Source organism: Glandiceps talaboti, chromosome 5 (assembly GCF_964340395.1).
Source record: "Glandiceps talaboti chromosome 5, keGlaTala1.1, whole genome shotgun sequence".
In the NCBI taxonomy this organism is placed as follows: Eukaryota; Metazoa; Hemichordata; class Enteropneusta; family Spengelidae; genus Glandiceps; species Glandiceps talaboti.
This window is the reverse complement of record NC_135553.1, coordinates 17,401,806-17,473,894: the sequence shown is the minus strand read 5'-3', so window position 1 is coordinate 17,473,894 and position 72,089 is coordinate 17,401,806. Positions and strand designations below refer to the sequence as shown.

The 72,089-nt window shown below is 35.8% G+C and overlaps 4 protein-coding genes across 5 annotated transcripts in view; 2 read left to right on the top strand and 2 right to left on the bottom strand.

The window, feature by feature from the left end:
- The window catches only part of LOC144435130 (dynein beta chain, ciliary-like), a 41,309-nt gene extending 22,832 nt beyond the window's left edge, over nucleotides 1-18,477 (bottom strand). Inside the window, exons 1-25 of the mRNA XM_078123691.1 lie at nucleotides 17,927-18,477; nucleotides 16,860-17,056; nucleotides 16,329-16,518; nucleotides 15,844-15,943; nucleotides 15,254-15,465; nucleotides 14,643-14,876; nucleotides 14,066-14,233; nucleotides 13,541-13,657; nucleotides 12,191-12,456; nucleotides 10,408-10,476; nucleotides 10,053-10,179; nucleotides 9,345-9,845; nucleotides 8,610-8,942; nucleotides 7,826-8,080; nucleotides 7,467-7,636; nucleotides 7,024-7,246; nucleotides 6,468-6,671; nucleotides 5,768-6,169; nucleotides 4,715-4,960; nucleotides 4,112-4,336; nucleotides 3,647-3,738; nucleotides 2,866-3,385; nucleotides 1,984-2,276; nucleotides 982-1,243; nucleotides 172-468 (exon numbers count right to left, since the gene is read on the bottom strand). Of these exons, the coding sequence (XP_077979817.1) occupies nucleotides 172-468; nucleotides 982-1,243; nucleotides 1,984-2,276; nucleotides 2,866-3,385; nucleotides 3,647-3,738; nucleotides 4,112-4,336; nucleotides 4,715-4,960; nucleotides 5,768-6,169; nucleotides 6,468-6,671; nucleotides 7,024-7,246; nucleotides 7,467-7,636; nucleotides 7,826-8,080; nucleotides 8,610-8,942; nucleotides 9,345-9,845; nucleotides 10,053-10,179; nucleotides 10,408-10,476; nucleotides 12,191-12,456; nucleotides 13,541-13,657; nucleotides 14,066-14,233; nucleotides 14,643-14,876; nucleotides 15,254-15,465; nucleotides 15,844-15,943; nucleotides 16,329-16,518; nucleotides 16,860-17,056; nucleotides 17,927-18,271 (6,048 nt within the window). The 5' untranslated portion in view covers nucleotides 18,272-18,477. The remainder of the gene's footprint in view (nucleotides 1-171; nucleotides 469-981; nucleotides 1,244-1,983; nucleotides 2,277-2,865; nucleotides 3,386-3,646; nucleotides 3,739-4,111; nucleotides 4,337-4,714; nucleotides 4,961-5,767; nucleotides 6,170-6,467; nucleotides 6,672-7,023; nucleotides 7,247-7,466; nucleotides 7,637-7,825; nucleotides 8,081-8,609; nucleotides 8,943-9,344; nucleotides 9,846-10,052; nucleotides 10,180-10,407; nucleotides 10,477-12,190; nucleotides 12,457-13,540; nucleotides 13,658-14,065; nucleotides 14,234-14,642; nucleotides 14,877-15,253; nucleotides 15,466-15,843; nucleotides 15,944-16,328; nucleotides 16,519-16,859; nucleotides 17,057-17,926) is intronic.
- A 6,329-nt stretch (nucleotides 18,478-24,806) lies between these two features.
- On the top strand, nucleotides 24,807-54,172 carry LOC144435267 (phospholipid-transporting ATPase ABCA3-like). Of its 2 annotated transcripts, none has more exons than XM_078123856.1 (20): nucleotides 24,807-24,930; nucleotides 28,169-28,624; nucleotides 28,949-29,245; nucleotides 29,781-30,025; nucleotides 32,007-32,244; nucleotides 33,073-33,246; nucleotides 34,224-34,405; nucleotides 35,328-35,486; nucleotides 36,039-36,314; nucleotides 36,915-37,070; nucleotides 39,249-39,459; nucleotides 41,104-41,353; nucleotides 42,580-42,785; nucleotides 45,081-46,262; nucleotides 46,834-47,033; nucleotides 47,624-47,923; nucleotides 48,483-48,670; nucleotides 49,421-49,594; nucleotides 50,660-50,850; nucleotides 51,176-54,172. In XM_078123856.1, exons 2-20 carry the CDS (start codon nucleotides 28,300-28,302, stop codon nucleotides 51,370-51,372), a joined length of 5,151 nt encoding a protein of 1,716 aa, XP_077979982.1. In that variant the 5' UTR covers nucleotides 24,807-24,930; nucleotides 28,169-28,299; the 3' UTR covers nucleotides 51,373-54,172. The 2 variants fall into 2 exon arrangements, with proteins under 2 accessions (XP_077979982.1, XP_077979980.1); XM_078123854.1 differs by having other exon boundaries at nucleotides 45,039-46,262.
- An 858-nt stretch (nucleotides 54,173-55,030) lies between these two features.
- On the top strand, nucleotides 55,031-61,006 carry LOC144435273 (electron transfer flavoprotein subunit alpha, mitochondrial-like). The gene is made up of 8 exons (XM_078123862.1): nucleotides 55,031-55,147; nucleotides 56,135-56,284; nucleotides 57,367-57,531; nucleotides 57,976-58,186; nucleotides 58,676-58,780; nucleotides 59,217-59,368; nucleotides 59,890-60,036; nucleotides 60,753-61,006. The coding sequence occupies exons 1-8, from the start codon at nucleotides 55,103-55,105 to the stop codon at nucleotides 60,792-60,794; spliced, it is 1,017 nt and encodes a 338-aa protein (XP_077979988.1). The 5' UTR covers nucleotides 55,031-55,102; the 3' UTR covers nucleotides 60,795-61,006.
- A 970-nt stretch (nucleotides 61,007-61,976) lies between these two features.
- Nucleotides 61,977-71,875, bottom strand: LOC144435785 (CDP-diacylglycerol--glycerol-3-phosphate 3-phosphatidyltransferase, mitochondrial-like). The gene is made up of 10 exons (XM_078124405.1): nucleotides 71,817-71,875; nucleotides 71,094-71,280; nucleotides 70,586-70,663; nucleotides 69,771-70,045; nucleotides 67,266-67,447; nucleotides 65,460-65,914; nucleotides 64,790-64,949; nucleotides 63,683-63,748; nucleotides 62,538-62,620; nucleotides 61,977-62,431 (listed from the first exon to the last, which is right to left on the bottom strand). The coding sequence occupies exons 1-10, from the start codon at nucleotides 71,873-71,875 to the stop codon at nucleotides 62,312-62,314; spliced, it is 1,665 nt and encodes a 554-aa protein (XP_077980531.1). The 3' UTR covers nucleotides 61,977-62,311.
- Nucleotides 71,876-72,089: the final 214 nt, after the last annotated feature.

Here is a 72,089-nt window from a genome sequence, read left to right as displayed (position 1 = left end):
CAAATGAAACCCTGATTCAATCACAAGAACTTTCTATAACAAAAATGACCAAAATGTTGGGAGCTCATACCCTATATAAAGATCCATTTGTATATTGTGCATGGCAAAGTACAAAGGTCTCAAGGTAGGTTGCAGTCAAAATGAATCTTGATGGACAGGAAATGCCTTTACCTGTTTGGACAGCAGTTCCTTACACAGAGTGTATAAGGTGATGAATTTACGTGCCAGCAAACGTGCATCGAGGAAACCTTCAGCCACCAACATGATTTCACAAATCAATTCAAAGTCGGGGACAACCATAGCACATGGTCTGAACAGAGCCTTCAGATTTTCAGGTAACTCTGTACGTCCTGCATAGCCAGGGTTCATGGTGATGAAAATACCAACACTTGGTACAAGGGAAATCTCTTCACCTTGGAACATGAACCTTGACTTCTTGTCACGGATGGCATCCTGTACAGATTTCACCTGGAGACAGATACAAGAAAAGAGTATTTGAGATGATCTTTCTGAGCAATTTGATAATTATTGACTACTACAGTCATAATTATATTAATCATACGGCAAAGGATGATCTCCTCTGCAAGGATGAGGTGGGGTTGGGATCATATCAAGTTAAATAGATATCACATTGTGATGACAACAAACAATGTAGGGTTAAGGTTGGTTGGGGAGGGGGGGGGGGTGGGTGGAGTGGAGTGGAGTTTATTTTAATTTATATATTAGCAAAGGGGCTTACAGTTCTACACTAAATTGAATATAAAGCTGTATTCTTTGTCTTGTATGCTAATGTACTGAATGTCCTTAGTGCGTGAACACCTTTTGAACAAAAATTTCAAAAATATTTTTAAAGTAACTATAATCTGGTTACACTTGGACAAAGGTTTAATAATGTTCATGACAATCACATAACATAAAATGACTACATGTATACTACTTAGGGTGAAATTCTTACTTCAGATACTCAAAAGTTGAACTAACCTGCACAGCCACTACAGACAACACTTCAACAGAGATACGGTTGAATTCATCAAAGCATCCCCAGGCACCAGTCTGGGACAATCCTTTGTAGATGTTACCACAGGATTTGTAATCCATCTGTTCAGAGCAGTTGAACACATACACCATAATACCCAGTGCACGGCCCAAATCTTTGGTGGTCTCAGTTTTGCCAGTACCAGCAGGACCAGCGGGTGCTCCTCCCATGATCAAATGGAGAGACTGTGTCAGTGTGATATAGCATCTGAAACGTTTAGAGAGGACAAGTCAAGATGATGAGATTTAATGTATTGGACGTAACAGTTGTTAGAACTGACTTTTGAAGTCACAGTTGAGATTTGATCTTTGAAGTCACAGTTGTGAGATTTCACCTTTGAAGTCACAGTTGTGAGATTTGACCACAGTTGTGAGATTTGACCTTTGAAGTCACAGTTGTGAGATTTGACCTTTGAAGTCACAGCTATGAGATTTGACCTTTGAAGTCACAGTTGTGAGATTTGACCTTTGAAGTCACAGTTGTGAGATTTGACCTTTGAAGTCACAGTTGTGAGATTTGACCTCTGAATTCAGTTAGAGATTTGACCTTTTTGAAGTTGTACAATCTATGAATCAGTGCTTTCCCCACAAAAGTTGTGATAAAAAAGAGTTTTCAACAATTTGCATTAAAAAAGGCATATTAGAATGTTTACTACTTTCAAGAAATCATAGTGCCAAACTCATATCTCTATAAAGACCCTTAGATAACCCTGCAAATGATATCCTATTTCAAAATGAATCTTTAGATTTACTTCAGACACTCCAGACTACAGAATTGAAAAAAAAAGAATAATTGTTCATAGCTTTCTTCCTTTGTAAACACAAATTTAGGGGATGACATGTGTACATGTCCTTGTACGCATGGCCTAGAAATCCACTAGGGTGTAAAGACCAGCTAGATAGAATCGTAAAAACAATACAATGATATTGAATATAAAATTTGTATACCTGTCAGTAAGTGGTGTGATGACCAAACGAGGTGTATTACCCAGGTACTCATAAGAGTACTTGAACTGGGCATCACAGATGTTTGCAAAACAGTCTTTCTTTTCATCATCCCAGCGATGACGTAACTGACTCTGCCACTGGAAGGCCAGTCCACTTTCAACTTTCCTGTTGATCAACATAGTGACAACATCACGGGCATGCACATCAATGGTACAGATGGTCATGATCTTTTGACGGTCACCAGATGTTAGCTTACCAACCAGCATGGTAATCAAGTTGTTCAGTTGCAATACCTACAACAAAATATTTCACAAATGGTTAATATCTTTTCGCCTTGTCTCACAATCTCATATGCTCATATGCATTGCCTTCATTTAGATATCAAATTCTCCATGCAATATAATATCTGTCGACTCTTAAATCAATTCCTTGAATATCATGTTCAGTAATAATTACTATTTTCATCATGTTCGTCAATATGAAAATGGCACTCAGAGAAAATGACAACCAATCATTCAATTGATTGATTGATTGAGAAAATGACAAGAAGATATGAGTGTAAAAATAAGGATTTCATGTTATTATCCACTCTCTACATGTAGGCAGACAGAATCAGAAAGATATCATAGTTAACGTGAAATTCGTCTCAGAAATACTTTTTGTTGTTACATTGTTAAAGAAAACTCCAACCCATTCTCAGTTACAAATAATTACAAAAATCTTGGGTTACTCTACAAATTTCTAAAATAGAACTTCAAGTCAACATAATATAAAAAATTTAGTCATTTTAGAATACTCTGTTTAAAATGACAGCTTGACGATTTCCTTGAAAACATTTGTCTCTGAGGCGCATTCTACCTTCTATAATAAAAAGAAACCCACCTGTTTTTTGAAGTACTCTTTCAATGCGTTTTCATAGCCTTCTTCCAATCTGCCGAATGCAATACCAACCTCTGTGGTCCACCAGATTTGGGTGCAGGCCAGGGCAACCTGTGCTGGGTAGTCAAACAGCCACTGATCACGAGGTTTCTCCTCATAGGATACCACTGCTTCACTAAATTGATACCTGACAGTGGAACGCATAGTGTCTTGTAGTCTGTTGAGCCACACCTCAACTTGACCAGTGCATTCACAGGGTGAATCAAAGTCCACGTATTCACCTTCTTTACTGAACATTCCCAGTGCAACTTTGGTGTCACTTCCACTCTCCTCTTCTTCATCTTCAAACTTCAGTTTTGCCATGTTGTCAAACAGTTTGGACAAGTGGCGCTGTACCAGAGTGGGCTGGTTTCCATTGGACAGGATGTCCAGCAAGTCAGCAGAAGATACAAAGTAGAAACGTGGAAAGGCCAAACGTTTGGTTTCAAGGTATTCAGCCAGGGCTTTCTCACAGAGTGTTAGACTGTAAGTAACAAAATTTGTCAAATTAGTGTCAAATCTTAATTTACAACTGTAAAGTATATATGCAGAAAACACAATCAATCATGAGTTTCATATCAAAAGTATTCATTAAAATAAACAACGCTAGTTTTATTTCTGTTCTACTTTAACAAAATGGTCTACTGGTCAACACTAGGGGTCTACAACCCTGGAGAACCACAATATTGACTTCTTTGATTATCATTATCTATTTTAAGTCATAACAATAGTTAAGAATACATACTCAGACTGCAGGGTTTCTAGCCTGTCATATAATCCTTCTTTGTTGGTAGCTTCAACAACATTGGGTGTCTTAGCAGCATCTGCCATCAGTTCCTAGTGAAAAAATCCAAAATAATGTCAGTGCATTGAGTTATAGAGCAAAGAAGAATCAATTCTGGTTGGTCCTATAAAGTCAAGATCTTTAAATTGGTGTAAAAACATACTTCATTACCTAAATGATATACTTCTGACATGTACTATTTATCAAAAATGGCTGGAGACCACCATAGAGGGCGATATACTACATTCTGAATGTACAATGTATGTTAAATTTGGTTAATACTTTTGAAAATGTTGCAGGTAATTAGATGTTATTCCCCATTACTTTTCTTCATTCAGCCAAGGAAAATACGAGTGACCTTAGGGGGCAGAATTGATTTAACTGATTTTGACATCATACATAAAGTAAAATGTTAGTAAATCTTACCTTGAAGTCTGTGTCAATGCCATCAAATCTCTTGGAATCTTCTGGCAATTGACTACGGATATCTTCTGAACCAATGAAGATACTCTCCAGATGTGACCAGGTACGTTGCACTTCAAACCAAATGCTGATAACTTGATCAGCAATGGATAACTTCTTTTGCCACGTTGACACTTCTTCCAAAAAGTGAGCAATGTATTTGGATGTCATCAAATTCTGCAGTTGTACCTATACATCGCAAAAAAAAAATACAAAAAGTTTATTTTATGATTTTGAAAGAGAAGGTGTGTACAATTCATCATCAAATCATTTTCATCTATTCAATGGATACTAATTGTAATTGTCAACACATATATTAGGTCAAATCTGCTGTTGCATAGAAAGATCCTTTGCAATTTCAGTAAAAAAATCTCCTAAACTGTGAATGGATGCTATGGGAAGAACTGTGCAAGTAATGAGGTAGGTCAGAAATCGGAATGAATAACTCAACCAACCCAAGTATTTATCACATCTCAAAGTAATCCCTTCTGATTGGTTGGTCCTTTACTGGCACACATTTGGTGTGTGCATGCAGAACATTGAAATGTATTATGTAATGACACTGACCTGATTATCTTCAAGAGTTTCAATCAGTTCTTCACTAGACTTCAGATTGGGGGTCTGTGTACGAGTATGTGCCTCATATTCAAACTCCATAGTTGACCAGGTGGCATCCAGTTCTCTCAACACCTTCTCCATACTCATTTCCTTGACTGCTTTGTCCACAATACCACGCACTTCATCTTCAAACTCATGAAGGTTAAGTGCCAGTAGATCAGCCAAGGTAGTCTCATCATCCATCACAAATTTGACCTAAGGAGATAAAACATTTGTTAGTTTTCATTGATTTTCCAAACATCACATCATTGGTAACTGACAATTCAAAACACAATCATGCACATTCAAACAAGTCTCATTGTAATACATTGTTGATCAGTACACCTAAGTGGACTACATACAGATATTCTGGAGGCACTAAAAAAAGTACATGATTCCTCCGACAGAGTTCATCTTATTTTGCTAATTCTAAAATATTGTTCTCACACCTACAATGGCCAAATTCAAACATAATATATAGTTTCATGTTGGTTTCCATGCAACAAATAGAAAGTTACAATAGCAGATGTGTCATACAATCTTGACACTAGTACAAGCTTGGATGATATGGACGGCATTCAGGGGGGAAGGGTGGGATTACACTTGTGAATACTTTGTCTTTACAAACCTTTACTTCATTATTCCGCTGTGATGTGAAAATAACCAGAGCAGACAAATCATATATACATATGCATGGTGACAACAATCACAAAAAAAGAAGACAATTTTGACAATGGACTGACTTTGCTGTGAGACAAATTAGTGACCACAATGATGGCAAAGCAGTGATGACATTACTGTTACAATACAACAAACAAACTCCGTGTGTATGCGTGTGTGTGCGTGTGTGTGTGTGTGTGTGTGTGTGTGTGTGTGTGTGTGTGTGTGTCTGTGTCTGTCTGTGTCTGCATCTGTGTGTGTATGTGTGTATGTGTCTGTGTGTGTGTGTGTGTGTGTGTGTGTGTGTGTGTGTGTGTGTGTGTGTGTGTGTGTGTGTGTGTGTGAACCATTAAGTATACAAACCTGAGTAGCCTGCATAAGTTGTTGCCAATGTCTGTCTCTGATAGCTGGGTTTTGCAATTCACTGACAGCTCTTAGTGAGGTAAGCATGTTCTTTACTGTAGATTCTACACCACCATACGCATCCCACGCCCTCATCTCTTTGTCCAACGTACGGATGTCTTTGGCAAATTTCTTGCAATCCATTTCCATCTGTTCAACGTTGATGTCTTGCCAAAGGGTTGTTTTCCAGTCGTCGATACTGGATCTCACCAGGAAAATCATATCCCAAAGGGACTTGAGCATGCGTACCTCACGTCGGCACTGCTTAAGTTGTTTGTAGTCGGGTATGTTAACTTCAAACAGACCTGCAGATGCTTGCAGAGCCTCCATTTGTTGCTCCATTTCAGAAATCTCCTCATGTGCCTGTAATCAAATAGTACAAAATATAAATATTTTACTAAATTTCAAACCACAAAAGAAAGACATCAATCTAAGGATACCACTTCATTCATGTGCAATGTTTGTTGAATTCACATGTATGATCAACACAAAATAGCAACAGGCACCTTTGGCGAATTTCTTGCGATCTGTTTCCATCTTTCGGTTGCCAACATTGATATCATGTCCAATTACTATCATGTTAAGTTTGATTCACCTAGCCAAATTTAGTTTCATTTGACCCAGTTCATATTATCATTTCTATCTGATAAGAGTCACTTACATGATCAAGGCTGATGTATGGTTCGGTAGAGTCAAAGCGGAACGGTGCAGTCTTGCGGAAGCCTTCTCTAAATTCATGTTGTTTGACATCAAATGTGGTGCACTTCCTCCTAATAATTGCAACCTCATTAGCCTGTAGGGGAGCCACCTGTTGCTTGACTGTAATGGCAATCTTCTTAGTGTTATTCCACTGCTCTGGAAGTTCCTTGAAAAGAAAAGCAAGCACAATTTATCAATACCAAGTACGAGGTATCTTAAGACTGCAAATGACACTTAGGCTGATCTTTACCACAAAAAAACAACAATCATTCACACAAAAGTACCAGTTTGCGATTGAGTCCACACATTCATGTTCAAGTAACTTTTACATGTAAAGAAAAATAAACATGTAACTGTCAAATTAAATTTGTTTAACACTTCAGGTAAAAACTTGAGTTCATGCATCAAGATATGCACACTGACAAAGGAGAACCTAAACCATACCAGTACCGATGTGTAAGTGATATAAAAAGTGACTGATCAGGTTAAAATGTTCGTTAGGAGGTTTTATAACTTACTTGGAGTTGAGTGTGGACTTCATCGGGCATTTCTTGGTCATACGTCTTCAACAACTCTATGGTCTGTTTGAGTGGTTCAAACATCTCATCTGTTGTTGATTGTCTGTCTTTGACAGCCATGAGATGACCCATCACTTCTACTAAGCCATCATAGTCACCCTCCTCTACGGGCTTTGTCAAACCAGTATCTGCCAACTTAATGAACTCCTGCAAGTCTGCCAAACTGTCATCAAATAGAAATAATATAGATACAATGTGTTAATCTTTTGATTGGACTCCATGTCTTGCAATACTTTCATCGGTGTTTGGATATTAACAGTATTTCAAAAAAAGTCTCCTTTGCTGACAAAAACCATACATTAAATATGTTTTTGTTATTGTTTTGTTCTTGTGTTTTTTATAAATTTACTGACACAGGATAAGCACAGAATGAGGATCCTCACCTGTTTGTGACATGATCAATAAGATGCTGCTTGAACATGAAGCTCCATCTCTTCACAATATTGAGTAAGGCTTGCTTGAAGGGTCTGGCATCAACACGGAACCAGGCATCAAAGACTTGAGTGCCTTCTACATCTTCCACTTCAGTGTAAACCTTTTCATAAGTGTCGACCTGCATGAAATGAAACAGCAACAAAGACATTTTAAGGGGTATACTTGCTTAACTTTTTTTTTATATCTAACTTGACTGACCTGACCAAAATCATGAATTCACAAGATGTAACAGTGAATGTGACACTTGCCACTTCCTTGATACTACCATCCAGTACTGTACCTCAATCCGTAACCATATTTATCTCACCTGTTCTTTGAATTGATTAAGCGTTGGTGGAGACTCTGGAACACCATCTTCAGCATGGGCTTCAATTTCTTCTGTGGTAAGTACATGGTTATACAGGAGGAATTGACGCATGAACTCATTACGGTCATCTACCCACAGATAAGCATAGTTGTCAAATGAATTCCTGTACTCTTGTGCTTTGTTCATCACACCTTGGACACGCTCCATCAACTCTTGTCTCATCTCAGATAAGTCCAGCATATCTTCCAAGTCAGACTGGTGAGAAAAAAAACCAGAATACATATCACTCTATAATCAGTATGCACTTTTTTCACTTTCTAAAGCTGTAAGTTCCAATAAATAGTATCGAACATTTTTATCTGCATTGCCCAGCATAATTCTGCCTGCCACAATTTTTTGACACTGTATATAGCTGAAAATTTTGGCCAAGGACAAATATTTGGCTCATTTCACTAAGGAAGAAAAAAATGAAAATATATACTCAGTAATGGTTAACATGTCTTTTTTATCAACACTGCCACATAACATAATGTGCCTGGCTCAATCCTGCACAAAATTTAGTATAATATGTGATCAAGTTGTAGTTAAAATATTTACAATATTTTCAACTTGGTGAAAAAATATACCATGTTTCTAATAATTCCACATTCAACTTTGCATAAAGACTTTTTTTTTTATTTCAATACTTTACTTAAGAAGCAAAAGAATCTTACACTTGTTACTAAGATAAGAAATATAGCTGGAGTTAATCACACACTATGTTACTCAGTAAAATTTCACTGACCTGGTAGTGATCCATACCACTGTGTTCTGCAAGTCTTGGAACAAGTGATGACATTTTGTAAATATCGCTGACAAGCATCTCCACCAGATCGTAGAAACCATCGGATACACCAAAGTCCAATGATGGAACAAATACCATGTCTGGTGCCTGTAGTTCCAACTTGGCTTCAAACAGTGGTAGTGAACACACTTTGGTGTCTGTGTTATCTAGCAGATAGTTCAGACTGCAATGGATGCAGTTAAAGAAACCATCAACAACCATGTCATCAAGGTAATCAACATACGCCTTCCAGATGTCAGAATCAGCATCGCCTTTGAAAAATTCCAAATTTTGCTGGAGATAGAAAGAAAAATACAACATAATTAATGATGAAATATAAGAAAACTCCTGGCCACTCATAAGGTACAATAACAATGAGCAACTTTTTAATATCAGATTCAAGTAAAAGAAATACTGAGAGAGAGAGAGAGAGAGAGAGAGAGAGAGAGAGAGAGAGAGAGAGAGAGAGAGAGAGAGAGAGAGAGAGAGAGAGAGAGAGAGAGAGAGAGAGAGAGAGAGAGAGAGAGAGAGAGAGAGAGAGAGAGAGAGAGAGGGGGGGGGGAGGGAGGGAGGGAGGGGAGGGATGGGGAGGGAGAGAGAGAGAGAGAGAGAGAGAGAGAGAGGGGGGGAGGGAGAGAGAGAGGGGGAGAGAGAGAAGGAGAGTTTTTAAGTAAATGCATAAAGGTTATAACTTACTTTGACCAAATCTCTGATCTTGCCACCATCTGTTTTGATATCTCCATAATATCTATTAATCCTGTCTTTTCTTTCTTCCAAACCAAGCAACGCTGAGTCTTTCAGCTCCTTTCTTTCAAACAAGGGTACTTTACTCCATCCAGCCATAATCTTCTGCATATTTTCCACATTTTGTTTAGCTTTCTGTACTCTTTGTTGTAAATCATGTACTTTGTCCCTAGTTTCTTGAATGTATTCCCAGATGCCGTCCTGGTTCCAGTTCAAACTTTTCTCAGCTTTTTCCAACTGAGAATCAATTTCAGCTACCTGTCCTTCGATAAGAGGATATTCCACTTCTAGAATTGTTTCTCTAACTTCATTATACCAAGCAACAGTCAAATCAAGGTTAGCTCGGTATTGTCGGAATGTCTCATGTTTCTCATAAAGAGTTCTACCCTTCTCTGGAATGTCCTCAGCTTCTCTGATATTTAAGTACTTTACTTCTCTCAGGACAGCAATAAGCTGCAAAAGAAAACAAAACATGCAGACGTTAATTTGGAATAAATGGAACATTAAAATGCAATGACATACAGTGATATTTATCTTGAAAGGTACTAACAACAACACTACACAGACTGTCAACTCATGCATATTTTGAATATGTTTGTTTTGAAGATGCTTAAGCATGTGACTATGTCACTAATCAAAACAAAAACACAAAGATCTTACCTGTGGATCAAAGTTAACATTTATTAATTTGGTCTCCGCATTCCTAGTGACAAGTGGTTGATCAAGATTAAACTGACACTTCTCGTCCACTCCTGCAGTCCAATCTTGGTATACTTTCTCATCAAATCTGAAGAAGACAAAACATAATTACTATATAAATGATAGTACTGATAGAAATCTAACTATAATGACTGAAAAATGATCAGTCTCACATATTAAACATACACAAATTTTGCTCATGATGTTATTTGAAGACAGAAACCCAGTAAACATGATTTGGAAACCTGTAGAGTTTATTTTTGTTGATACCATTATAGTTTTCTTTGTATGTCTACGTGTACAGCATGATACTTACTTGCCAAGGAGTTCCATCATTTCTTCATATTTTGTGAATATGACCTTAGCTTCTTGACTGTCCATTATTCTGCAAATCAAAACATATGACACATCAACAACATGCAATGTCTATTCAAACTCAGCTGGAAATTCTATGGGTTTAGAACGGGATGGCAATCAACAACACACATAAAATTCTAAAACACAAAACATAAATGTTATACACTATGTTAATCAGCATTCGTTTCTTTTTAAATGCTGTGTGCAACCATTTTGTATTTCAAGTTTGACAAGCTTGTTTTGTGTAGGCATACCAACAGTGTTATGAAAAGTTTTGAATTTGTCGCTTCTGATTAACTTACAAAGACTCTTGACCAGATGCTTCCATAATAAATGGTTAGATATCAAAGATTTTCAATTTGTTATACTTGCATTTGCTTTTATAGTAAAAATGTGCATAATTTATAGACACCTTGCCCTAACCCCCGGGGTTTTTTTTGAGTATAAAGAATAACAAGATCTTTATTCCCCAAGTAATTGTGTCAAAAAGTTACTGTTGGGTTCATTTTCCTACTAAAAAACTTTTATATTTCAGTAAGTTTTAGTATCACTAATCTCATCAACATTTGAAAGAAAGCCTGTGTGATCATTCTTATTGGTATCTGGAAAATAAATATTGAGTTTCTTTTTATAGTCTCTTTGTCTTCTTGCCCCAAAATAGATAATTAAGGAATATGAACAGAAACACCAAAACAACACATATGATAAATAAATAAATAAATAAATAAATAAATAAATAAATAAATAAATAAAAAAATAAATAAATAAATAAATAGTAAATATTGTAAATAAATGCCCAGGGTATCTTTTCTTATCAGGTTTTTATACCACAGAGCTTTCATGTCATGGTCGACTAAGCTTATAAACTTTGTTTAGATAGTATTATAAATTTGTATAACCACAAAAAAAATATAGTGAAAAGCAATTGTCAGCTACATGGCTGATAATGCTGCACATTAGGTTAGTCACAACATAACATAACATAACATAACATGCAAGAAGTAAAACTTTCAACTTGTTAGATGAAAAGGCCATTTTATATGAAAAATCCAACACACATCATGCATGTTTCACTCTCCTTAAGAAAGGCAAAACTGGACACAGAATGATACAGAAATATCAATTCATATGACAAATGTAAATAATTTGAGCCATTTTTAACTTAATTAAGGAGAATGGATTATTTAAAGTTAGTCAACTGGGATGCTTGGAACACAACTGTAAAAGGATTTGCACTCTTGTTTAATATGTTACCTCTGGATTCCAGTTCTGTTGTTGTTTTCCATTACATCAGGTGAAATAATGTGAATTGTCAGAAGGGAGAAATAATGATAATAATAAAAAAAAGCATATCCTATAAGAGCAATGAATGCGTGAAGTGATGTAGCAGAAATGCAGTTTGAGTACATTGCAAACAATTTACAGGCCTAAATTTATGTGTAGAATTGCATGAAGACATGAATTTACATTGGATAGTCAGGAAAACGTGCATCAAAAATAGGATTTCTATAATAACTGCTCTCTAACTGAGTGACGTTGTAGGGTTGTATCATGTTGGGTATGACAGGGACGGGTGTAGATTGATGGTGCCGCAGGTGAAATAAAAATTGGCATTACAGAGTCTTCTCATTTTAAGCTCATGCTATCAGAATATACCACACACAGATTTACAAACATGCAATTATATTCATTCATAGGGCTTTCCATTGAAAAGAACTTTGTCTAAAAACGTTTGTACTTACGGGTGTTCAATATGTTTAAAACTGCTCATGGGTATTGTAATACGTTGTCTCAGTTCCTCTGCCCATTTCAAGGCACCAGAAACTTCAGGCATATTCTTATTGACTGGTACAGTTTCATCTTGGTCAGCTAGTCCCATTTGTTTGTCATAGATGACTTTGGCTTCATCTAGGTCATTGCTGTACATTTCTAGTAAACTGGGATACTTGTGTTCAAAATCTTCACGGATTATTGGTCTGTCTAACAGAGTACCATAGCAATCCAACAGCTGTAAAATAAAAGTTATATGGTACTTGCTTAATATATAGTCAGAAAGTAAACTGAATATTTACATTGTGTATACTGCTTGCAACGTAATCACATAGAGGGGACTTTCCATGGAAGAGAGACACTAACTTTTCAACTTCAACCACACAATGTTAGTTTTACAAGTTCCCCATTCCTATACTTCTAACTCTAAGTTAACATACTAAGTATTCACACAGGGATGACACAGGTTTCCTACTAGTAGTACAACTTCAATTCCAATGTTGCTTAGTCATACCAAGAGAGTACAGGTGTGCCAAACTTCATTTGTACAATTGGGAATTTGGGAATGGCTAACAGTGCGGTATTAACCTAAATTATCTGTACACACACTTTCATGGGTCGCTTCGACAATCTTTTTCTAAAAAAAATAACTCACGGACGTTTATTTAAAGAATCTTGATTTTTTTTACACAACAAAGAATTCATACAGTTGTGGGCAATATGAAAGAAAGCTAAAGATGAGTTGACATAATTCAGCCGGGTGGGTTGAAGAGCTGGCATGCATGTCATGAAACAGATACCTGCAATTCACCATCATCACTACATATTCCACAGGACGGCACATTACATTGCTTTGCATGTGTACAGTTTGCATCTTTACTTACAGTTAGACTTTTATTTATGAGATAATTGAAGAGCTGAAAGAACTGCACAGAGGAATGGAGTGAAACATGAAATAAAGAAATATGGAATTTAGAAAAGTGAAGAAGCCCATTAGCATGAAAGTGAATACCATTACCAATTTATCACCATGCCAACAGTGGCCAAGCCATGCATAGATAACAGCAAGTCAAAGCCAACGCTGAAAAGAATCAACAGCTATCTGCTACCATGCCAACAGCAAACTAACACCATGATAAGGGTGGGTACGGTGAGGAGTTGAAACTATATATGAGATAACTAAGAACCAGGGTCAGATTTAAAAGTTTTCAAACACAATGAAATGAACACAAAAAAGGGTGTTTGCTTGAGATAAGAATGATGTCTTAAAGCTATCAAATAAAACATATGTTAGACATGTACATGCATGCACTGCAACATACCTTGAACACTGATTCTACACCAGAACAATCATCAAATCCTTGGCAGAGAATAGCACCAAGCCTTCGATCTAAGTCATAAACTTGCTTCTGGAAAAGTTCATAATCATCCAAGAATTCCTAGAAAAGGAGAAGAAAATAAATATAGTAGTTCAACATGGGCTGGTAATTTTGCAACATTAAAATCGCCTATCCATATAATATGATGTACATGTACATTATACCTCTTCAAGGATATGGGTGCGTACATTTTTTTAGTATTTGTAATAAAATGTAAATTTTCCAAGTTAAAAGGATTCATACGAGCTTAAGTATAGGAATAGTCGTAGTAATCTTATTGTGTTAAAATGACAATTGTAGACTCTGTATAGAGACTGAAATCACAGTTCTATATGCAATACCAGTAATTTGTAGGAATGTTTGGATCCATGGAGGTGTCCCTTGCTAACACAGTCCATTCATAAACAATAATTGTCACAACAACCACAAACACAGAATTCTTCCCTGGACTATCATAATAAGACCTACCTGGGTATTGGGATCCAATGCATCATACGTCTTCTCTGAAAACACCTTCACATATTCTTGAAATTCTTCAAAGATTTGTACAACCTGTGCACTGAGCATTCTTCCCTTCATTCCACCCATTTCTGTCTTTTCCAGCTTCAGAAACTCAATGGTAGTTTCAAACAATTGCTAATGAGAAAAGTCAAATTTGGACTTATTTTCTATAATTGCATTTTGATATGAGAGGTCAACTCAACTTCTATGATTGACTCCGAGTATGGCAATTTTTCATAAATCGATTTTGATGGTCATGATATGCTGAAGTCAGTAATGTTTTGTTTCAATGTCATTAAATTCATTTTTCCTATTTTATTGTCAATTTTATCACTTTCAGAACAATGCACTTGGAATGATGCAAAGCAAATTGACAAGTTTACACTTAAAGAGTAATTCATCGACATGAGTACAAACATATCTGACCTTCCTTTTGCATCAAAGTTCTTGCCTTTGTTAATAATGATGACATATTTCTAACAAAAATACACACTAAAATTAAACAGCAATAATAACCTCAGTCTTAAAAAAAAAGTCACTTTACCTGCAGTATTTCGAGCCTTTCCATGAACTTATCCATCCTTGCAAAAACCATAGGGCTTGCAAATTCCCATTCTCTTGGTTCGTTTCCATTCTTGAAATATGTCTTCAGCTTAGCTCTATGTTCATCATATGTATCACGGAATACTCTCAAGACATTGATAGCTGTACGAGTCTTTTCCAAAGACTCTTCAGCTTCACCTTTGAATATTTCAGCTGGCTCTAGGAAAACTCTTGTCTGAAAAATTCAAGACAAAATGAACGCTTTGTTAGATTATTTTGTGCCATAGTGAAGTGCTGAAAACAAACAAACTTCCTTCATCCATGTGGAAGCATTTACAGACATGGCAAAAGTTTTTGAAAAATGTAATGTCACCAAATATCCCAATTTTTTTTTTTTTTTTGCTATGTTTTTACATCTGATGCTTGCCATTTAAACATTTCTGTGATGCAATGCAATATCAAAAATTTATGAATATTAATATGTCACTATTAACCATTCATTAATAAATTAAAGATTGGCTTCATTTGTTGATTACCATTCTGTTCTTTGTAACAATATTTTCTCAAAGTCCAAATCAATTTGTGTGAAATTATAAGAGTTTGTATTCTTACCAATTCAATGAGTTGATTGCAGATTTCTTGAAGCAGAACTATAATTCTAGCTGGGGTATTGTAATACTGTGAATGTGCCCAGATAAGGCACACTACATGCATCAATGATGGCAAGAGAGGTGCCACTTCAGTCAAATCAACTGCTTCTAAATCTTCAAGGTGACGCTGAAAAGGTTTCAGATGAAGACTGATGTCTTGAGCTTCTGTCAAGGCTGTCCAAAAGATAAGATACATCACAAAATTACTGACAATTGTCATGATGGTCATTCGTATTCAGGGTTAAATAAAGCATTCACGTATTTTGGATATTTTCGTTATAATTCCGACAAAACTCTGATTATTGAAAGTAGCTCACAAATGTAACAATTTGGCACAATGGATGTATACAAGTGTAAACTTCATCTTTCCTTTTAAGACTGCATTGTAATGTATTTGAAAAATCAACAGAAAATGTCAACTTTTTATCGAAAACATGTACCAGCATCCATACTACTAAAAAATATGGGAAATAAGTAATTATACATTAGAAATTATCTATCTCTCTTTACTATGACTCTCCTATTTAAGTCGACTACATCCCATTTACTCACCAGCTACAACATCTCTGAAGATATTCTTAAATGTTGGAAAGTAACTGCTCTGGGTCTTCTCAAGAAGCTCTGCCATCTTACGAACCTTTGGATCACGAAGCTACGAGTAAAATACAAATAAATATACACGTAAAGCTAAAATATGTACAAACAAGAAATACAAAAACACATACATCCATTCAAATGAAACACAGTCCAGAAGAATGACCCAGGTAACTTAAATTTTAGCCTGCAATATTTCTTGACCACAGTGTCTGACCAACCCATACAAAATTCAGTCTCCTCCGAGTATATTGCTAGTAGCAGTACAAAATTTTCTTAATTAATATCATTACATCATGTGGTCATAATTATCTTCATGGTTCAGTTTTATTTTATTGAACCAGCCTTTTTGCATTGTTTACACCTGACAGTACAACTTGACATGAAATGACATGACATGACATGACATGACTTGACAGTTACTACTATGTATCAAAACTAACCTGGTCATAGATACACTCTAGGTTAGCACACTTAGCTTTCCAAAAGTCAATTTCTACAGTTGGTCCGGGATTAAGACCTTCTAGCAAAGGTTGTGCAGAATCTCGTTTCAAGACTTCTCTGATTTGATGAGTCCAATCAATAATGACAGATTCGATAGAATGAACTAGTCCTCTGTCATATCCTTCTCCCCTGTAACATTAATAAAAGGTAAAAATTAGGGAAGAGTGTTAAAATACACTATACTGTATACAGTATGTCTCCCCCTCCCTCCCCCTCCTCCTGAATAAAAGTTGGTAATTTGGCGAGGGAGCATCTTTGCTGTAACAATGTTTATTGGAAAGTCATCAGTTACCCTCAATGACCATTTTTTTCTACTTCTTTTTTTAAGCGTATTTCATCTCAAAACTGTTCACAAAATAAATCATTCCAAAGACACTAGATTAGTTACACTATTCTGTAAAGCTATACAGTGAAGTAGCTGATTCAAAACAACTGCTGAAAATCTAATATCACATCTTATTTCAACTTACTTTTCGTCAGCCTCAGCGGCACTTTCTTCAACTTTTTCTGACCCAACAGGCAATGGCAATAACGTCTTGCCCATGACTTGGCCTGATACAACATACACACTGCTCTTAAGATTGTGTACATGTCTGAGAACGTCCTGTGAGACTACGTTTGGCCACTGTTCATGGTTGCGGGGATTAGACAGTAGGGGAACTAACACCTATAACCCAAGATAAATAGGGAAGAAAAGAAATAAAAGAGTTTTATTGCTTAAACTATTAAAATAAAAACAAGTATTGAAATATTCACTATTAATTTTATACGTAATGGCAAACATTTTGACAATTCAGTTTGGATCTATGCATTGTTCAGGCGTACTGCGTTTGTTTGTCCATAAATCTAATGTCTGGTCACTTGGTTACAGCACAACAGGTTGTGACCTTTTATGACCAAACTACAATAACTGATGAATTGCACAATCTCTTTATTTTCATGTACAAAGCTTACGGACTGCCTGAGATACTGAAATAACATTTCAAGAATGTTCAACATTTCTTGTTAATTTATCTAAGTCTTCCATCACCTGCATTGGTTGCTATGTAGCTTGTGATTTCCTATTTATACTATAATGTACACAAGACAAGAATTGATGCAGGTGTTCAACTTCTTTTATAATATCCCTTACACTTGCAATCGAGTTGTAAGTATTAAATGCTACTTGCAAATGCAATATAATGGTGAAATGGCGAACCTCTTCCTTTTAAATAATTGATGTGAATTCCTATACACTTAAGATGGAGGAAATCAATAGTCCTGTTGTTTTGCATGAATAAAATATAAACATTGCCAAAATCATTTTTCTCTCATTTGATATTTCGTCAAAATGTAACAAATTTAGGCTATATTTTGATAAGCACTTTAGAGCATACAGTAAAAATGTTGTGTTTATATTAATAGTTTGAAAACTATAACGATGCAGTTCTTTGTAAGATGATATGTTGCCGATTCAGCAAGAAAGCACCGTCATCGCATGTTTTTGGCTCAACATTTTCTTGTGTTTCTGTGCATAATTATACGTTTAGACTCTCACCTCATCTACAAGTGCAGATAACTGTTCTAATGGAGAATATGAGAGATCTCCGTAAACCAAGACGGTTCGAATATTGTCCTTCTGTACGGTATCTCTTGCTTTTCGGACGAAGTACACAGCCTTCTGTTTCAAGTTGCTTGGCCATTCCAGCTGAGGTTGTAAAAGTCCAGCCGCATTTGAAATAATTATCAATTGTGTGTTCTCTGGTTTCTCGAAAAAATCTGTCATAAGAAGTCTATTATCGTCAATGTTGACACATTTCGCCCACTTGTCGGGTTTCAATTTCATGCTCTTCAAAACATAGTCCGAAATGATTTCATATCTTGGATCCGCTGGATCTGCCATCTTGATTTGGTTATTATCGGTTCTCCTTGATCGCTAAAAGCTTCAAAATTGAACGTTTCTACCGATAGAATACTCACGACATCTATATTTTCTTGTAAGATACGGAAATGTCCTCGTTTCTAACCCAAGACGAAGCTTCGTTTACCCACTTGGACGTACAGCAGTGGATATTTCGACTTGTCACCTTTGCAGATGAGCTCGCGATGGCAAAGTATTTATCCAATATGGCGACGTGTTGAGTGTCAGCCCAGCCGTCGTCAATGGCAACTTACGTTAAACAAACCAGCCACAGTTATTATTTCTTTTCTCCAATGATTTAAGATATGCATCATGGTTGTTTTCTCCCCCACACAGTGGAATTTTCAATTAAAACAAATTAATGCAAGTAAAACACTTTGTCATTCTGTGTAGTTTAGAATATGATTTGAAATTTTGATCAAGCTGTCGGCTTTGCAGCGCGAAAAAGGTTTGGCAGTATGCCAAAGTGAATGAGTAGGCAACTCTTGAAAAGGCTGTGTTGCACACATGCATTGTGCATATGGTTATATCTTACTTCCAACGAGTTACAAATTTGTATTACTTGAACAGATGGTTTTTATAATTTTTCGGGACTGTATTGTATACAATTACTATTGTATCTTTAGGCAACGAGCAGAATTTAAGCCTATGGGGGGGTTCTGAGGAGAAATTGGGTGGTGGCGAACGAAACGAATGGGGGGGGGGGTTGCTTTAAAATTCTAATGCGCTAGTTTAAGGGGGCATGAATATTTTGCTCTTGGTTTGAACAAAATATTAATCTCAGGAATATATCGTTGACTTTCTTACTTTGTATTTTGGATATGGGTGTCATTGTGTTTGAGATGAAAGAAAAATCCACTCCTACAATGGCATGACCTTGGACTGTGGTATTTGTTGTTGTCCCCATTTCTTACATTCTTTAAAGTAATTACATATATGCGGATGATGATTGGATATTTATTTTGGATATTTATTGTAAAACAATTTTATGGCTTCCTACTTGAAAAGTCAACGTGGAATAACATTGACGAAGTCTGTGTTTGCAACTCAATGCACGGTAATTGCTAAAAAGCTATTTTATTTTGAAAAAATGTGTAAAAAGTGTGTACGTTATTGTACATACAATAACAATGATATATTTAGTAATCTTTTGCAATTTTATTGAATTACAAATAAGGACTTGACGTATGTTGTTTCACATTGTTTTTTCTTCAAGTATACGCCACGGTGAAATTGTTTTGTAAATTAAAAATCCAAAATAAATACCCAATCCTCATCCATATAGCCACTATTTCACCCATAGACCCTCCACCTGGTGTTGGGTCTATGCTTCACCTAACTAATGATCGATAATCATATATGTATTACCTACCTACACCTACCACATTAGTTACTGTGTATATATATATGTCATGCAAATACTCGCCCGTTTCACAATCACTGCTTCACTTATATTGCACTTTGTTCTACTCTTCAGTATGCATTGTATACTTTATATTTCGAACACTACATGTTACCGACACTACAAATCGCCACATCTCATATCAGCTTCCAGTTTGTATTATATATAGTAGGGTAACAGGACCAACGCCCCCCCCCCCCCGGGACAAATGCCCCCGTAGGACAAATACCCCCGAACAAATGCCTACGGTAGGACTATGGCTCACAATTCAACCAAGAAAGGCATGTCTTTTAGGGTTACTTAGCATTTCTAGTATAGTGCAATTGAAAGACGTGATTTCATGCAGTGTACTTAAAATTAAAAAATACGGTTTTATCACTTAGTATTTATGCAATCAGATTCTAGAGTTCTACACAAATTGTTGCCGATTTCGATAATCGTCACGTGCTTGACTTTTTGAGGAGAATAGCCCACAACCTTTTGAATAATATAGTAATATTTAGCATTTATGCAATCAGATTCTGGAGTTAAGCAATTCCTATTAACTGCCTTATTTACGCTCGATCTCATTTACATCTTGTTTTTCCTTATATTAAAACATTTCATACTGATCTCTTGTTGGAATATTTGGTGGCCCTGAAAAACTATTAAACTAGGTACGCAGTTTAAGATCCACTATTTGAAGATATTTCTTTCAATATTTGTGTTCGACGTTGTCTTTTGTTAAAATGTTGTTTGATATAATTATCTCATTGCACACTGACACTAGCGTAATTCCGCAATTCATTTTGAAGCGACAATTTGCTATGGAAAGAATGGCCCTGAATTTGTAAACAGAGCTGTACCTTCGACATCAAAATCCAAACTTCAATTTCCATTATAATGATAATGGTAAGGAGAATTCACTGAGTTCACCTTGGGTTCCGACATAAATGAGGCCATAACAGTTTTGGAAGTTGGGTAAAGAAAATGATTATTTTGTTGTGTTACTTATTTGAGAAAGCACCATCCATTTTTTTACTTTGAATGTGACATCTTTTCGGCAACTACTTTGAAAGATACGACATTAGGCCAGAAAAAATGAAAAAGCTTCAACCTACCCATATATTTTTTTCTGGTGATGGGCAATATATCCTCATGCGGGCTTCGCATTTACATTTCTTTATATTTTCTGAATAGTTCATGTAACAATATACATTTGAGTCTATTCCAAATTATATAATATATTATACAGTGGTTTACTTGGCTCTGATGTTGCATACAGGCATGAATTGAGATTAAAAAGAATTGAACAAAAGTTTACGACCATTGGGCCATCAAAAGTCTGAAAGTCTTGAAATGTTTTACTCTTTATTCGGGATTTTTTGGAACCAAATTAAACTTCAGGAGAAGTCATTTACCATGTGCACATCCGCATAATACTAGTATCTTTCAGCTTTGCCACAACAAAATACACTTCCAGATAATATATAATGCATAGCATAATTGTTTCAATTCTGGTATATTTTATTATGTCTATGGTTTGATATTTTATGCCTCTAAATGGCCTCCTACACTGTCTTATTTTCAAATTTTTTCACCTTTGGAGTTGTCTCCTTCCAATGCATCATTGTACCATATGATTTTATATCTCTACTGTAGTGTAGGTGACAGAAGGGGTGGCTAAAATAATGCCCGAGTTTCAATTGGCGGGGCTTAACATTTTTTGAGAAGAGCTGTAGCTAAGTGTAGCTATGCAGACAAATTGCATGAGATAGTATCAAGATGACTGAATAAGTTCTATCTAAACTCGACTTGAAATATTTTGCTATCATAATATATGGTTGTTTTATCCTTGTCAAGCATTGTGGAAAAATGAAATCGACCTAATTACCCAATGTGATGGGTCACAGGTTACCCGACCAGCATTTTTATTTTTTTCTGACCATACGTATGATATTTAATTGCGCATGCTAAAATATATATTATGTAAATTGCATGCAAAGTTATGTAAATTAGCATTTTTCTAAATTTTATATGCATGATTGCACCAAGTCAAAGTTCTGCCCCCTTGGCAATTTGGTCAGGCTACGGCCCTGAACTGTAACTGCTTGGAGTGAGTATCCGTGAATTTGAATGTACCTAGTATATTGTATATATACATATGCAAGTAACTTGTGAAATTTCTAAAGCGGGAGAATGACCTTACCATATACTAGCCATAGACTAGACGATTGATTTGAAATGTGACCCTTTTTATCTCAATTAATATTCCATACTTCTTTGATTACATCATATTCATCGTCGTCTCAGTCTTTCATCATTTCACTCTAAAGGCCAGGCATATACATATGGAGTATAGTCATGTTTAATCGTGTTTTTTAATTATTATTTAAAACATATATATATTCTTTTCTTTAAACTCTATAATAAAAAAAACACGTAATTGACGGGCGAAACTTCATCATGACGATCAATGTACGAACCCCAACTGTCTCATGAATTACTTGTTGAAAGTTGTTGTCGGCTGCCATTTCGGCTTCTCCACACAATTTTAAAAGTGTGACTCTGAATGAAAGGTTAATTCAAGAACGTCATTTTTATCAACTTTGTTGAACTGAGAGTATGTTGTCATAGGAGTCTTTATCTTTACCAAATGTAATCCAGATCCTGTATAGTACTATAGTAGCAAACGCCGTTTGCCTTGTGTCGATGAGGGCGCTATTTTCCCCAAGGACTACCCTACGTCATCAGAGAGCGCGCTCATTGCTGCAGCCGATATATATCTCAGATATCTGTGCAATGATTTACACACAACTCTCTCTGATTTGTACTCTTGGACATTATCTCCTTGAAGTCAGACAACTCTCACCAGTGTACAGGGTTTTGTTGAACATTTTTGACATTTTCGAAATGCAGAATTACCACTGATAAGTTTCTGAATTCTTATAAAATACCATTTTTATCACTTCAAATATTAATGAATTTTTGAAGGAGTTAAGAATTTCATGCAGACTTTAATTTCTTAAAAGACGTAGAATATTTGCAATGAAACCAAGGAAAATATATTCATATATTATGACTCCACCAAAGAGATAGATTTATTTGAATAATTACAACAAATTAAAAGAAATCTACATAATTATTACAAACATGACTTAATTTCTTCCATGGCAATAACTTCTTCGCCGTGTGGACGGTATCGTAAAAGAGGGTGTGGTTTATGATGGTGTCCGTATCATAATGAAGCCTCACAGAGATAAAAAAAAAATAGCAGAAACGGGCCGGGTGACAGACAACCTAGGTGACGCACGGGGATATGTACTACAAACATATGTCCTACATTTGTCATTCGTCCTACTGGTACAACAATATATATATGAGCTTGAGTCTATATTTGAGAGAATAAAGGTGTCCTTAGCCGTAGTCTCGACTACCCAGACTCTCACCGCCGGTGTGGTCTCCTAGTAAATTCATTAAGATTTAAGATTTAAGATTTAAGATAAAACTTTATTGAGTCCCTTTTAGGGTAATTTGGTTATCTGCTACAAAAGATTATTAAAAACAGTAAAATGTACATACAGTGTTGTTATGAATAACATAATCTAAAACAATATGTGTAGCGATTAAAAGAAATATAAATACATTAACAATACAGACCGATACATTAGTTTCTATTAAAAGTTTTGTTAAGGAGTGTGATGGCTTGAGGTATAAATGAATTATGATAACGGGTAGTACGAGAAGCTAACTGTCTAAATTTACCACTCCTATCAATTCTCCGGACATTGATTTCCTTTCTCAGTGGGTTTGTTTCGTCCCTCATTATGCACAGCACTTTGTCTGCCATTCGCTCGTGTAAGACTTCATCCGTTGTTTCTTTCCAATGACATTTCCTGCTTTACTGATCAATTTATCCAACCTCTTCTTATTTTGTTGTGTAATATTTCCACCCCAGCAAACAATACAGTAACTTATAACACTATGTATGACAGCTCCATAAAACAACGAAAGTATATCCTGATTAACATTAAAAGACCGCAACTTTCTTAAACAGTACAACCTAGCGGTGAGAGTATGGGTAACGGAGGCTAGGGCGTCCCGGAACACGATAGCATACATCGTGGAAAAAGATATGTTATGAAAACAAAACCAGATGTCCGAAACTTCAAAAATTAAGTATATTGCGCGGTCAAAAAATCTCCTCGGAAATTTACATAATTGCACTGGCACTACCCTTGTAGTTGAAGTTGCAGCGTTATTTTTGTTTCTGAGCATTTATCGTTCAAAAATTAAAACTAGACAAGACAGACAGACAGACAGACAGACAGACAGACAGACAGACAGACAGACAAATAAATAAATAAATAAATAAATTAATTAATTAATTAATTAATTAATAAATAAATAAATAAAAAAATAAAAAAATTGCAATACATTGACAGCCCCCCTACCAAAATGATTCGCAACCTCACATGATCTATGACGCCATCTTATCCTTAAGTTATAGGTGAGGTACATTTATGGTTCGCATTTAAATACCAAGGATCACTATGGCGCAAAACCGATAGTAGCGGTACAGTATACGGTAGAAATTAAAATACAGGAATGTATTTGTAAAATGTGTAAAATGTATGAAGCCTTATACTACCCATATTACTATATAATACCGAATAGATAAATTTGTGTGTAAATAGACCAGTAATCAATAATGTAATCGATTGATCGATCGATCGATTTGTTGGTTGGTTGATTGGTTGGTTGACTAATAAATGGATGGAAGGTTATATGCTAATGTCGGCTAGTTATACGTTAAAATACAAATTGACGACTCGAAAAATTATGCATGTAAACAGTACAGAGCGAACTAATCAGCACGACAATACTTTATGATGCGAGGACAGTGAAGATGTTTCCCGTAAAAAAACACACATTGTCATAAAATAACAAGCTACCCTGGATATATATTATGTTAAAATACACCGATTGCGCACATTAATTTTAATACAATAACATAGCGAATCCGGAGGACGTCAACCCTGGCAAAACATCAAAATGACGTGTAGCCATCTCGATTCTAATGGCCTAGGAGATCATGTGATCCGATCATGTGACAATGACATCATTACAAAACACTGCAGCATCAGAGCCGATCGGAGGAAGTACGAAGAGTGTGCCCCCTCTTGGAGATCAAGACCACCGGGAAACAGAGCCTTCCCCTCCACAAACTTCTTTCTTAACCGCTTCGCTTCCTTACTAGGTACGTATTTAAGTCGTTTTAAGGAGTTCAAATTAATGCATATTGGAATCAAGTACTAAAGAAGTTGCGAATTTCGTATTGCGTCACAACGTAGCTGAGAACGTGAGGTGCGATAGTGTGCTGCGTTGTTGTCCCAGAACTGCGACCGATTGAGCGAGTTAATCTGTAAGTATGTATTACGCAATGACTTGTAAATTTACAAATAACGGTTTGTTTAGTGTTAATGTGAAAATGTGAAATTTTGCCGGTTGTTTTAACGGTAAAGGCAGCTGAAAAGTAACTACGTCATAAAGTTAGTCATTTCTTCAATGGGGTTGTTTACGTTACTTCGCTATCCGCAACTCATTGTCATATGGCCATACACACACAATCGTAATCGTTTATATTGTTGCAGAGATAGAACGTCTGCTGTACTGTACACTCACCTCCCTATTCGCGAAAGTTCGTTACCCGGAAAGACCAAAAGGCCGAATGACGCTGTCACCGTTTTTTTGATAGCGATCAAATTTATGCATTCTTCGATCAATTACAGAATTTTACTATGTAAATATGAAGAAAGGGGCGAAAATAAAAGGTTTTGTTTGTGTATTTTCAGACTTCGTATATTTATTTTCATATTTACGGGAGCTTCGAAGTGACCAAACTTATAATGTTTAGTACACCGTTTACTCAATATTCTTGTATGATGTTGTCTTCGATTTGCGATTGATATGAAAGCAAAGGTCGAACTTGTTAGTCGTATGGGTTTGTCATATCATCAAAGCGATAGTCTGTTCCTGATCAGCTGAATGGATTGTGCAATGCACGGTTGAATGTCGTCACGTCATACGCAGTTTCGTTTCTCCACTTGTACCACAGGTCACTTTAATTCAAGTGTAGCTCACTTTGCGGTTCCTGAAATAACACTCGTTTACATTAAAGGGGGAGTAACCATTTTGTAAATTGTACAAATATAAAGGTGTCCAAAAAAAAAAATTTGCGATTAACACCTTCCAACTTCCAAGAAGTGTTTTGACTAATTGTGAATAGAAATTGTCATTTGATAAGAACCCAGCACAGAGTTTATGAACATTCAGTCGATTATAACTAAGGTGTTTGTTGTCGATGAATTGAGTTTAGTGAAGTAATTTTATAGTTTGATGCACTTCATTTTGGGCAAATATATGATGTGATATTTTGGAGTTGTGAATCACAAGGTGTGACTGTATGAGTCAGCGTTTTATTCAAAATATTGTAATTAAAATAAGTAAAATGTCTTTGTTGATCAAGTATTGTGATAAGTCTATAAATAGCACACTGATGGCCCAGGCCATATTTTTGTTTGTTTTGGTGCACTTTAGATGACCTTGGGGTTATGATAGTGTTAAAATAATAATTGCTGTGTGGTAACTGGTACAATGTTTTTTGAAATATTTGTTGTATCGTGTCACATTCCCTTGTGTTGTAACTAGATATGTGACTTCTCGCAAGTTTCTAAAACTATATATTGTCAGTTCTGTTGCATGTTCGTAAATAGATGAAGTGATTAAAATGTAGAATAGTTTAATTAATTTAGGTGGCATGTTGACAACATCAACGAAAAGAAAGAACACTTTGTGATTAATTCCTCCGAATTCCTTGAAAATCAACTACATAGTCAATAGAAATACTTTTGTTGTCAAGGAAATATTGCCTGACCAGCTGGAGGTAATGGTTTGGTCTGACTTGTGAGATGCAGTAAAAGTTTGTCCTCTTGGAGTGGTGATGACCATGTTTTATGGTATGTGTGTGGGTGTGTAGGAGAGGGTGTGGGTGTCTGTTTGTACAAAATTTGCATGTCATTGATTCTGGTATTCTTGAATGAATTAACTAAGACATTTCATATGTATCGGTGACGATGTTTAAATTCCAAAATAAGAATATTTTGAAAAAGACAGTCAGTGCTTTGATATGTTTTAGCAAGGAATTGCATCAAAGATTCTCTCTCTCTCTCAAACATCAACAAAAAAAGGTTTCTCCAGTGTATACATACTGACAGATGTATTAGTGTGATTTTGTGATGTTATTACACCTGTGGTCCTATGCTTGTAAGTACTATATTTAGCCAGCTGAGTGGCCTTTATGAGGTAAAGAACACTGTTTTGAATAGCGTGTTGCTATGGAAACCACTAGAAAAAAAAATTTGCAACATGAATAACTGAGGAAGCATCCAGGATAGGACTTGAAACTGTTGCCATTCAAAACAACAGCATGTTCAGAAAGGATAGATTATAATTACTTCCTTATTAACATGAATAACATTAATTTATAGTAAATTATACTACTGACTTTAACAAAGCGCTAGAATTCATTTCGAGTATAAATGAAGATGCTGTGTAATAGATATGTAATTGTGATCAACCTAGGGAGCTTAGATAATTGTTTTATGAATAGCCTAGGGAAACCACTAACAGAGGTAGACCTAAAGAACCTGTAATAGTTTACATTGTAATACCAACCATTTAGAACATAAATTGTACTTGTAAAGCTAACCATGAGTGGACATTGTTCATTGTTTGCCCAGAAATCAGGACAAGTGCGTGCTTTGCAGTATATTACTATTATAGGTTATGTCTAGTGGTGCTTTTGAAGCTCCTTAGGAATGAAATCCATATTGAAAGGCTAACCTGTGTGTTTAGTATGCATAGGCTGCATTCTAATTAGTAGCAAGTATAAAGTATAGGGTGTGTCAATATTGATTACCTCATGGGGAAGGTTTGAGAGATACTGCTTCTGTGTTAATGAATATTGAATTGAATAAACAGTGACATCATATGCTAATTAAAACTCATTTGCATTATTAATGAGTATCTGTGAGCATCATTATCATCATCATCATCATCGTCATATTTTGGAGTGTTGTGTTGCCATAGAAGTTAAAAAATACCCATGTGACAGTTAATTTACATAAATTGTATGATGTCATAATGTAGATGAACATAGATATTCGTGTTGGTACGTACTGCTTCTCAGGAATGTGTTTGAAGGGTTCTTTTAGTAGAACTGTGGAATGTTCACAGGAAAGCAACAAGTTGTTACTAATACCTTGTTTTGTCATCCAAACCCCCAAACGTCATCCCTCCCAGAATAAAAAAAGCAGAAAGAAACAGATTAGATGCAAAAAGATTTACTGCACTAATGAAATATTAAAGTAACATTGTCCTGCCATATTTTGAAATGTTTATTTAGTCATTATTTGTATCTTTTTTTATTCTTTCAGATAAACAATCAGCAAGAGTTGCCAACTTACAACTGGAATGACCAAATGTCTATGTCGTCCAGGTTGTAAATTCATCATTTAACAAAAGGGAAGTACTTCACCCCCCCCCCCCCCCCAAACATTTGATAAGAATGGCTGGTAGAGGATTGAGACAGTTTGGCTTGTTAATGTGGAAGAATTTCCTACTACAGAGACGGGCACCTTGGGTTACTTTGTTTGAGCTTGTCCTACCAGTTTTATTTGCGTCACTCTTGATAGCTTTCCGCACACTAGTCGACTATAATTTTGTTCATAACAATACAACATACCCATCGTTTGAAGTGAATCAACTGCCCATTCAATTGACACCACCATTTGGCACAGGACATTGGCAGTTTGCTTATGTTCCAAATATTTCTGTTGTGGAAGATCTCCTGGATCAAGTCTCAAGTAATCTGAACAAAAATCTTCAAAGAGGTGAGAATTTAGTGAAATATTGAAACTCCCAATTTAGAAATGTTGTACCAAATGTAAGAAAGTTCAAAATATCAAAAATATGAACCATACACTGTGACTATAGTTATCAGCAGATAAGTAATGCGAGATATAATATGACAAAAGTCATACAAATCTTCTGATATATAATACAGAAAGTGGGTATAAGCACGGAATCAGATTTTCGCATCCATGGCTGTTCCATGAATGACTTGCCAAATAGCATGACCAGCCATTAAAAACCAATATGGCAGAAACAATATAGATGACAGTTTGATGTAAAATTATTTTCAAATATATTTTCAGGTCGTGGCTTTGCAAATGTAGCAGATTTAGAAGAATATACCAGGATACAATCCAGAAGATCATCAGCCGTCCTTGGTGCTGCAGTGTTTAACAATGAATTTCCTGACGACGACACTTTACCATTGACTGTAGATTATTCCATTCGTCTTGCTGCTACACCCCGCAACAAGGCTCACTTTTATGACAGAGACGACAACCCACTTGCTAACACAAGTCAGTGGTTCACTGATTTACTCTTTCCCATCGTAGCCTTTCCCGGACCACGACTTAGAAATGATACAAAAGGCGGAGCGCCAGGTGAGAGTGCCATATAGCCATATATTAATTTCTTCATTGGCTTGCTGTAGCATGTGACATAAATAGTATTCAGTTTGTTAAGATGTGAGGAAAAAACTTGTAACTTAGTAACACAGCGTTTGTTGACCTGTTCACCCTACAAATTACTTGATAGGTAGATTATTGTCTTGTAAATATCAACACCACATGATTGTATATTTCATGTTGTATACTTCACATTTTCTGTATGACGAGAAATTTTGGTTTTAGAATACAGGCACACAGCCACACAAAACCACATACACATGCTCACACACACACACACACACACACACACACACACACATACGGACACATGGACACAAACCCACACAAAACCACATACATACATAGACACATGCACACACACGTACACGTGTACACACATGTACACACACACACACACACACACACACACACACGCACACACACACACACACACATATATATATGAGTATCAGTGTGGAAGTATGATATATTGTATTTATGCTTACATTCCTATATTTTCTAACAACAGGGTACGACAGAGAGGGATTCCTGGCGATACAACAAGCCTTTGATAAAGCAATTATTCAGCATCGAGGCGAAAGTGTTGATGACATGGAATTAGTGATGAATCGTTACCCTTATCCGCCATATGTGGATGATGCTTATGTTATTGTCATTCAGTCCCAGTTACCAGGGTTACTAATGTTGAGCTTAGTCTTCGCAGCTCTGAATATAGTCAAGGATATCGTCTATGAGAAAGAAAAGAAACTAAAGGTGAGTTGAAATATAAATAAAAGGTGGGAAAAGTTCCTGGCATATTGTCATTCATGAATTTGTTGGCACCCCTACATATCTCTGTCATACAATGTTGTAGAAGTTTTTACTGTCAGTATAATGCCAACCATAGAATAATATCGTATGAAATTGACCTTAACGAACAAAACAAGTGATGCAATTCATACATTTTTAGTGAGAAAGATGTCTTTCCATATCATATGTTAGAAACAAGGTCCTGATAAGTCAAATCTACAGGTGAGTTCAGATATTTGAGATGGCATAAAAGTAGATGAGGTGCATAAAATCTGGTAACTTGTGGCTGTAATACTTGGCATATTCTTGTCTTATCCTACTATTAGTAGCCTATACATGAAGGATGGTAGTTTTCCATGTAGACCCTTTGACCATACATGGAAAGCATTTTGTGTTTAAGGGGCGTCATCGAAATCAAAAGCATCGTAATTACGCGTCGCTACGAGTAAAGACTAGTAACTACTAGTAGCTACGATGTACTACGAGAAACGGGAGATAATGAGGTGTGCAGGTTCATGAATAACTGACAATAGATAATAAGTTTACATTTCTTTGTTTCCCTTAACGATGTCGTCTTTACGCGTAGATACACGTAATTTTTTATCGCCAACACACAATAGATAGTGATTCTCACCTTCCATGTTTCCAATGATGACATCGTCTTCTATCGTAGTTGATCGTAGTTTGACATAATTTTCGATCGTCAAAGAAAACCACGTACTCAGCCAGTAATGTGCTGATGAAACTAGTACTGCACATGTTTTTATGAGTGCAAGTTCATGGGCGATATTCATTAAAAAAAAACAATAAGATATGCACGAAATCAAAGTTTCAATATTCAGTACAAACTAACAGTACAACTTACAAGCTCACGCTTGGCGGCCATGGTAGGGCCAAGAAATGCTGTTGAATTTCCGGGTTGCGGAAGTGCAGTTTTGACTTTTATATCATCGAATAACGGGATTTGTTTTATATATTCTAAAACAACAACTAATTTTTTATGTTTCTCAGTACAGTAACATTCCTAAATGATGGGGTTGAGTTGAGAAATCGCAATGTTCGGCAACACGTGGCGTGATGCATGATGTCGGTAGATATATAAACATAGAGACGCAAGTGATGAACGTATTCAGTTATTCGTAGCCCGAAATTTTGTTATATAAATGACGTTTTTCCTCAAAATTTTGAAGAAACAAAACGTTTTTAGGTGACTTCTAAATCAATCAAATCAAACGATATATTAATGCGAGACAAGCTTTAGTTTTTAATTTGTTTTTGTGGACAATGTTCGATTTCGACTGACGAATCCTGCGACTAGAATCTAACACGATCAATGCACCGTTCAGCAGCCAGACGAAAATGGTCGACATGTTTGTTGACCAGCCGAGAAGTGCATATTAAGGAACTTGTGAGGCAGTCCGAATAAATAGATGTAAAATCCGACGTTTCGAATAAAAATTCTTCTTCAAGGTATTTTTAGGCAAGACATATTAGGTAAACATCTAAATATATCTGAAACACTTAGTTGACTTACTAGCCGACTGTACGAATGCCATAGAACTTAGAAGGCATCGAATGAATAACATTGAAAAAAGTAAGCGTGAAACTGATTTGCGCACAGGTAAGAAAATCTTTTTGTTTCGTTATTTTTTTCACGATGAAGACTACGCGTAAATGGTCGTAGTTTGGGCTCATGAATAACGGACAATAGGTGTTTACTTTTTATTGTCTACAACCTAAAGTACATGAATATGCGTTGAGACTTATGAATATTCACCGTAGTACATCGTAACTACTAGTAGTTACTAGTAGTAGCGACGCGTAATTACGATGCTTTTGATTTCGATGTCGTCCCTAATACACTTCACTTCCATATTATAAGATAGTTGTATTCTAGTGTAGTGTAGTGTATAAACCATGTACTTGCATGTCTTCTATGTTGCAGGAGTCCATGAAGATGATGGGACTTGCCAACTGGTTGCATTGGTTAGCATGGTTCATTAGGTACTTCATACTACTGGTGATTTCACTGACTGTCTGCACTATACTGTTCACAGTAGATGTTGGCAGTCATGGAGCTGTCATTAATAACACTGATCCGTCCGTTCTCTTCGTATTTCTATTGATTTATGCTATAGCCACTGTAACCTTCTGCTTTGCCGTCAGCGTGTTTTTCTCAATCGGTAGGTACATTTAGAAATGAAAGCTTACAAAATAATTCCGTATTTACACAGGTGTAATGTTTTCTGACATCAGTTTTGATATTTCAGTAGCTGGCCAGGTGATATATATATATATTTATACATGATGAAGTTTTCATTCACCTTTGACCTCTGTGCTCATTTACCTATGACTCATAGATGCCTCACCCTTGCAATATTTCATCAGTATTTGTTTTATGTGTTTTCATTACAGACATCAAAACAGCAACAAAAATTGTCTATATTACATGTGTATTGAAGGAGTTGTTCCGTTATGAAATATAATTCACAATGCAAAATAGTTTGATAAGCTAGTCTCGATATCAAAATTTGTGCTCTACCAATGCAAATGACAAAATGTAAAATAAAAAGTTGTGTAAAAATTATATATATATGGGATGTATCACTGAAGGGAATAAGCACTCAGGAGTCATGAATATTCATTGTGCAACCATAGCTATATTAGTTCTGCTGACTCCATTGGCCCACAGCAAAAGATACCAAGTAAAGGCACAAGATCAACTTGATGTTTTCTCTGAAATTGCAAGTAATTGTAGGTGATGTAAAATTATGAAATGACTCTCCAGAACCCATAGTTTATGAAAATGTCAGGTCTGTTTCCTGGGTTTGGTGAAAACCCTTTGACAAATTTTCATTTGAAACAATGGTGATTTTACTAGATTTTAGAGAATGTTTTATCTGACAGGTTTTCACCCTTTGGAGATACAATGCAATACAATACAATTCTACACAATATGGTGAAGATGATTTATGACCTAACATGATTTAATATCTCTGGTCTTTTGACAGCAAACACAGCTGCCGTTGCTGGTGGAGTCCTGTTTTTCCTGACCTATGTACCATACTTATTTATCCAACCACGGTACCAGGATATGTCGCTTGGTGAAAAACTGGGTGCATGCTTACTGTCCAACACTGGTATGTGTATGGGGGCTCAGCTGATTGGCATGTTTGAAGGCACTGGTATGTATTATAATATAGTAGTATGGTGTTAGTGGTGTTGAGGGAATGTGTAGTATCCTAGAACTTTGGCAAAGTCTTAGAAAATTAAGAATGAATATATTGATATAAAATTACGCCAGAAAATGGTCTGATGATAAATAAATGTAAAGAGACATAATTTAATATTTTACATGATGGACCTATCTTGTTCACCATTCTCTGTCAATAAAAATTTGTTAACCTGTAAGCTTCCTAAAGAGATGAGAAAAGTTCCAATAACTTTGAAATAGGTACCCATTTGCTAAGGTTTCAGAAACCAGGAAACACAGAGAAGGTTCTCATAGTATATTGTAAAACTCTGTGAATTTTTCCCATACACTAGTATTAGACCATAATATTGGTGAGCAACCCTGATAAAAATGATGGAAGATACTGTGGTAGATTAACTTTACCTTAAAGCTCAATGTTTGAATCCCATGCTCTCGCATCATTAGTTAATACAACTGCCAATATCAGACCATAAATGAATGGAACGTGTCTCAAACAGGGAAAGTAAACAACTGAATTGGATTAATAACACTCGGCACAGTGTGTTGGAAGCACAGAGACTTGTATTACACACTACGGTTTGATAAGAACAGTTTCATGGCCTCTATGTAAAGTGGTTATAAAACTGTCCTTATCAAACCATGGTGTGTAATACAAGTCTCTGTACTTCCAACATGCTGTGCCAATTGTTATTAATCCAATTCAGATGTTTACTTTCCCTGTTTGTAACAGATTCCATTCATCCACAGTCTGATGTCAGCAGTTGTATGTAACCTTATCAGTTGGGGGGACATAAGGGATTTGATAGGACCATTTTTGTGCTCTAAAGCTGTGTCAGGCAAGTGTTTTTTCACACGTAAGTGATCCTAATCTGACCTGGGTCTCTAGCAAAAACTTGGCGAACAGTCTGGACACTAAGCAATGAATGTCTATGTTTGGTTTTCTAACAGGTGAAGGCGTTCAGTGGAGTAACATACACCGTGGTGTGTCTGTGGACGATGATTTTACATTCCTACATGTCTTAGCTATGCTATTGTTTGACACTTTGCTGTATTCAATCATTGCATGGTATATGGAAGCTGTATTTCCTGGTGAATATGGAGTACCACAACCATGGTATTTCCCTGTCACTGTAAGTAGAAGTTGTAACTCACAGATATGTGACAACATATTATTAATCAAAGGTGGTGGCACTACAGCATAGGTCTATGTATTTGAGAACCATAGTATGTCAGCTGAGATGGAAAATTGTGATAAAATATATATTGTAACATCCTCATACAGTGGGTTTTCCTTAAGATGATTTAGGGTGAGAGTGTGCTGTGGGTAAACCACAATGATTCAAGGGATGCCTTTTGAAGAAAAAATATATATATACGTGTCAAGGTAGTGACTAGTCAAGATACTTAAAAGTTATTGATGGGTGTAAAAAAAACACATTTACATTTATATTTGTTTGGTTTGCATGAGTAATGTTTCCAAGTTGAAACCTATGTTAAACTGTCAAAGCCTTCAAAATGAACATATGGAATTGAGAGTATGGGTGTGTATAACTATGTAAATACATATTGCATACTTGACAACAGTGTATGCATACATGACAAGTTTTGTATATAAGTTGTTCTATTGAGAAATTCATTTACACAATCAAATTATATTTTGATAGCATATGGGTGTGGTCATATTTATGATAGTTTAGTTATACATACATACATACATACATACATACATACATACATACATACATACATACATACACACACATACACACATACATACATACATATACATACATACATACATACATACATGCATGCATGCATGCATGCATGCACGCACGCACGCACGCACGCACACACACGCACGCACACACACACACACATACATACATACATACATACATACATACATACATACATACATACATACATACATACACACATATACACACATACATACAGTACATACAACTACACACACACACACAAGTTTTTGTACACTTTGTTCTATTGATAAATTGACTTTGAGTGCTTCATCAACTAATATTCTAACAGCGCACTTACTGGTGTGGTCCAAAGCCATGTTTGTTGGTGGAAGAAGATGAAGAACAAATACCACTGGTACAAGACAGGAGAGAAAGTGATGTTTCTGACTTCCTTGAGCCTGATCCTACAAGTATTCCCGCTGGCATCAGAATAAAGAAACTTAAGAAGGTATTGTGTTGTATGGCATCTTAAATTTTCCAAATAATTTTGAGGAAATGTTAGACCAGGAATTTGATGTACTGAAATTCGTAAAGTTTGTGTATATTCACCGAGATGTCTTTCTTTGCAGAGTTGATTTATACGATGTACTACTTACCTTGGTTCTAAAGTCCAACAATTACTTGATATATTGGTTATTTTTGTAGGTCTAGCAGACTTGTCACTGGAAATGATAACATTTGCTATAATGAGGCAATTGGAGTATAGCTCGCTGATTGCAAAACACTACTTCACTTCAAGGACAGAACTGATATCACGATAAGAATATCAAAATCCAAATGATTCTCCATTCCTCCTGTGTTTAGATTGTTTCTCCAAGCATTAAAACAATGTTTGGACTCCAAAATTTTTGCTATCCTCAAAAAAATTCAACATGTTCAAGCTCATGAAAGGAAAGATTTTTTTTACATAAGTTCATATATACTTATTATTTTGCTTTGTTAATTCTTACTTTTTGTTGACGTTTTTCTTATCTTTTTTTCTGCATCATTTCATATACAGGTGTTTGATAAAAACAAAGCAGCAGTTGATGGAATAGATCTGAGTATGTATGAGGGTCAAATTACTGCTTTGCTGGGTCATAACGGCGCTGGTAAAACGACAACTCTGTCCATGCTAACTGGTCTGTTTCCAGCCACTGGTGGTACTGCCTATGTAAATGGCTATAATATTGCTACAGAAATGTCTGCTGTTAGGTCGAGTCTTGGTCTGTGTCCTCAACATGATATTCTCTTTGACAGACTCACTGTAGAAGAGCATTTGTATTTCTTTGCTAAGGTATGGTCAACAAGAATTTTGTCAAAATTTGCACTTGAAAATGAGAAAAAAATATCAGGATGGTGCTGAGCTGGAAGATAAGATGTAATATAGATGAAAGTTAAAAATTTATTACTTGCATTCCTTCAGTGTTACAAGAGTGACTCAGTGGTAACCATGATACTTCATCTGAATGATGTAAATGCAGGTACATACACAGACTATAGTGCAGACTACCAGTTTGAAAGCAATTATTGTTGTTTGCAAGAAGTTAACTGATCATGAATGCATGTGAAACATTATTGATCATTGTGATAAGCCCAGTGAAATTATTACACACACACACACACACGCACACACACACACACACACACACACACACAGAGACACACACACAGAGACACACATACATACATACATACATACATACATACATACATACATACATACATACATACATACAGACACAGACACAGACACATGCATACACACGTACGTACGTATGTACATACATACATACACACACACACACACACACACACACACACACACACACACACACACACACACACACAAGTACTTATTATGCTTACAAATCATAAAATACTTTGTGTTTTCCAGCTGAAAGGTCTTCAGTCAAATAAAGTTCAAGATGAAATTGATAAATACATCACAGCGCTGGGACTAGAAGATAAACGAGATGTACAATCTAGAGCATTATCTGGTGGGATGAAGAGAAAGTTATCTGTTTGTATTGCACTCATAGCTGATTCTAAGGTATGTAATTATGGCACTTCAAAAACTCTGGCTTGTTATTTCAGATCGATGGGTTTTCACATCATGGAAATGGTAAACGTTTTCAAGAATAAAATAGTCCAATATGTTGTGCTCAAATATTATGTATGACTTGTATGTTTTAATGTTAGATTTTCATTAGTGTTTTACTGTAAAACCTCAAAATTGTTTGTTTTGTTTTGGTTGCAACAGTGACTTTACCTCACTATATTGTATGCCACAAGTTGTTCATTTGTTTTTACAAACATCTTTAGGAGTATGAACGTTCTTGGCATGTGTGATAATATAATCTTGACAAGCTGGTAAATGTTGGCAGTACTGTGTCGTGTAATCATCGGTATTGAGCAGGTCTCCTGACACCATGATGGCATTGCTGAGTTTGCATTGCATTGATGTATTTCAGGCGTTATACTGGTGATGTGGTTATTTTAAACTATCACCAGTGTTCGGCTGAAATATACCAATGAATGCCTTACACCGTTGGATGAGCAGAAGAAGTGAACAGTAATCACAACTGAAGTCTTGTAAATTAATTAATGTTGAATATTGTAAGATATAAAATTATGTGTGCATAATTCATGGAGTCAGCAGAAATAATATATCTATGGTTGCATAATGAATATTCATGACTCCTTAGTGCTTATTCTCTTCATGAATGCTTTTAAAAACAATAATAATTGAGATTGCAGTAATTGGTTTGTCTGATATGTGTTGTAATTTACTTTCATGGTTGTATCAAAAAAGTTTATCTTTGCAGATTTTAGTAGTGCAGCACTACAGTGATGCAGAATTAAGTGATGCAGTATGGATGCAGTAGGCACGATTGATAAGTGTCGTAGTTCTACTATCCCAAGTTTTATCTCTCAAACTGCAGAGATTTAAACATTGCAGCACTTAGCAGACAAGCACAATTAAGTGATGCAGTATGGATGCAGTAGGCACGACTGATAAGTGTCGTAGTTCTACCATCCCATGTTTATCTCACAGACTGCAGTTATTTAGCCTTGCAGGGCCACATGCCCACTACATTGCTGTGGAAAAAAGTGTTTGTTTTGTTCCGGGTTTTCACCACCTTAATGTGAAGATGAGACCAGATTTAGGTTTTAATTAGCATATCTCCCAGAGAATGGCGTCGTCTCATATTTTGCTTAGGAAATTGTAAAATGAAATGTCAGAAAAAGTCAGAAGTAATAGAAACTGAAATAGCAGATAAAAATAGTGTCCCTGCTGATTTTCGCAAGAATTTTGTAAATCTTGGTACAGGGAATTACATAATGACATTAGAAGAAATAGTACTAATAAAAACAAAATGAGAACATATAGATTGTTCAAAACTGTTTTTGGTTTTGAGAAATATCTTCTGCAAATTTAAAATCCTGCTTGTAGAAAAGTAGTGACTAAATTTAGAATTTCTCAGATTAAAATATTCAAATTGAGTTGGGTAGACTGTCTTGAAAGATTCTGTAAATTTTGTCAAAAAATGGTAGAAGATGAATTTCATCATTTAAGTCTTATTATACAAATGAAACTTTTTTATCTTTGTCATTAGATAATTCAAATTTTCATTCCTTAAATGACAAAAGTAAATTTGTGCACATTTTGACATCAGAAGATAAACTTCCTCTTGGAAAATTTCTTGTTGATGTAAACAGTCATCGAGCCGTTGGTGAAAGGATTGTTACAGTATTGTATTCACTTTATTTCTGTATGTTATTTTTGTATGCTTCACCATGCTTGCTATGGCATGTTGTTATGCAATAAATAAAGAATTGATTGATTGATTGATTGGTTGATTGATTGATTGATTGATTGATTGATTGTTAAACATTGTATAGAAATGACTTATCATCATCATCATCATGTCAAGCTACCTTGGGCACTTTTGACCATTTTTCTCCATTTATCATGTGCAATAGTTGAATGCTGAATTACAATGTTCATTTAGGTCTTACAACAAAGTTGTTATTCAATGTGTTTGGAACATGGCAATCTGAATCTGAAGCTGAGTTTGCACCCTTCTTTTGCTCCATCATTGCAACAGTTATTGTCATTTAATATGTAGATTTAATAAAGAACAGTTGATTCCATTTCCATGGTGTTTGGTCTCGTGGTGTGTGATGCCGGTAAGACTATAAATAGACAAATCATTTCTTTACCCAGGTGGTAATGTTAGATGAACCAACTTCAGGGATGGATCCATCAGCCAGACGATTTACTTGGGATTTGCTTCAGCAGCACAGAGAAGGCAGGACCATCTTACTGACAACACATTTTATGGATGAAGCTGACTTACTGGGTGATCGTATCGCCATCATGAGTCATGGACAAATCAGATGCTGTGGAAGTTCTTTGTTCCTGAAAAAGAAATATGGTGAGAATTTCTTTAGGACTCCTTCCATTCAGTAGAAATTATAGCAGGCTTAATAATAATACCACAAATTTATAATGTGCCTTTCCCCCTGAAAGCTCAAGGTGCTCTCAATTATTACCCCTGACATGGATCAATGGCAGCACAATGACACCTTATCTCACTTGAGAGCATACAATCCAATGCAGCCTCTAAAAGCACATAGGATTAAAGCATTCACACTGCAACCTCTATCCTACCTGGTCCCCAATTACACAGCTGGGTTGACTAGGGTACACATACGATTAAAGCATTCACACTGCAACCTCTCTCCTTCCGGGTCCCCCAATTATACAGCTGGGTTGACTAGGGTACACATAGGATTAAAGCATTCACACTGCAACCTCTATCCTACCTGGTCCCCAATTATACAGCTGGGTTGACTAGGGTACACATACGATTAAAGCATTCACACTGCAACCTCTCTCCTTCCGGGTCCCCCAATTATACAGCTGGGTTGACTAGGGTACACATAGGATTAAAGCATTCACACTGCAACCTCTATCCTACCAGGTCCCCAAATTATACAGCTCGGTTGACTGAGGCACAAGCATGGTTCAAATCTCAACCAAGGACTTAAATCAGTTTGTTTCTCGACAAGAAGTATGATGTGTGTCTTTCTAATGCTTCCCTTCAATATAGATGTGTCTGGCTGGCTGACTGTCGCTATAATATCAGTTTGTGTTTATAGTTGTCCCATTCTCTGAAATCAGGTACATGAACAGATGAATTAAAACCCAACTCCAAGTTATAAGAATATTCAGTAAATTCATAACTCTTATAGGTAGAGAGGTAAATGATTGCAATGATAGTACACTCTCTAGAGAAATAGATGTCGACAGTTGTGACCAAAGGAGAACATAATGAGGCAAAATGAAAAAAAAAATTGTGTGTTTCCAATAACCCGACCGACCCTAGTTTGAACTGAGGACCCTAAACATGGTAAAAAAAAAAAATTTAAACAAAAAGAGTAGAAATTCTTTGTCTTCTTGACCTTCTTGCACATCTGTCTTCTTTCCCCAGTGATGTATGTACATTTTTCATCAAACTATCACAGAAGGGTTATTCTGACTGACATTTTGTGGGTCAAAGCAATATTTTTCAAAAATAAAGACAGTTAAATAAATAAAATAAATAAAATAAAATGAAATCCACTTGCCTTCCTACCCTATTTTCTGAGGCCATGTTATCAGAAACACATGTTACAATTATTATTTTTTTTCCACCTGAATGAACTGTACATCCATGAATCAGCAGGTAAATGTTGTACATCAAGTACACCATTCAGGTCTCTGTGTTGTCTTGGAAGTTTGAAAAACTCCTGACAATAGACATCATCTTAGCTAATCCTTGAATATACAGTTAAATATCTTGCATTTAAAAGACTGGAATGGGATAAAATGTTAAATGCTATTATATAAAGCTTGGTGCTAAGAGTTTGTTGGGTCAATACACACTTCTCTAAGACTACATGTAGTTTTAAAAGTTCAACATTTAGTTCAGGATGTATGAGTCCTGTAGACAGCAGTCAGTAGAACCGAGAAAAAAAAATTAAAAACAAGTTTGAATGTATTAGCTATAGCTGATGTAAAGTATTTGTCACTTTAGGTGTTGGGTATCACATGACGATAGTAAAACACCCGCTATGTGATGTCGGTAGGATTACTTACATAGTACATCACCATGTACCGGATGCACAGATGGAAAGCAATATTGGAGCTGAGCTTGCTTATATTCTACCACATGAATCATCAGCCAACTTTGAAGCACTCTTCACTGAACTGGAATCACAGAAGGAAGACTTAGGAATTGCTAGCTATGGAGCTTCTGTAACTACCATGGAGGAAGTCTTCCTAAGGTAAGTCAAATTGCTAGCTATGGTGCTTCTGTAACTACCATGGAGGAAGTCTTCCTAAGGTAAGTCAAATTGCTAGCTATGGTGCTTCTGTCACTATCATGGAGGAATATAGTGTTCCTAAAGTAAGTCAAATTGCTAGCTATGGCGTTTCAGTCACTACGAATTGGAAGAGGCCTTCCTAAAGTAAGTCATGTGCTATTTAAGTTATGGTGCTTGTCACTAGGGAGGAAGTCTTCCTAAAGTAATTTGTTCAAGATTCTTGGGTAATTCTGCTATCTCTAAAAGTGATCACAGATTGCATAACACCAAAGATGGTGTTGAGGGCAGTGCACCAGAGGTAACTTTCATCTTCATATTTTGCACAGCAACCTTCCTAGCATAGATCCAGGTAATACTACAAGAAGACTCACTATACAAACATATAGTCATAATATGTATAACATTGATATTCATAACCAGGCATTCATAGGGTTAAAATATATGTAGTGATTTCTCCAAATGCGTAAAACTTAATGTTTTAGTTTTAGACAACAACAAAAATGAGCTTCATATAAATGCTCATCATGATAGATAATGTAATTTAGAGACGTGGAAAAAAAATGAAATATTATTAACACAGATTGTGTTGTAGTCCTGATAAAATACTAATAATGAAAGAGGTGTGTGTTGAAAACTTGAAACAAATACCAAATCCCTGCCAATGTCTGTAGACAGGCTATTGTCCTTATGGAGATTAAATTTCTGTAGAATGTGTCTGAAAATAGCATTGCAAGGTTAGATAGTGACATGAAAGTACTTGTTGATCAAATAAGGTTTAATTTGGGAGTCGTTGTCAACTACTGCAGTTAAAGGGGTATGCTAGTTTTATGTCACACCATTCACGGTGATTAAACGGTCCTAGTCCTTCAATATTTAGGCAATTTGCCAGTGCTGTTGTCATAGCAACTATTCTCTCCATTCTGTGAGATAATAACGCAATTTTTGTACGGATTATCACAACCTTGAAAAATATGTATTATAGGCAAATTGACATGTATGTTATTATGATGTCACACATGCCCTGTCATTCAAGGAAACTGATAAATATAGACTAAAGTGTCCTTGCTGTGATGAAAACATCTCGCTGACACAATGACCGATCTGTGTCTATACCCTTACTATAGTAAACAGAGTACTGGAAATTTGATTTGTATAAAGTCAAGACATATTTGTCAAATTTCTTACAGAGTTGGAGAGGAGTCTGATGCCTCGTTGAAAGGCATACTTCAACCCAATGGACCAAATCACAAAGGGTACCGGAGTATGTCAAAAAGTGATCTATCAGATTCTAACAGTGCTAATAGTACAGCCAAAGCAGGTGTAGCTAACTCTGATGGATATGTACCCATGGAGGATGGCGCTAGCGGTAGTTTATACTTCCATCATTCTACAGGTAGGTTTATAGTTCCAGGTGTGATCACAATAGGGTCAATAACCTGATAGTGGGTGACCCTGATAATTAGGTCATGCCACTGCAGGGTCAAAAGATCAATGACCTGGTATGCTATGGTGACCTCAATACCAAGGTCATGTCCCTGCAGGGTCTAGATTTCAACAACCTTCAAAATATATGCAGTACGTACAAATGTGCAAATCTACTGACATTCAATTTCCTGGTTTGCAGTCGTGTGGAAAAAAAACTTTGTAAAATCACAATTTGAGATTTTGAGAGACTTTGTTCTGTATATTTTATCCACACAATTTTCCAAAGCTAAGATATCATCCAATTTGACAAGTATACTATGACGGTCACGCATGAAATGCAATCCCATAAACTGTTATTATGAGTTGATCATAAAATGTTTAAATTATTGTAAAACGTGTTTTTACTGAGTAGCTGTTCGTGTTTGGTGTGACCTGTAAACCATATATGTATTGTGCTGTAGTAGTTTGTCTGTGATTTTAATTTGCAAACCATAAGTGCTTGTAGCGTTATTTATTTTTTTTCAATTTTGGTGTGTTCATTTATCATATACTAGCCTGTTTATGGCACTGTCAAGATACATCGCTAACCCTCGTAATCTCAGCTTGTCTTGACCACGTTTTCAAACGATTAATGTAGCCACACCCCCAAAAGTCGTTCTCAAGTATGTTAATTTTACATGATCATATGTAAATAACATGCAAATTATCACATGTCCACTACATGTGCATGATGATGCTTTGCCTATGCTTAGCAATGCATCAACATTTGCATAATTTGCACATGAATAATAAATAATGGTCTGAGGAGTTGTCATGGTTGCAGGGACTGTACACTGTCATGGAAAGTTTATTAGGCAAAAATGTTCAAATTGTTACCATCAGTTTTGACACTGTAATCAAGACAAGCGGAGAATACGAGGGCTAGGAGTATAACCAGCTAATGATGTATCTCGACAGTGCCATAAACAGGCTAATCGTATGGTGATGCACTTACTAGTAGTATATGGTAAAATACAGTATCTTCCAAAAGACTATATGTGTTACATATTGACAAGAAGAGAATGTTGTGACGTTTGCATATTTAATGTTGAACGATACACATTGGAAAAGTCGTAAAAAAATTTGCACAGGAAATGACATGTCTCCACTTTATGAGATCATTAAATAGAAGGCTTTGTACTCTTGGCAGAATGTAGAAATTTAGAGACAATACCAAGTCCTATCAAACTATATTGATGTGATGGATTTTAAACAAAAAGAAGGAAAAAATACCAGCACAAATATGATAAAAGTCTTTTACAATGTGTAACAGTTTGCTGGACCAAATGTATGAAGAGACAATACTGCTAATCAAATCAAACAACAAAAAACAAGAAAAAAAATACCAGCAAAAATATGGATATTGATTCAGAGTGAATTTTGTGCAATGAATAACATAATTCATTGGTAAAAATAGTAACTATGGACCCCAGAATATCTATTACATTTCAAAAGTAGGATACAACCAGAAATATGGAAAAATTTGAAAATTGCTTGAAACAATATCATTCTTACCATAACTTTTTAATATACCTGAAATAACTAAAGGGATGATCACATAATGTTGCACAAGCTTAATCAGCAAACTTCATTCATTTAGGACAAAGCCCAACCCCTGACCCCCTAAATGAATGTTCACAAGTGCGACCGACATGTTTATATATGATGTAAAGCATAATAAAAATTGTAGTGGTCACACCACCACTTCGATCAATGCAATGAAAAAACATTATGGTAAAGACATTAAGATACTAACCAGAAACCCTGCACTGTATCTCACATTAGAAGTAAATTTTAATCAACTTATCAACATCTTTATAGTAAATGTAGAATTTGTTGTCATTGAAGGCATGAAAGTTTTCAAAATTTGGTTAGAATTGCGATAATAAAGTTCAGCACTCACATTGATGCCAGACTCCCTCCCCCCTAAGCGAACGCACTCTTGTGACATTCTGTGATCATCCCTAATTGTGGCTATATATCAAAGTACATAGGTTTCTTACTAACATAAAGTTGTAACTATCTAACAACGGTGGTAGTCTTCTAATATCGATAGTTGTTGTAATCCTTTCTATCTTGATGTAGTCCTGTATAGGTGCATGACCTCCCCCGCCCCCTCCTCTGCATGCCTTTGTCATAATCTTGCACATTTTTTCTTGCACTCTTTGTTGACTGACCACAGAAAGGCAAGCCTTACCAACCAGCATCTGTATTTACAATGCAGGCGTAATACTCTACATACAGCAGTTCTATGCTATGTTCATCAAGAGGGTTCTACATACCAGACGGAACTTCCTTATCATGATTGCCCAGTTGCTGATTCCTCTACTGTTCACTGTCATTGCTGTCATCGTGGCCAAGACGTACCCAGGACCTCAAACTGAACCAAAACTGGACCTCTCTCTCCAGCCATATGGAAAATCGATTGCCCAATACTCTTCTGGTAAAAATCCGACCAATCTCACCAAGCTACTGGCCAAGAACTTTGATTATCAGTTCACTGGGACAAGTACAGCTACCACCAATCTCTCTGGACATGATTACCAAAATATAACTAATTACTTACTCAAAGAGGCCACCTATAATCTTGTTGGGTTCAACCAGAAAAACATGGTATCAGCACTCTTTGAACTCAAAGACTTAAAAACACGAGCAACTTCATTCTTCAACAACCAACCATTTCATGCCATTGCATCCTCTGTGAACGCTATTGATAATGCAATACTGAAAACTAAACTGAATCACTCGTACAGCATCCAGACATCCAACTACCCGTTACCACTTACAATCGAAGAAGAAACCAATGACCATATATCTTCCACCACGACTGGTTTCTCAATTGCATTCTGTCTTGTCTTTGGTATGTCTTTCCTGGCTAGCAGCTTTGTTGTGTTCCTCATCAAAGAAAGCAGTAATAAAGCCAAACACATACAATTTGTCAGCGGTGTAGATCTCGTTAATTTCTGGCTATCGACACTAGGGTGGGATCTTCTCAACTATCTTCTACCAGTCCTGGTCATCTGTATTCTATTTGCTGCAGCTGACATCACAGCATACGCTGAAGATGGCCGACTCGGCTATATCCTCCTGCTTCTATTCCTGTATGGATGGGCTGTAATTCCCCTCATGTACCTATTTTCGTTCCTCTTCACTGTCCCTTCCACTGGTTTTGTTCGGATGACTATTTTCAACATCGTATCTGGTTTAGTATTCTTCATGGCTGTACAGATTTTGTTATTTCCAACACTAAAACTGGAGTACGTCGCCCATGGTCTGACATGGCCCTTTCTACTATCACCAAGTTTTTGTCTGGGTCAAGCACTGGCAGATTTCTACACCAACTATGAAATTATTACCCTGTGTAAATCGTTTACACCTTTCAGTGAGGCGATATGTGCACAAGAAAGTAAGTACTCCTTGTAAAAGTTGAGAATCTGGTATAACATATACATATTAAAGTTGCCTGCATATAGATATACTGTAGATAAATGTGGTATGCACAAAAACAGTTCCATTCATTTGATGAATATGAAAATGATCAAAAAGAAATATTCATGAATTTTAAAAAAAATTCGACCTTTACATGTAAAGTAGTGGGTGAAACCCAGCAAAGAAAACAGAAAAATTAGATAATGCAAGTAACAATCGATTTAATGCTTTTTAGCACAACTGAACTTCTATTGTATGTAGAACAAACTTTTTACAGATTTTTTGAGTTACAAACAGAGACTTAGTCATTATTGTTTCACAGTGATTGTTCAAGTAGGAAGCCATGATAAAATTGTTTTTATAAATTAAAATTCCAAAATAAATATCATATGTTCGTCCGTATGGCCACTTATTGTGTTGGTACCAATTCACTTTTCAAAACATTTATAAAAAAAGATGAAAAAATGTTCACAATAGATTCAAATGTAGTGTTTTTTTCTACCTAGCTTATCGTGAACAATTTGTCAAAATTTTTTTTTGTGTGACAGATATAACTTATGATGAGTCATACATTGGATGGAACCAAGATGGCGGCATTGGTCGATATCTAACTTTCCTCTTTTGGGGAGGTGTGATATACATGGCTCTGGTTTTAATTGTCGAATCCAAAATATTCAGAAAACTATGGTATGCAATCAAACCTAAAAGACCACCAAGAGAGTTGATACAATTTGGTGTTGGAGTTGAGGTAAGAATTATTTTTACAGCAAAATTAAGGGGATAGGCTAATTTTTTTTTTCACCACCAACCATAACAAAAAAAATAAAATTGTGAAGTCTTGCGAGAAATAGTGGATGTGGAAACTGACATCAATTTTAAAAGACAATATAAAACTGTTCTTCCATTCTGTAATGGCTGTACATCTAATGAGAAGAAACCAATAACACAGAGACCATATGGAAGCAATGGAAAACATAACTACCTGAACTAGACACTCACACATGAAAAAAGAATAAAAATAAAAAAAATTAAAAATCTACCTACCCCACCCATTCTAAAATTGAGCATAATCAGAACCACACAATTTATTTTTATTTTAGGCCTAATGGCTATACTATCCATCAGATTATATAATGATGTTACCATGCATACCACACTCTTCATACACACTCAGGTGGTATATGTTTCTGCTTGTGCCCATGGCGATCAGTTGTTATTGGCTTTTCAGTCAGAGATTCTTCTATGAACAGAACTTTAACTAAAGCATAAAAAATGCGTTGTCTTTTTATTTAAAATATAGCATTCCCCCCTCCATGCAATTCTTTTTTTTGATTTCAGGAAGATGAAGATGTTGCTGCAGAAAGAGAACGAATAGAAGGCACTATGATTGGTGACTTAATGGCTACTGATACACTGATTATAAAGAATCTCAACAAAGTCTACTCAACCAGTGGGTCACGGGGACTTGTTGCTGTTGATGATATGAGTTTTGGTGTGGCTCTTGGAGAATGTTTTGGGTTGCTAGGCAACAACGGAGCGGGCAAGACATCCACTTTCCAGATGCTTACTGGCGATGCTGCAATCACATCTGGTACAGCCTATGTGGATGGCTATGATATCAAACAGAATTTAAAAATTGTAAGTGTTTCAATCATTGACATGGAGTGTAAACAACACAACACAGTACAACACAACACAACACAACACAACACAACACAACACAACACAACACAACACAACACAACAAAACACAGCACAACACAACACAATACAACACAGCACAACACAACAAAACAAAACAACACAACACAACACAACACAGTACAACACAGCACAGCACAACAAAACACAGTACAACACAGCACAGCACAACACAACACAACACAACACAGTACAACACAGCACAGCACAACAAAACACAGCACAGACAACACAACACAATACAACACAGCACAACACAACACAACACAACACAACACAGCACAACAAAACAACACAACACAACAAAACAACACAACACAACACAACACAACACAATACAACGCAATGAGTATATGTAGCAGAAATTACATTGCAAAAAAAAGTAAAATATTCTTCCCAAACACAAAAATGATAAACGTGGTTATTGTCTACAGTTTGATACCATGATAGACCAGTAACAATAATATAATAATTTTTTCTGTGACTGTGCCTGTAGGTACAACAGAAACTTGGATATTGTCCACAGTTTGATGCCTTGATAGATCAGATGACGGGTAGAGAGACATTATGGATGTATGCCAGACTACGTGGTGTCCCCGAATCATACATCGGTGAATCAGTTAATAATCTCATCAGTTTAGTTTTACTGGATGAACATGCTGATAAATTAGTCAAAACATTTAGGTAAGTCACTATAAATCTCATGAAGCTGTAACTTTACTACAGTGATGATAGTCAGAATGTAGTGTCTGCACTGTAGATTTACAGCCAGGGAGTTCTGTTTAGTAGAATGTAGTGTTTGCACTGTAGATTTACAGCCAGGGAGTTCTGTTTAGTAGAATGTAGTGTTTGCACTGTAGATTTACAGCCAGGGAGTTCTGTTTAGTAGAATGTAGTGTTTGCACTGTAGATTTACAGCCAAGGAGTTCTGTTTAGTAGAATGTAGTGTTTGCACTGTAGATTTACAGCCGGGGAGTTCTGTTTAGTAGAATGTAGTGTTTGCACTGTAGATTTACAGTCGGGGAGTTCTGTTTAGTAGAATGTAGTGTTTGCACTGTAGATTTACAGCCAGGGAGTTCTGTTTAGTTTTACTAGGGGAATGTTGTTGATAGAGTCATCAACTGGTAAGGTGTTTCATGATAATGATATGGAAACTAACCGTAATCAATCAATCATTAACAACACAATGACAATACAAATAAAAAAAAAACTAAAATGAAATGTTTGGTAGCAAAAGTGAGTAAAATTTGACTGCCATAAGCAGAACCAGTGGTATATTATAAAGGCATGTGTTGTCGTGACATAGACGCACGTTGTCATAACATAGAACGACCTTAGTATATATTCCATATTTTTTTTGTTCAACTTGGCTCATGCATGGTATAAGATGTCCATTTTTCAAACTGTTGTCTTTGTGTTTACAATACATTACAGTGGTGGTAATAAACGGAAACTAAGTACAGCCATTGCATTGGTTGGAGACCCACCTATAGTTTTACTAGATGAACCCACCACTGGTATGGATCCTGTAGCCAGGAGACTATTATGGGATGCCATATCACAGGTTGTAGCTGATGGTAGTCGATGTGTCATACTCACATCACATAGGTGGGTATTCAACCCGTCAATTTACTTTTGTTGTTATAGTATTGTTATTGGATGACGGTGTCTTTGTTAGTTCACAAGTGAAATCTGGACAAAAATCTTTTGTGAAAATCAGTGTTCATTGAAAGAATTAATGAATCGGTGTAATATATGTCTGTGCACTATCAGAGAGTGGTATGAAATGATGTAACAGAACAAGTATGTATTTAAAAAAATACGTAGCAAAAATATCGCCATAAAATAAACAACAAACAGTTGATACAGAATAGTTTTTTTGTAATTTAAATAAAGCTACTTGTGGTTGGTAGTTATCTCAGGTTTACTGAACTCAGATCTTTGTCAATTACCTTATTAAATTTACATCTTGAAATGTTCAATGTTTTTACAAAAATTCAATAATCTAGTTTTGGTAACAACCAACAGAAGTTTAGGATCATATATGTTCACAATATAAATTTTCAAGACAAAATTTAAGTGAGTGCAAATTTCAGTGTAGAACATAATGAATGAAAGTGAACAGTAATCATAGATCGAATGGTTTGAAAATTGTGGAAATCATTTATGACGGCCATATTGGATTCTGTACTTCCTTTAATTGTTCTGGCGACAGTTACCAGAACTGTTTTTATAATAGTATTATGTATTCATATTTCAAACACAGCTGAACCAGTGACATAGATATGTGTTGTCGTGACATAGAACGGCTACAGTATATATCACATATTTTTTGTTGTGCATGGTATAATCATAGACCCTCCACCCACACTCTTCATACACACTCAGGTGGTATATGTTTCTGCTTGTGCCCATGGCGATCAGTTGTTATTGGCTTTTCATGGAGGGTGGAGGGTCTATGGTATAATGGACTTTATTCAGATGTCTCCCACTAGACAATAATAAACAAATAGACTAAACACATGATAGTCAATTATTGTACATGTACTCTACCTGAAATGTTTACCCAATCTGTGACACCTGATGTCTGATTACTGGACTGCCAGCTGTGAAAATAATATGTTGAAAGTTACAATTATGGCTAAATATTTTGAATTGTTTTCTCCTTGTCAGCATGGAGGAATGTGAAGCGCTGTGTACCCGTCTAGCTATTATGGTGAATGGACGGTTCAAATGTACAGGAAGTACACAGCATCTGAAGACTAGATTTGGTCAAGGCTACACGTTACTAGCCAGGGTGTCGTACACCATTGTTGATCCGGATCTAAGACCACTCAAACACTTCATTGAAGAAACTTTCCCAGGTATGATGCTAAAAATTATTTGATAAAACAGGCTGTAAAGAGTATAGTCATATTACTGATGTTCCAAGTTATTGGGTCAAAATACACGACATTGTATTAAAGATGACTGCGTATACATCAAGAGAATTAAAGGAATACCTGAGGTATATTGTCAAACAAAACTACCGACTCTCTCTTGTCTGATGTCTTTCATTCCAAATCAGAAGTCGAGATAGACCATTAAACCTTATTGCTAAGAATTATTTTTGACACACAACTTTCAACTTTTTGAAAGATTTATAAATCGTGCTCCGAAATCATCCCCTCTGTTTCTTTCCACCATCAGGGAGTAAGTTAAAAGATGAACACCAAGGAATGGTACATTACCACATCACAGATACATCACTTACTTGGGCACGTATATTTGGAACCATGGAGCAAGCCAAAAACCAATTCCACATCGAAGACTACTCCGTCAGTCAAACCACGCTAGAACAGGTCTTTATAAATTTTGCAAGAGCTCAACGGGACACAGGGGAATAATTTACAGCACAAACAATGCAACTGATATTTTTGTAGACAACAGTACTGTCAAATTTTTATAGGCAAGGATTTTAGGACTTTTGCAGTGTATGATTTTGTAGTCAATATTTGAGATTTACGACTCTTCGGAAAATGTTGCTTGATGTTTCTAGTACAGCTAGGAAGATTTCAGTCTGCTTTGGGCAAATAGTATGAATTTTTTTACATGACATGGTAACAATTTTAAGAGAGAAAATATAGAATATTTTGTATTAGTTGTTTTTGTTATTGCTTGGATAGTTGCATAGGGCTAAAACTCTTTTTATGATGGCAATTTTTACCAAAATTATTCAGAAATGTTATCATTGTAAAATGTGTCATACAGTACTGTGTTTTCAATTGGAATTTGTTTTGTTGCCATTCCCAATGGTTTTCCCTTTCTCTTATTCGAACAGATTGTAACAAATTTTTCTAAAAAAGTCATTATCGTATCCCAAATTGGTGAAGACAACTCCAAACAAGATCTATGTAAAATGATTGAAAATTTTTGTAATGTTTTTACAACTGCCAACATTGAAGCTTTTGACAAACGGAACCTGTTACAAACAGGGAAAGTTAAAACAACTGAATTGGATTAATAACACTTGGCACAGCATGTCCCAACATGCTGTGCCAAGTGTTATTAATCCAATTCAGTTGTTTAATTTCCATGTTTGTAACAGGTTTCGTTTGTCAGTTCTTCAATTTTTCAGTGGTATTTTGAGAAAATCAAACATTTGAAAAATAAAATATCCTGCACTGTATTTTTTTTTTTAAATGTTTATCCGACAATCTGTATGCCAAGACTTTTACCAGAGGCTTTGATTCCCTTGATAACAATTTGTTTGACTTTTTGCATAACATATTATATCACAGTAAAGATTCAAGTTGTCTCTACGATAGTTATCCATTTTATTTTTTTTACAAATGTGGACTATGTAGGGAAAGAGTGCAATGAAATGATAATACTGAAATATGATGTTTTTTTTAAAGCTTTTTATATCAAAGAGTACTGCAAATATTAAAATGGAAAATTTACTTAAAGTGTGTTTGATTGATTTGTGTGTTATTTTTTATCACTTTGAATTGTATGAATTGAAGAGTATGGTAATTTCAAGCAAATTTATGAAAAAGAATTATCAAAAAGCATTGTTTCTGTGATACGGAATGTATTACTGATGTATCATGCATCCAAACTATTGCTGAGAAATGGAAGTTTTCATTTTTTAGAAAAATGCTAATATTTGATATTTGCAGCACAATAATGTTTGTATTTTTATAGTAACAGGAAACGTACAACATTTTGTCGTAGTAGTATCTATAGATGTATCATTGTAGTAATACATATACAGGTTTGTACTTGTTTGAAACGTCCCTATATACTCAGAAAATTAGTCGCATTTATTGTAAATGCCGAGTTCATATTATCATTACTTGATGCTATTTACAATTGTCATGAAATTGACAATAGAGGGTGAATGGTTGATTATTACAAACAATGCAAATGTTCATTTGAGTTTATTATTCATTTGATTTCAGAGAGCATTTGAAATGTTCTCAGGAACAAAGGTCATTCAAAAGTGGGGTAAGCCTGTAAATAGAACACTTTGTTTCTTTCACTGTTTTGCTTGGTTTGTTAGCCATGTTTAGTGTTGGAGCAATACTCTTCACATATGTTGAAGCTTTAGTCTCAGAAAGTCATGTTTTGAATCCAGTCAGAGCACTTACATAGACTCATGTACATACATATATGTGACACATACTCAGACAGCTACATGTACGTGACACACACAGAACTGAAACACATACAGTTGACACACATGACATACACATGACAGAACTCAAACACACGTACATGACACACAGAACAGAAAAAGCATGTTACACACACAGAAAACAAACACATGTACATATGACACACGTCCAGATCTGTTTGTTTGATGTAATAAATTAGGTATTTGTATATTTAGCTCTCCACTTGTGTACAACTGTGTTTTAACATAGACGGTTAGACACAGTCTTTGATGACACTAAAGTCAATGGTTATTTGACAAGTGCAACCTGAAAATTAAATGTTATTTTACACACAGTATTCGTACTATCATTTGGCCTGTATTCCAATTGTCTGGTAGAGATTTACCAATACTAATGTTTTGTACATGAATGATGGAAAAACTTTTTTTTTAATAGTCTGGCGCAATTAAATGCAGCTGTCAGTATTTAGAGTCACAATTTGGGAAGTCATCTAGCTTAATTAACTGATCGTGACTACTAGTACTGTTGTATTAAATCCAGGGTGGCTATAGTTAACACTAACCGCCTTGTTATGATTGTGCATTATAGTGCTCCATGTGCATGTAGTGCTGTGTGTACATGTCTGTGCATGTTGTATTTATAATACTGTGTGTAACATGCAATTGTGTGCTGTGTGTGCTTGCATTGTATATTTATAGTGCTGTGTATGTGTATTTTGAATATAGTACTGTATGATAATGTTATGTGCATTGCATATTTAGTGCTGTATGTACATGTGCATGTCTGTGAGTACCGATTTGTTTCTATATGTGCATTTTGATAATCTGTAAAGTACTATTAAAAAGATATTTTTTATGATAGTCTAACTTCTGCATGGTCATCACCGACCAGTTACAGAAAGACAAATTGAGCTCCATTCTTAATTAAGCCATATAATCTATCTTCTCATACATATCATTATACATAACATAACATTGGGTGTACAATTTCAAATCTACTAAATTTATGCAGTTATCAATCTGAATAAATTAACCATTTTCAGAATGGCAGATTTTGCATTCATATTTCGTACTTATGATTATTATATGTGTGCGTGGGCAAGGAGAAAATGAGTGATGTAAATATTTCTGTCTCCTATATACATGACTGTATGAAATGTATTCATAATTTTTAACACATTTAAAGAAAAATATTAAAAAATATAGACAATCACACTGTTATTGACAGACAAGCTGCATTAGAAATGTTTTTGCAAAGGTCATCTTGTATGACATGTACTATATACACCAATGAACCAAGGTATCAAGAAATGACGTACAAGTGAAAAATAGTCATTACATTGGAATCAGAGTGTGTGTAAATAGAAAACACATCACACAACAATTTTTTCAGCTACTCCCATGATGCAGTATGGTGATAATCCAACTATATGATTAATTCATTGCGAGGCCATTTGTTTTAACATACACAAATAAAATATGCATTAGTAAATAAAACATTTTCAAAACATGAATAACTAATCTCAATACATATAGGCCTATATACTATTAAAATAATGTGTTACTTTTCTATATACACTCGTTCATACAAAAACCACATTTTGTTTACCATTGTTTGTGTATGTTTATTTTATATCTGTGTGTATGTTTGTAACACCGTTCATGGTCTCCCTGTGGTTTTAGAGAAAGGAAATATTTGGGTGAGTCATATTAGTAAACGGAAACGGAGGAGGGTCACTTTTGACGCAATACAATGAATAGCCCAGGCTTGAAACCCCCCCCCCCCATGTAAATATTGAATGCTCCCTTCCTACCATATTGGCAAACGTATGTGTAGCGCCCTCAACATTCAGTACGCGTGCATTGTGTAACCCGTACCCGTGACCTCGACCAAACGATATCTCATCTCACGACGGTCGTAGTATGATTTCGGCGTGAAGTAACATTTAATAGTGAAGATGTTTGGAATCGTAGCACGCCCGACAAGAAGGATAGCTCAAGCTGTGAGTATAATATTCAATTTAATCACTGTAACGACATCCCAGAGTGACTGCAATGTGGAATAAATCAGGTGAAGTTGAGCGAGTTCAGAACGTAATGGACGATGCGACGTTGACGATTACATGTACTCCACGTCCACCGCACCGGTTAATAAAAGTTTAGTCTGGTCTGAGAGTGCATCCTTTTCTCTGTTGAGACTGTCCAAATGCTCTTGTCCAGAGGATATTTGAAATCCCACACAATGTGTTAATTTCCATAGTTTCTCAAGTATCATATTTGTAACAGGGTTTCATTATATCGGAATTTAATCAGTAACTGTAATATTTGATGAAATGTTTGACCCACAGGTACTCGAATCAATGTGTAGAAAAAAATGTATTGTATATAAATAAGTCTTATTTACATACATATTTTTTTTTTTAAATCATACACATTGATTCGAGTACCTGTGGTTTGACCCACTGTGTCATGCATTGCTGTCCCTCATACATAAACGTGTGACTGTGTACCTTACCATTTAGTCAAATTAGTGTGTCTGACGTAACATCTTACTGATACGAAAGAATATTTATCAGTTTTCGCCAAAATCATTCAAATATAAAGATATTGACAAAAAATACTGCCGACTTAATTTGCTTCATTTGCATTCACAAAAATTTAATGGAGTAGCGAGTTACTTACTTTATAAAAAATAAAAGGTTACGTATCTATGTAAATTGTAAGCCAAAATATTTGCATATTGATCTGTGTTTTGTAAGCGATACGTATGTCACATAATTTTTGAAAGACAGACACAATAGCCTATGCAAATGAACTATGTAAGTATCATCATTTTTGTAAGTCACTTTTTTTTCTGCTCTGTTGGCAATTGAATTTGTTTTATTCGGTTGGTTGGTGATAAACAATTTAAGACCAGTGATAAAATATTTCATCAGAATTGAAAAGATGTCATCCAAAAATAATCATTTTATTTTATCCTTTATTTTCAGACTGCCTCAATTTACAGAAATGGAAGTACACTGGTGATAGCAGAACACACAAATGAAGCCTTAACACCGATAACACTCAATGCAATTTCTGCAGCTAAGAGAATAGGTGGTGATATTGCCTGCCTCGTAGCTGGTACCAACTGCAGCAAGGTAAGGTTGAGATGAATGAAATTATGAAAATATAATGTCATCTTCCACTCAGAAGAAGATTTTTAAACCAAAGAAAATCTACTACCAAAAGGATAGTAAAGTAGTGAGCCATCGATGAAATGAAATTGAAAGTCAACAGTCTTACTATGTCAAATCCACTAACTGACTGTAGAGGGCATGCTTTAGTTAAGTCAAAGTGTCAATCATATTTTGAATCACTAGTCAAGGACACTATTGTTTAACTCACTAGTATCATAATGATTGATGTAACAACTACTGAATTGGACTTTAATACTTCAAAACTGTGTCACCAATCAAACGTTGAACATTGCAAATACTAACTGGTTATGAACATTTTGAAACTGTGTGACTGTCACTGTAGGAGATTAGAAGGTGCCAGGGTGATATTAGAATTGCAATGCAAATGACAGGTGTCTGTAAAGTTGTACTGTTGTGCTTATTTCATGACCTATCACCCATGGAGCTGAGGTCACTCATTCTCATCTGTCGCCCCCAGACTTTGGAACTTTTTGCCTCTTCACTTGACATTCGCCTAGCCTCCAGCCTGGATTGTTTCAAAACAAAACTGAAGACTTATTTGTTCACCAAAGCCTATGCTGTGCTTTAGCTATTCAGCGCTACTGAACAGAACATTGCTCTGGAAATAAGCTCTATAGAAATTTTGATTGATTGATTGATTGATTGGTAGGCTTGGAGATGATATATTCAGTGACACGCTGTAGAAATTTGATTGATTGATTTATGACAAAAAGCTGCCAAATCTGTGGACAATAACATTTATGCCAGTGGCACTAGCTGTCATTATTTTGATGACAATCAGTTAAAAAAATTCACTTTGCCTCGTAGAACTCAGATTTTGGAATTTTTTCATGATTGTATAGATTTTGAAAGAACAATTTTCCACAAAGAAAAATTTGCCAAAATAAATAACTTTAACAGGAATTTATAACAATGTGCAGTAATGAGTTAAGCCATTGTTTTCAGTTCAGTGGAACATTGTCACTGTTTGAAAAACTTTGTCATGTTGAAAGGCCTTACGTTTACTTGTTTATTTTTTACAGGTAGTTGAGCAGTTAACACAGGTCCAGGGTGTCAGTAAAATCCTTGTCGCTGACAACGAATCATTTAAAGGTTTCCTTCCAGAAGCTATTACACCATTAGTTGTTGGTACACAAAATCAGTTCAATTTTACACATATTACAGCAGGTGCCACAGCATTCGGCAAGGTAAGAGAAAAACACAAGGAAGTCAGTTCATTTTACACATATTATAACTGATTCAATAGTATTGACAAGGTAAATAAAGAGAAATGAATTTGGTGAAATTCGTATATTTGAATTGATAATGTATATATGTATATCTCCTTGGTGGGATGAAAGTATGAAAAACACCACTTTCTGAATCTAGCTGAGAATGTTCTTCCTAGACTATGTTTACAAGTTGGCTCAGAGACCAGTAAGACTTTCTCTTGTTGAAAAAAACTTAATGGTCTCTGTGGAAGGCATAATACTATTTTGCATTAAAATTTAAATTGTTGTGTTCAGAGTCTGATTTTCAATTAATGAGCATTTGGTGCCCATTACCTTGTTCATGGAGATCACTATATGTAGACTAGTGCAAGTACCTGTGAAAAACTAAATTAATAATACTATGACTTATTTTATTTTCAGAGCCTCCTTCCTAGGGTTGCTGCTAAACTTGATGTTGCTCCAATCTCTGATATCATTGGAATAGAGTCAGAAGATACCTTTGTGAGGACCATATATGCTGGCAATGCAATCTCAACAATTAGATCTAAAGATCCAATCAAAATCTTTAGTGTCCGTGGTACTGCCTTTGAAGCATGTGAAGCCAGTGGAGGTTCTGCAGGGCAAGAAGCTGGTAAGTATTACCTAGTTTATAGTGTTGTCAATGTTAAAGATAAAATAAGTTATTTTATAATGCTTTCTGTTTCCATGTGAGAATTCTTGTTGAAAATACTGATAAGGCACATCGTCATTCTGTACTGCTACTAGCAACATGGAAGTAAGTATGTACTATTGTAGCATTCTATGTGTCCCAGAAGTAGACTGTGTCTTTGTAAGATTGCACTCTATTGGATCAATTCTCAGTACCTGCAATAGCATTTTACTCCATGCTAGAGCCTAGAGGGTCAAAATAGAACAAGACGGTCAACTTATTCTCACACGCACCTATAGTAATGCACGTGTAGCAAGTGGAGTGGAAGTTATCGCGTCGACCAAGAAATCAAATAGTCATTATTTTATGATGACTGTAGGTGGTAGAATTCTATTGCAGGTACTGAGAATTGATTGCTGGATTTTCATTCCCATGAAATTAACACTGACAGTGTTGTCTATTGCATTATAGCTCCAGCTGTAGACATACCAACAGACATGTCTGAATGGCTGGGCCAGGCTTTGAGTAAAAGTGACCGTCCAGAGCTGACCAGTGCCAAGAGTGTTGTTTCTGGAGGTAAATTGAACTCTTAGTTGATACATGTTTGACAGCATAAGAGTTAGTCTTGCTGCTAGACCCCCACAGACTATTCTGCTCACTGTAAAGACGACCGAAGGTTGCTAGTGAGGGCGATAGCCTGCAATCTCGATTGCACCTTTCGGCAGAAAGTCTGAGGTCTAGCAGCTAGACTACATAACAGTATGCCAAGTTTCAATATGGTACAGAACTGTACAGGATTAGCAGGTGTATGTAACTTAGTGTTCAAGTACATTGTGCAATGCTTACATTGTGTGTAGTCTGGTTATAATACAGTTAAAAGCAATAAGAACTAAGCACAGGTTATTGTGAGCATATTGTCATTTCAAATATTTTATCCACAAAAGATGACCTCCTTGTTTTCAGACATCTTGATTACTTTATGTGACATGATTGACTTGACTGTTTTGTACAGGTCGTGGAATGAAGAACGGAGAAAACTTCAGTTTGTTGTATGATCTTGCTGATAGATTGAATGCTGCTGTTGGTGCATCACGTGCAGCTGTAGATGCTGGCTATGTACCTAATGACATGCAGGTTGGACAGACAGGCAAGATTGTTGCACCAGTAAGTTACTATGTCCACTGTTTATTAACATACCAATTTAATGTGGTTCAGTGGTAGGGATTTTAGAAGCACGTCTTCAGTTTACTAAGATAGACACAGACTAAATCTATTGTTCTTCAATATGCTTGATGACACAAGTGGTTGATAACGGTTCCTCTGTTGTACAATTCTAATCACCCTATGATCAACATAGTGTAAACATTGGAAGCCCCAAAATGGTACACTGTAAGTTCATGAACTGTCAATAACACTCTGCTACACCTCCCGACTGAGACTATAATTGAATTAACGTCCATTCAATAGCTTATCAGTGTTGTATCATGTTGCGACAATAGTTTTAGTTTGTGTCTATCTTAGAATACTGAAGGTTCACTATTTTAATTGCTAGTCATTTATGTAGAACATATTCCACATGATTGTTTGCTGACCTCTTGTGCATTCGTTCCACAAATTCCCCCTTTTTCTTTAACGTCAGTTTATGAGATGTAAGAAAAGTAAGTATTATTCATGTTGTTCAACAGGAATTGTACATAGCTGTTGGTATATCAGGAGCTATCCAACATTTGGCTGGTATGAAAGACAGCAAGACAATAGTTGCTATCAACAAAGATCCTGAAGCACCTATATTTCAAGTAGCTGACTTTGGTCTTGTGGCTGATCTTTTCAAGGTAGGAAAATATGGATTTAAAGAAATGGGTCAAATCTCATTGAACTATGTAATGCTGTTAAGCTGTACAAAGTATGCATAAATTGTAGCACTGTGATTGCAGGTATTCAGTGTCTTTGTGTGAAATGTTCAACATGGAAATATATCATTGTATTGCCAGAAAAAAGTATACAGCAAAACAGTGTGTCCGCTAAGCCAATTTGACACACCACTGACATACACAATTTTTATTGATGCATCAAAATTTGGTGTTGCCTCTCTTACTGTGTGGTGACCAGTGTGCCCTCTAAGCCAATTTGACGCACCACTGATGCACACAATTTCTAGTGATACACCAAATTTTGATGTTCCCCTATCTCGTACTGTGTGCGAGTCTGGGGAATAATTTGATTTTCACATACATATATTTATCCTTTTGGCCAATTCTAATCATAGCACATTTGCAGAAAAAACAACCAAAAATATCACATGTATTTTATAAGTTTTGAACATTTTCATGGGGTATTGGAGAAATACAATGTAATCCACAAGTAACCACACTCCCCCCTACTCCAACCAAATAATTTTATAACTATGCTATGTTGAACTTTAATTTATGTTTTTCCCTTGTCTCTCAATTTCAAAATATCTTCCATAACGGTTGTATTTGCGTAACAGACTCAGGTTTGAGAGATGAAATCCAGTTTGATAACCGTTATTTCAATTGTCACATTTCAGGCCGTACCAGAGATGACAGAGACTCTGGATAAGATGAAGTAAGAAGCACTACTACGTAAAAATACCAGACCAACAAATTAACCCATCTAAATACTAGTTTGTGCAGGTGTGAATAGTATTACTGGCACTTTTACCAAATGAATCCCCAAATGATAGACTTATTAGATCAACTTTGAGGGTCTTTCGTGAATATTTTGTATTTGACAACATTTGAACGTAATAACTGTGTTTTGGTTTCAAAGTAAGTTGTTACCCTGTGGTGTTATGAAATAAAGACATTACTATGGGAAGTTGTGATATCTGCCTATTTTTTTTTATTTAAAAATTAAAAACTGACTGACATAAATTAAAATACTGAGTAAGCTAAAGTGGCCATATGGATGAGGATTGTGTATCTATTTTGGATTTTTAATTCATAAAACAATTTTATCGTGGCTTCCTACTTGAAAAATCAATGTGAAACAACATATGACAAGTCCTTCTTTGTAACTCAATACACTGCAAAATGCTAAAATATCTGTAAAAAGTTTGTTATTTTACATATACCCCCGGTAATAACAAACATTTTACACATTTATTATGGTTTTGCAATTTTATTTATTTACATTCATTGTGCATTAGTCTGATAGGTCCAGCCATTGAAACCACTCACTACCCCACATTAGAGAGAGCACATTCTATAAGAGGAAGGAACACCTTGATCTTTCAGGCAAATTGTTCATAAAATCACTCAAATTTACAAATTACACACCAAATTCCATCTACATTGTAGTGTACTGCACAAATTTAAAAAAAAAATCTTTCTGTATCAAAAATATCCCTATGTAAATGTCCTCATGGTAAGGGGTTATACCATTCCAAGTGCTTTGACCCTTGACCTTTCTATTAATAGTCCTTCCTTGCATAGGCTCTGAAAAAAAAAACATGAACAGCTGCCATTGTGTCTACGTGTGGTAACTACAGATCTACTTCAGTCCACTCCACTACTTACTCTTTCCACCATTTAGTTTAGTTAGGTGAGTTGTAAACTCAGTACATGGTGACGTTAGATTAACAATAAATATTAAATTACCAGAGGGTTACAACTTCAAACTTGTACTAAACATCAGTATCAAAGATACAAATAGTCTATTTTGTTAGACCACAGACAAGTAAGAACTTGTCTGTGGTTAGACCTACAGTCCACTTTTACAGTCCACTGTCAAATGCCAGTAATGGTGATTTGAGATGGTATACCATCAGTGTCACTAGCCTAGCACACTGTATGGTGCATGGTGTCTCCTTCAATGATGTAATAATCTTGGCACCAAAACACAGCATGAATACTGGGCTAAGGTTTGCAATACAGTTGGACTTAGTTCTTTGGCTAGAATTCAAATGTTTGTCCAGTTGGATATTGTGGTCCTGGATGAAGTCCACCGAGGTGTGAAGTTGGGAAAGAACGGTGGTAGATGAAGTCCATTCCAGTGTGCAGTTTTACTGTTCTAATACAAACACAGACACAGGAATGGCGTTTCAACATTTCACACGTGTTGCAACTTTTTGTTGTATCGGTTTTATTAAAGATGTTTCCATATAAACCTGGTGACAATTCTCACCCAATATGGCACAAATCTTTCAGCTTGTTCAAATGTTGCCTCAGAAACTTGTGTACTTCTTTCATACAAACTTTTTTGCTCCTGAAGAAATAGAGAAAGGCAATGAATTAGCACTGTAAATATTTGCATGACTCAGAAGGCATGATATGTGATGTGAACCAATGAATGGAGAGAGAACTAGACTCACCTCGTGCAGTTGTTTCCTTAGTTCTTCATTTACTGTGACAATTGCAAGTTGGACCTCCAAATCACGTTTGACTGAACGATACCCTGGAATTGAGAAAGGAAACCAAAATCTAATATTTAAATCCCCCACTCTCAAAAATGACTACTCCTACTACTAGTATCTTATCAATGGATTAGATATATTATATCATGCACAAGCCAAGTTGAACAAAAAATATGGAATATATATTCTGGTCGTTGTACGTCACAACAACGCATGTCTATGTCATGACAACGCGTGTCTACGTAACTGGTTCTGCTGTGTTCAAAATATGAGTCAGTCAAAATGTTCAAAATTGGCCTTACTTTCCCCAATTTTTTCTTTGATACTACTGGCATCGGTATAATTATGTTACTCTCCAATATTTTTCTTCATTCAACCAGGGAAAATACTCATGACCTAAGGGTTGTCACTACTTGTCTATCGACCCATAGTGACAACCCTTAGGTCACTTGCATTTCTCTTGGCTGAATGAAGGAAAAAATACTGGGGAATAATGTGTAAATAAACAATATTAAAATTAGGTGCTGGTCCAGAGTTTTTCAGCAAAAACTGTGCATCATAATCAAGTAAGATTTTGTGGTTTTGCCTCTAGTCCAAAAGAATCAGTGAAATACTTTAATTATTGACAACCAATATTCAAACACTGCCTTCAACCCATCTCCAAACTCCAAACTTTAACTGTTGACAACCAATATTCAAACACTGCCTTCAACCCATCTCCAAACTCCAAACTTTAACTGTTGACAACCAATATTCAAACACTGCCTTCAACCCATCTCCAAACTCCAAACTTTAAATGTTGACAATCAATATTCAAACACTGCCTTCAACCCATCCCCAAACCACAAACTTTAACTGTTGACAATCAATATTCAAACACTGCCCTCAACCTATCTCCAAACTCCAAACCACTAACTTTGCCAATTCGCACTTTTGCAAATATACCAGAAATGACATGATGAGTGTCTAACGAATGTGTTAGCAGTCTACCAGGGTTTACTTTCTGATCAGATAACCTGTATGTAAGTTGTTCATAGGCATCAACTACTGGCCCTGACCTCTGATTATTGATCATATATTTACAATTTTTGAAGTATACTCACCAAAATTAGTTGAACCAAGGAGAGAAAGAGATGGCAATACTTGGTGTGGAAAGTAGTACCAAAGACCTGTATGGGTGACATAATTAGAAGCATTCATTTTCAAATGTTTTATGGTTCAAAAACGTTCAGAACCATAGGATTATTTGTTTCAAAATAAGGCAATGTTTGACAAACTTTTAAGATATGGCACTGGATAAGATTTGGTAGTATACTGATAGGTAGAAGACAGACAACACAAAACTTTGACAAAGAACAACAATTTATTCTTTAAAAGTATATTGTGAGAAACAAGACTACCTTAACATAGACCTGAGGGCCATGGATAATTTATTTACAGGTCATCTAAAATTTTGTTCAGCCAAAATCAAATCCTGCGCTCTCACACACACACACACACACACACACACACACACACACACACACACACACACACACACACACACACACACACACATACATTATATTATACGCACATACATACATACATACATTTTTATGCATACATACATATTATATACATACACACACACACATACATACACACATTTTTATGCATACATACATTATATTATATACATACACACATACATACATACACACACATACATACATACATACATACATACATACATACATACATACATATTTTTATGCATACATACATTATATTATACACATACATACATACATACATACATATGTACATACGTACGTACGTACGTACGTACGTACGTACATACGTACGTACATACATACATATATTATATATTTAGATGTACATACATACATACATACATACATACATACATACATACATACATACATACATACAATGTACATACATAATACACACACACACACACACAAACACATACATACATATATTATATATATATATATATACATGTACAGACACACATACATACACAGTGACAGCAGAATTTTGAGATATATATTCATCAAGAAATTAACATCAATTTTACAGTCAAAAATGAATCTACTACTTCAAAATCAAGTTCTTCAAAATTTTCAACAGTAATTTATTTGAATCACTCTATTATTATAAGCCATAGATCTTACTTCAAGACACTGGCTATATATTCTTACCTTTAGCATGGAAAGTCCATTTATCCCTATAATACTCATACAGTCGTATCCGGTGTAGTTGGTTATGTTTACATAGTCTAGCATAAAAGTGTTTAGCAATGTATGTGTATGCATCCGGTATACCTCCTGCTACTCCTTTAGCTCCATAGAATCCATTCGTCTGGAAGAAAGGATCCGCACATGACAAGATAAGGGTGACCCTAGTTTTTTATTTGTTTCTCATTACTTTTTCATAATAAATTTGGGTTGGTCAGTCGGAAAAAAAAAATAATCATCTTCTTTGTTTCTCTGCTTCTCCCAATCTGATTAAAATCTAATGTTGCGAAAGCAGCTAAATTTCTTTATTTACCTCTATATCCATCATGTATAGGCGTAGTTATGGAAGTAGGTAAACATTAAAAAAAATGACATATAGTTATCCAGCAACTGAGATACCAGTATGTGGATAAACATTTTAACATTTTACAAAAAACGTTTATCAAATAAATTGTACTGTTGTGCTACAATGCCATTGGAGCTAATTTGGTGTGTTTTAAATAAGGGGTTGTTTTGCTGGTATGAAAATATAAGGACAAAGGCTAAGACAAAGAAATGTTTCTAAGTAAGAGTTACAAATATAACAATCATTGCTATACAGAATTGTATTCTAGTAAGATAGATGTCTCCTTACCTTGGGATCTGCAGTCAACATGTTATACTCGGCCTTGGATCGATTTAGAATAATATCTAAGTAACTCTCAGTCAAATTAAAGTAGCCTGAAGTCAACTGTATGTGAGTGCCATTTTCTGCATTTTCTAATAACGTCCTTGTTGCCTGTGCATCATTTGTAATACCTAAGGGTCCCATTTGAATTAATGGGAATATCAAAGTGTCTTCCTTTTCAATGTTTTGTAAATCCGAATTATCACTGTGTTGTTTCATAGTCCTTTCATTGTCTTTAGGAGACACTTGTGTCATATTTATGGGTACTCCAGTATGCTTATAAAGTTGCTCAAAATTGTGTTCCTCTACCGATGAATGGTCTGTCGTACTACATTTTGACATATCTTTGCTTGGTGTTATGTAGTTCTCTAAGAATGTCCGCACTCTCCGACCGGCTTCCTCTTTGAATTTTTTTATGTCACCTGTAAGAAAATATAATCAATAAAATACCTTTATTTTTCATAATTTTCCCAACTATATAGTGATGCTGTTTTATCTTCTCTCTAAAAAGTAAATATCAATCTCTCTCATTTCATCTACCCCTCTACATATCAATCTCTCATTTCATCTACCCCTCTCCATATCAATCTCTCATTTCATCTACCCCTCTCCATATCAATATCTCATTGCATCTACCCCTCTCCATATCAATCTCTCATTTCATCTACCCCTCTACATATCAATCTCTCATTTCATCTACCCCTCTCCATATCAATATCTCATTGCATCTACCCCTCTCCATATCAATCTCTCATTTCATCTACCCCTCTACATATCAATCTCTCATTTCATCTACCCCTCTCCATATCAATTTCTCATTTCAACTACCCCTCTACACATCAATCTCTCATTTCATCTATCCCTCTACACATCAATCTCTCATTGCATCTACCCCTCTACATATCAATCTCATTTCATCTATCCCTCTACATATCAATCTCTCATTTCATCTACCCCTCTACACATTAATCTCTCATTTCATCTACCCCTCTCCATATCAATTTCTCATTTCAACTACCCCTCTACACATCAATCTCTCATTTCATCTACCCCTCTACACATCAATCTCTCATTTCATCTACCCCGCTACATATCAATCTCTCATTTCATCTATCCCTCTACCCCTCTAAATATCAATCTCTCATTTCATCTACCCCTCTACACATCAATCTCTCACTTCATCTACTCCTCTAAATATCAATCTCTCATTTCATCTACCCCTCTACATATCAATCTCTCATTTCATCTACCCCGCTACACATCAATCTCTCATTTCATCTATCCCTCTACACATCAATCTCTCATTTCATCTACCCCTCTACATATCAATCTCTCATTTCATCTACCCCGTTACACATCAATCTCTCATTTCATCTATCCCTCTACATGTCAATCTCTCATTGCATCTACCCCTCTACATATCAATTTCTCATTTCAACTACCCCTCTACATATCAATCTCTCATTTCAACTACCCCTCTACATATCAATCTCTCATTTCAACTACCCCTCTACACATCAATCTCTCATTTCATCTACCCCTCTACACATCAATCTCTCATTTCATCTACCCCTCTATCATTTCATCTACCCTCTACACATCAATCTCATTTCATATATCCCTCTACATATAAACCTCATTTTATCTACCCTCTACATAACAATTTCAAACTTAATTTGCCTATGTTACAATGTATTCCAACTCTAAAGTTAGGAAAGTATACCAATATCCTGACTAGTGTGCCCTTTTAAAAGATACCACGAACAGAATTACCTTTAAAGGGGTGAATACCAAAGTCCTTGTCCATCCTCACTGTGTCATCTTTTTGAAGTTGAAATGAAAATCCACTCACAGTTGACACCAGTTCAGTGAAGAAATTGGCCAAATGAGGGCAGTCTTCAAGTAAGATGTAGCGATCTTGTCGATTTGTGAAGTAGGTTTCATTAAGATTAGCACTGGGTGAAAATGGAATAAAAGTAACTTGTGAGTCGATCTAAAACTTCAGATAAAGTATGATCTTATATTAATGATTATTATTTGCATTAGAAAATGCTCTTATAATATTATCAAATAGTTTCACGATCTGTCAAGAGATGGCAGTGTTTACACTCCTTCATGCTTCAATGTCCAGCATACTGGCAATGCATGTAGACAGACACAATGAACACAAGACTTTCTTTACATGCCTCTATTCGAGGAATTCAATTTACATTACAGTAAAACTCCAATTATCCAAACTCAAGGGGGGACATCGATTTTGTTCGGATATGCGGACAGTTCGGATATTCGGATATGGGGCGTGACGTTTTGAAACCATACAATGTACATCCATGTCTACACCAAAACCCACATGCACACAACATACACACCTCACACGATCAATAAAATTAGAAATAGCCACAAAGTTTTAAAATGAAATAAAGTTTATTACTGTACATGTACATGTATTTCAAAATCGACGAAGAAAATAAAGCAAAAATATTGGAAATGTGACATAAAGGGTTCGCATATCGTCGTTACAGCACACAAATGTTCGTAGCAGAGTTCAATGAGGTCAGCTGCGTATCAAAATGTAAACAAAGTCTGTTCGATTTAACTTGTTGAAATGTTCACACACAGATTACAGTACACTCACCATTTCCCCGTAGACGTAGACTTATGGGATATAGTGTTGTAGAATCGATGAGAAGGGCAGTTTCGTAGAGTTGTGTTCAATCAGTGTTTGGTTTTCGAGTGAGCATTTTTCGCAAAATCGTCTGAATTTATAGTGTGTGTTGAAAAGAAATTTCACAGCTTGGGTTCGTAACTGGTGGCCATCGAGAGAGTATTTGTCGTTCCGACATGAAAGGACACCTACATTTTATGTTGTGATGACTTTGCCGCCGATCAGCGGCTTTCTGACAAAGATATGGTTTGTGTGATCTTCCCGGTTTTTTTTGCTTTTCTGCGGAACGTTTCATTTTTATCATTTTCCTTGCAATCAATTGTTCTAACTTACATGAAAAAGATCTTTCAGATCAAGTTGTTATTCACACTTTAATTCACACTTCGGCCCACACGTCGATCTGACCATTCATTAGTCACTTCACACTCTGTATTGTTTTGAAGTAAATTAGACACTGGAATTGAATTGTAACAATTGTATGTATGTTAACTCATGTATAAAGGAAACACAGAAGATAAGCCGACGAAAGACAAAAGACAGCAGGCAATGCGTTGTTACAGTGATCACAGAATCACCCGTGTTTGCGTGGTGATGAAAACAATGGGTCGAAGAAACAATAGAAAATTTTGGGAGACATGACAGCGGTTCGGATGACCGAACAATTCGGATAATCGGAGTTCGGATAATTGGAGTTTTACTGTACTATTATTTTGTGGGTATCAGCTGAGTAGCAATTCAAGGGTAATATCTGAGCCCCAACCAACCAGTGTGTCCTCTAATGATAGCCAAGTTTTGTTGATGAGAGTCAAAATGAGCAAAACTGGCATTTCTTGTGAGTCACCAAATAGTAAGAGATAGGGGAATACCAAATTTTGGTGAGTCACTAGAAATTATGTGCGTCAATGGCACATCACACTGCCTCCAACCCCATTCAGTTCTAAACCTTGACCAAAATTGAGGGAAAGAAGACTACAATGTATAGTTTATACAATCATGTTTAACTGAAAGTTTTGTTGTTGTATACACTCATGCAATCACCATGGTTACCCATGGCTTACTTTATCCAAGACATACTTGCTTGCCACATGTGTGGTTCATCAACTGAATCTTAAAAATTCTTTGTTGAGGGCAAATTTTTCTCTTTTGTTATACACATAGCAATTGAGCGTTAGAGGGCATGCTAAATCTTTCACTCTAAAATGATAATAACCTGCTACACAAACTTTAATATTAGCTTCGGTAGAGGACTGCTAATCCTGTACATGTCAAACACCGAGTCAACATTTTGAAAGCTAAAGGGTATAAGGTGCATTGCAGAGTTGTGATGCAATGTGACAAGTTAAGGTAAGACTACTATAAGTAATTTGAACTGAATTGAAATTTATTCCATGGACCAGACATTATACATACATGAAAATTAAGACAAATTTAGGAGGCATGAGTTACATAATAACAACAAAATATACATGCTTTTTAATGAGATAAAGATGTGTTGGTGGCAAAATTATATACATGGAAGCTCTCTGGATCTAGCAACAACAAAAAATAGTGATTTGTGAAGATCAACATATATTAGTGCAGAACACAAGAAGCAAGTCAGTATTTTATCTTACCCACTGATGACAAATGAATCGTCAAACAAGTAAACCTTCATATGATGCAATCCGATGGTTTCATTGAATCGGGCAGGAACCAGACACTTGAGAAGTCCTCTCAGATCAGGTGTGTGATACAAAGACACTTGAACTTGAGAACCAAATTCTTCTAGTAGTGGTACCAACATTGTGCGTGAGTTTTCCTTTCCTCTCGATCCTCTGGTGTATTCTAGGAGGATTTTGACTTGAAGTGGATGATTGGATTTCAGGGCTGCTTCACGAATGCTGTCAACCTGGAATATATAATACATACATCTTTCTGTATGAGCTACAGAAAAATTATTACAAGTGTTAATCACTAACTTGGTGACTAAGGGATACAAGCTTTTTCTATTTCTTGATCCCTTTTGCCATGTATTCTGTATATGTATCTATTTTAAGCCTTAAAGGTTACTTTTATTATATTGGTGAATAAACATTATTATTACAAGCCTAAAGGGTATGCTCAAGCTGGTGGAAAGGTACCCCTAGCTTCTTGGGAAAGGTACCCCTAGCTTTTTTATCACCCTACAAAACCATGAGAATATCTGTATATACTGTTAGAGTGATTTAGGATTTCATCTAATTCAGCATCTTTCTTTATGCACAATCAAACAAAAAACTAAATAAAAATGAAAGTAGACATGTTAAACAGACATTTTCTATATCTAGAATGAAAGATTGGCTGCTCAAAGTGTATTACAGTGGCCACTTTAGATGAATGGTACGAAAAGTGAGTATGAGAAATGGTATGATCTAAGATGATATTGGCTAACAGTGTTTTGATGACTTACCAGACCTTGTTCATGGTCACCTGTACCAAGATATAATGATGCAAGTACAATTCTTTTACTGGCATTTCTTGCTCTTGTCTGTGTGTGAAAAGAAATATAACAATATTTTCTTTTGATTATCATCTTAGACAATGTTTTGTTATCGTCTTCATCATCACAACAATCATGATTATCATTGTTATTGTTGTAATCATCACCAGCATCATCACCACCACCATCCTCATGACCACCACCACCCTCATGAGACCACCATCCTCATGACCACCACCACCACCATCCTCATAACCATCATCACCCTCATGAGACCACCATCATCACGACCACCACCACCATCACAATATCATCGTCGTCATCATCATCATCATCATCATATTTTCAAGATAAACAACATCATTATCAAGTTTCAAGACTATCATAATAATAACCACATTTCATTTACATACAAAAAATAATTTGATTACATTCTGTCATTAACACTTGTACTGTTCTATATTCCTAACAAACTTACCCGTAAAGTTTCATAGAATTTTGAAGGTTCTTTAATAATTGTAACCTTTCTTCCACTGACAGCAAACACTGGTGCTAACTGTGTCATCCATTCAAATTTCTGAAATACATTATTAACATTACCACCATTCATTTCACTTGGCTGTGGCTTGATTTGATGACAACATCGACTTATTATCAGACTGGACCTGAAAAACAAATTAATATACATTATTCAATTATTGTTATATATTATTATATACATTTCCATGATCAATTCAATAATTTTGTAAATAACAATCAATTGATGTGTACACTGTAATCAATGCATGTGCACCTTGTAATCAATTCATGTGTACCCTAGCTGTAATCAATTCATGTCAAGTATAAATCTTACTTCAAAGTTACAGATACAGATATTCAAACAGATACAGATACGCGATGGCCACTAACTTAGCTACTACTAGTACTACAGGTCCCTCTATGATAGAGGTACTGCAATGCACTGTAACGTTAAATGTCGGTCACTGTCCCTGTGTCACGACTGTGTGTCACGTCGGTGTTCTAACACTAACACAGTCTCACCATGTGTGTAGTACGTATAAATCGACCACAGGTATCTTACACGATCACCACACAATTAAATCACACAAATATGTCGAGTGACTTAATGTCAGTTGCTGAAATTATGCATAACTGCACAAACACTCGTGTCAACTGACAGAGTATAGACTAACATATTTACCTGTGAACAGCTTCTTTTTGACGAACACCTTGAAGCAGACGAAGACAGGAGGCGGCCATTACACAAGTTACGAAAACGAGGTTGAAGGACTCCCTCCTCGCATGTGACATGTGACGTGGTCTGTGATTGGCCAGCTAGCTGCCCACTATACTATGCTAAATGGGTTGTTCGATAGGGACCGGTCATTTTTAATTAGAGTGGGGTGTCGGTATTTAGAAGCTGAGCTTTCTTATTTTTGAGATGACACCATCTCCATACAATTTGATGATCTCC

Coding starts and splice junctions, on each gene's coding strand:
- LOC144435267 (XM_078123854.1), top strand. CDS start 28,300: ATGGCTGGTAGAGGATTGAGACAGTTTGGCTTGTTAATGTGGAAGAAT. Junction 30,026..32,006: donor AGAAAGAAAAGAAACTAAAG/GTGAGTTGAAAT, acceptor TCTATGTTGCAG/GAGTCCATGAAGATGATGGG. Junction 47,034..47,623: donor AATTTGGTGTTGGAGTTGAG/GTAAGAATTATT, acceptor TTTTGATTTCAG/GAAGATGAAGATGTTGCTGC.
- LOC144435273 (XM_078123862.1), top strand. CDS start 55,103: ATGTTTGGAATCGTAGCACGCCCGACAAGAAGGATAGCTCAAGCT. Junction 58,187..58,675: donor TTCTGCAGGGCAAGAAGCTG/GTAAGTATTACC, acceptor ATTGCATTATAG/CTCCAGCTGTAGACATACCA. Junction 60,037..60,752: donor TTGTGGCTGATCTTTTCAAG/GTAGGAAAATAT, acceptor GTCACATTTCAG/GCCGTACCAGAGATGACAGA.
- LOC144435785 (XM_078124405.1), bottom strand. CDS start 71,875: ATGGCCGCCTCCTGTCTTCGTCTGCTTCAAGGTGTTCGTCAAAAAGAA. Junction 67,448..69,770: donor GATTCATTTGTCATCAGTGG/GTAAGATAAAAT, acceptor ATTTTCACCCAG/TGCTAATCTTAATGAAACCT. Junction 65,915..67,265: donor TGGTATTCACCCCTTTAAAG/GTAATTCTGTTC, acceptor ATTTTCTTACAG/GTGACATAAAAAAATTCAAA.